Source organism: Sciurus carolinensis, chromosome 5 (assembly GCF_902686445.1).
Source record: "Sciurus carolinensis chromosome 5, mSciCar1.2, whole genome shotgun sequence".
In the NCBI taxonomy this organism is placed as follows: Eukaryota; Metazoa; Chordata; class Mammalia; order Rodentia; family Sciuridae; genus Sciurus; species Sciurus carolinensis.
This window is the reverse complement of record NC_062217.1, coordinates 94,527,651-94,599,739: the sequence shown is the minus strand read 5'-3', so window position 1 is coordinate 94,599,739 and position 72,089 is coordinate 94,527,651. Positions and strand designations below refer to the sequence as shown.

The 72,089-nt window shown below is 33.0% G+C and overlaps 1 protein-coding gene across 1 annotated transcript; it reads left to right on the top strand.

Annotated features, from left to right (window-relative positions):
• The first annotated feature begins 27,847 nt into the window (after positions 1-27,847).
• Positions 27,848-57,462, top strand: Pten (phosphatase and tensin homolog). The gene is made up of 5 exons (XM_047552603.1): positions 27,848-28,023; positions 40,619-40,760; positions 45,979-46,145; positions 48,645-48,869; positions 50,914-57,462. The coding sequence occupies exons 1-5, from the start codon at positions 27,994-27,996 to the stop codon at positions 51,097-51,099; spliced, it is 750 nt and encodes a 249-aa protein (XP_047408559.1). The 5' UTR covers positions 27,848-27,993; the 3' UTR covers positions 51,100-57,462.
• The last annotated feature ends 14,627 nt before the right edge of the window (positions 57,463-72,089 follow it).

Genomic DNA, 72,089 nt, shown 5'->3' with positions numbered 1-72,089 from the left:
TATCTGAAGATTTTGTGAATTTAAGTACAAGATACTTGGTGATCCCAGATGATGCTCGGTCCTTTATATTGCATTACATCAAGTTATTTGATCTCTGACTCTTGGTGATGCTCTTGGTGATACCACTGAGATTGAGCAGTGACAACTTTTTCTACCAGTGTTCATTTATATTTGTCTCCTTACTTTTAGAAAGTATTTTTCTCTCTCCCTCCCATTCTCTATGAAGCAACCATTTTTTATTAGTTTCTCATTTATTTGTGTGTATAAGTTTAGATTTAAGCAATGTGTATGTAAAAGTTGTTCAAGAATATATGTAGTGTAAAAAGAATACTGAAAGATGGTATAGTTTGACTTATATTTTTTGCTTATTTTATAAATTTCTCCAGAAGTTATCTTATAGAACATATAATGCTCAGATAAACTTTTCTTAAAATATTAAAATGAAACTTTTTGGTAGTTTGTTAAATTATTTTTTGAATTGAAAACAATGTTGAGAACCGGGGATGTGGCTTGGTGACGTGACTTGGTGGAATGCTCGCCTAGCATTCTTGAGGCCCTAGCTTTATTCCCAGCCCTGAAAAAGAAAGAAGAATAAAATAACGTAACAACATTGAAATCAATAATTTAAGGGCTTCTAGGACTAAATTTAAAAGATATAGAGAAGGGCACTGGATTAGGTGAATTTTGAATTGTATTTGAAAGGTAACTAGATCCAAAAGTAGGTAGGCAAAAATCTTTAGTAATGTTCTTTAAAGGAAATCTTTGGGTAAATTAGCTTGGTTGGTATGAAAGGTCTGTGTTGGAAAATCAAGATTAGAGAAGGTTGATGGAGTAAGAAGAGCAAATGAAAGCTGGTGTGATGGACAAGAATCATAAATGTAGATTATTGGTGATAATTGTAGGTAATTGGGAATACTCGAGTTCAGAGGTTTGTTTTCATACCAACTGTACTGTGTAGCATAATTGAATGGGCATGCTAAATATTGACTATATTGGTTAGAAGTGACAATAATAAAATTTCAACATCAGTTTGGTTATCAAGTGATAGCCAAGACTAGAAGGGACTTATAAGAAGTTATCTCTTTGAATCTAATTATCATGTAAATGGGAAATTGAGGTTTAAAAGTTGACTTGTCCAAATTATATAACTATTTAGAGGCACAGCCAGCTCTTAAATTGAACCTTCTGAGACTCTATACTTTTCACATGATGGTAACATGAAAAATTAGAAGTTATACTGTTAAGTCTTTTCAGGCAAGTGTAGATATTTTGTTTTTATCCCCACATATATTTTATAATTTATAAAGTCTTAGATCTTAGCTTTTTGCTCTTTTTTTATATACATAAATACTATAAATAAATGTGGAAATTACCTTTTATTCTAGGCCTATTTTCATTGTACTAAGTAGAGGGGTTTAAACATTATTTTGCTATAAAATTGTTTTGAGGATCTTTTGTAATTAATGTATTTACAAGTATTTCTTAATTATGCATCATAGGTTATAGATACATTTCACAGACTTTTATAACTTGCTAAAGGGGGAGACCCTTTTTATAATTAGCCAGTGTTTTAAAATGTGTGCATATTCCTGCATTGTTGCATATTTCAGATGTTTCCTTAATTTAAACACTCAGATATTTATCCAAACATTATTGCTATGGGATTTCCTGCAGAAAGACTTGAAGGCGTATACAGGAACAATATTGATGATGTAGTAAGGTAAGAACTCTTTTGATTTTTCTATTTCAAATATTGATGTATTGTATTCATATTATTTTTTACTTAGAGAAGATTTCCAAAACAAAAAAAGGTACACATTGTGATGTAGGCTTTATTATGTTCTGTAACTCTTTTTTTTTTTAAATTAATGTACCTAATGGACCTCAGTGGAATACAACTTATTTGATGAGAACTGGCTTCGTACCTAATTAAGTACTTAGATGATGTGATTTCTTGGATTCTGTAAAATACCTCTCACTAGGTTAGTGCCTTGATTCCCTTACAATATGTTTTTTGTCTTTTTGTTGGTTTTTCCGCAGCTGGGGATTAGGCTGAAAATCCTTGGGTAGATTAAATACCATGTAGTTTTATATCGAGCAGCTTTTAATGGGGCACAACTTGTACCAAGAATCTGAAGAAGTGTTTGGCACAATGATTAAAGAAGGGAATTGCTCAGCATTCCAAACCTAAAGTAATCATTTAACATTTTTGCATAATTTTCTAAGTGTAATTATTATTCATTTCAGAACAATGTCTTTCTCAAGACCCACTTAAATTTTACTTTTTAAAACATATATGACCCAAAACTCCATGAGAATTTGCTGCATAGTCTTAATATTTTTTCTGATTTCAGAGCAAAAATATGTATGCATGAAAAAATTAAATTGTCAGTACAAACTTTAATGACTTTAAAAGTTAAAATTCTGGATTATTTCACTTACACTCTTTCATAAATGTCTTTCTGAAGACTTAATTTAAATACTTGATGATTCTGAGAATTAAATTTTGGAATGGGTGGGAAAGCACTTTGTACGTTATAAAACATCATACAATTGTAGACTCCTTTATAATATTTGCATAAGTATATGACTACTTAAGCCCTTTTATGAGATGGGTATAAGTTGCTTCTCTAAGTGGTTAATTTTTAGCAACTTGGCTTTGGACTATTTACATTTTTGCAGTACTGAGTTGAATTCAGTTGAATTTTTGTGGTATTATTGTGTTCAGAATTAAATTTCAGTATCTACAAAAACTAAGAAAACTCCCCATCTCTTTGTGGCTTCTATTAAAATTATAGGTGGTACATGGGAGTGTCAAAGGTACTGTTAAGCACTTGAAAATAGGAAAATGAATTTGCCTTCTCATAATTAGGGAAGACAGTGCAAGCATACTTAACATTGTAGACCCATGGAACCAGCAGCTTGATACAGCTGTGATACTAACACACCTAAAGAAAAAGGAGTATGCCATAGGGAAAAAAATGAGAAAGGTAAATTTTGAATCACAAGAGGTGGCAAATCTGTAACATGATTCACTAGACATGTATTCTTGGTTGTGGTGCAGAAATGTTTATCAGACTATGATCTGAATGAAATGTCTCCTGATGACTTAGTTCACTGTGTTGTGGTGCACACCTGAAATCCCAGTTACTCTGGAGGCTGAGGCAGGAAGGTGGAAGGTTCCAGGCTATCCTCAGCAACTTAGCAAGGCTATAAACAATTTAATGAGACCCTTTCTCAAAGTAAAAAGGTCTGGGGATGTAGCTCAGTGGTAGAGTGCCCCTGGGCTCAATCTCCATTAAAAAAAAAAAAAAAAAAAAAAACTGTAATCTTATACTCAAATACTAATTCAGTCAAGCCAGATTATTCCCGTGGTTACACTGAAAAAGTATGAGTATTCCGAATAGAGGGCTATAAAGCTCTCATGATAAATTAATCTCTTCTAGTGTGAATAAGTCACCGAGGGTGATCTTTTAGATTACTGGTGAGGTTGTTTTTGGAGCTCTGTTGGTTTAGATTGTAGTAACTTTAAAAAAATTCTATTTTGGTCCCTCATCTTCTGATTTCTTAATTCCTCTCTTTATGCCTTTGAATTAAAAGATTCATACATTTACTTTGTAATCAGTAACCAAAGTTGAAATTTATTCTGTTTATCTTTGGATAGTTTGTTTTTATTTAGGCTTATATTTTTTTTTCCCCTGATCTGTTTTTCCTAAAAAAATATTTTGTATCTGGATTGTTATTTAGCCAGTGGTTTCTTTAGCCACCTGATCTTGTCACCCATTAGAGTACTGGTATTAGTATATGAACATTAAAGAATTAACAGCTGAATATAATAAAGTATGCTGTCTTTTTTTTTTTTTTTTTTTTGTATCAGGGATTGAATCCAGGGGTGCTTAACAGTGGAGCCATATCCCTAGCCCTTTTTAATTTTTTTATTTTGAGACAGGGTTTTGCTGAGTTGCTTAGGACCTGGCTAAGTTGCTGAGGCTGGCTTTGAACTTCTGATCCTTGTGTCTCAGTCTCTCCTGAGCCACTAGGGATTGTACCCAGCCTTTGTTTTGTTTTTTGATTGGTGGGTAAATGGCCAGTAAGACATCGATAGTTTCTGTTGGTCAGTCTCTTCCCCTTCCTTTATAACCAAAAGGATGAACAGTGACCAGGAAAGAAGATGTAGTTTTTTCTATAAGCAGAATGAAAGCATAATTCCTAAGTAATATTCCTTTTAGTATCGACTTTTCCAAAGGATCAGTTGTATCCAGTGTCTGAATAACTGTTTTGTCTTGGTTGGTTCACACTGTATCAGTGATGTTTATAATAATCACTAGTGATTTATTTTTTGGTTCAAAGTTGATAATACCTCAGTAGAAATGTTACATTTTCATGTACCTTTGCTTTTGTGTTAAAATCATTTTCGGCTGGATTTTTCATTACCTTTCCTGTTAGGATGCCCAAAGGGTGTTTTAAATTATTCCTTTTTCTCTAATTCCATATTTTCCCCACTAAACAGGAAATGTTGTGCAGAGTCTCCAGTCTTTGTCGTCATCATATTATATCATATCTTTGAGTAAAATAAACTTGTTTCAAATGTCTTCATGCTTAAACTATCCAGTTTTATTTAATTATATATTGTAATTGTCCAGTATTATTATTGTTAGGGAGGCATAACTTGTTGTGGCAATGTGAATATTTACAATAGAGATACTCAAAGTATTTTTGAGACAAATATTTACAAATGTTTAAGTTCTCCATTTGAAATTACCATCAAGAATCAGGAATTAATGTAAAAAATAAACAAAAGAGGAAAGGGGGAAAGTGAGCCAAACTGAAAAAATTTTTTTAACCATCTTAACTGCAGGTGTTTTTCTTAATATGCAATAAAGACTGAAAGAGTAGGACAGAGACATAGAAGGGAAATTAAAGAGCTAACTCTTTGAAAGCTTTTTTTTCTTCTCAACTACTCTTTTCTCCTCCTTGTGTCTTGCCACTAAGTTCTTGACTTTGCTTGGTGAGTGTATGAAAGTTTTTTGATATATCTTAATCTTGTCCCTTGGGCTAATATTGAAATAATTTAAGCAGACTTTAACAAATTGGTACTTCATGTGTTTAAGAGGCATAATTTGATACCTGTTCGGTCCCTAATAAATCAAATGTAGGTTTAATAAAGGTGAACTGGCTTTCTTACTGTAGAACCTTTGCTATGCATTGTGAATCTCCCAAGAGTGCGATTGTAGTATGCAACTTTTCTTTTTTCTTTTTCATTGCTTTTCCCTCCACCTCCTCTTTCTTTTCTTTTTGTGTTACATTAAATATCTTTCTAAACAGTGTGTCACAGAGCATAATTTGGGAAATGTTGAAACTGGAAAAAAAATGCTTTCCTCTTTTCTGGATCTATAGGAAATTATTCACTTCCTTTTTTATTGGAAAGTTTTTGGTGGGAAGATTCTTAAAGTTATTAAAAGGAAACACTAGGAGCTCAGTCTTCTGAGGCATAATAATTTAAAAAAAGACTTAATCCTTTGTCTTTTATGCTGAGCTTCTTTACTTATTCTTAAGTATTTCTATTACAGATTGAAGAATCTATATTCTTCTTAATGGTCTGCTATCTACATTTTCTTTCTAAAGAAACTTTTCAAACGTTTTATTAATAGTATGTTCATCTCTCAGTCAAACAATCTTATGTTGGTTTTGTTGTTGTTCTCCTCCTCCTCCTCCTCCTTGTGGGGATCAAATCCAGGGGTTCGTGTATGCAGGCAAACTCTACACCACTGAGCTATACTTGCAGCCCATAAGTTGATTTTCACTAACAAGGAAATGTTTTGCCCTGAACATTATCATTATTGGCTATTCTGTTAAAAAGGGGATTTGAAACGAGATTAGAAGCAGACTTCAAAATAATTTAGAGAAAGGAGTATCAGGCCCATTTTACCTTTCTAACAGTTTCTGACTCCCCCCGCCCCAGATTGTCTCCCCATTTCCTACTATTTTTTTTCCTTCATAGAGGTGAAATTCACATAACAAAATTACTTATTTTTCAGTGTACAATTTCTGTGAAATTTGGTACCTTCACAATATAATTACCACCTCTATCAAATGGCAGAATATTTTTTTATCACTCTAAAAGAAAACTGTTTCACCGTCTGCCTTGTTCTTCTCCTCTCCTTCCTCCCTCTCCTTTGTTTCCCCCACCCCTTAAAGGATTAGACAATGTTTATTTTTATTTTGGGTACCAATTCATTTTTGGGATACTAACATTTTTCATGCACTTATTTGTATATTATTTACATGTATAACTTGTATAAGTAATGTATCTGTGCCATTATATTAAATCTCTACGGTAAATCTATCCCTATTAAAGGAAGTTTAACTTCCTCAGGGGGGTATAGCTTGTAAGTAGTGAGATTGAAAGTTTGAGTCTGGGTCTGTTAGATTCTGAAGCTGATTTCTTTAATAATTATATTATTTCATATACCAGAGAACAAAACTTATAAACTCTTGGGCTAGTCTAACCTGTTCATATCCATTGACTTAATAGTGTGTTTGTTGGTCTACACATAGTGTGTAAAGTTGGAATTTATTGTCTACATTTAAAAATTAGGAAGACGTGTAAAAAACTATATTTTTAACTTCTTTGGAAAAGTTGAAGGATCTGCCAAAACTGTTCACATGGCATTTGTGATTGTAATGTTGATTCTATACAAATTCATAGAATCAGTAATTCAGTCTATGTGTATGAGCTTTTGCTTTGTTAATACACATATAGCCTGCTTTAGATACTTATTGTAGAATATTATCTGTGGATTGTATTATTTAAGAATGTACTGTAGAATCATTGTGTAGAGGTATAATTTTAATCAAAAGATTTCATAAAGAGATAAAAAGGAGAACCAGGCAGGATGGCATACCCTTGTAATCCCAACAATTTGGGAGGTTGAGACAGAAGGATCACAAGTTGGAGGCCAGCCTTAGTAGATTAGTGAGGCTCTCAACAAATTAGTGAGACCCTGTCTCAAAAGAAAAAAAAAAAAAAAAAAAGGACTTGGGATGTAGATCAGTGGTAAAGCACCCCTGGGTTCAATTCCCAGTACTAAAACAAAACAACATCAGCAAAAAACAGGAGGGGTGATCATGAAAGAAATAATACTGGAAAATGTGTTTAGGATTCAAGTTTCTAGATAGAAAGTATCTACAGAATAAATGAGAAAAAGGCCCATGCTAGACAAGTTATTATGAAATTTGTTTTAAAACACTAAAAATAAAGAGAATATCTTAAAAGTTTTTTTTTTTTTTTTTTTTTTTTTTTTTAGGATTCTTTAGGAGGGATTAGGAATATGATTGGCATCTAACTTCCTGGTAGGAGAATTAGAGGATGAAGATGGTGGCACACTATCTCAAAAGTTCTGCCATTAGCCTAGAATTCACTACCCAGTGAAACCATCCAGAATGGGAGAAAATGGTTTGAGAGTTATAAGTCCATAGACAGCTGACTATATCGCTGTGAGCCTGAGTTGAGACAGAACATCATGGCAGAGGGGTGTGGCAGAGGAAAGCAGCACAGGACATGGTAACAAAGCAGCAGAGAGTTCTGCTTGCAAGGGACAAAATATAAATCCCAAAGGCATTCCTCCAGTGACCCACCTCCTCCAGCCACACCCCACCTGCTTACAGTCACCACCAGTCAATCCATATCAGGAGATTAATCCATTGATTAATTAGGTTGCAGCATTGATAATCCAGTCACTTTACCTCTGAATATTCCTGCATTGTCTTAACACCTGAACTTTTGGGGGACACCTTCATATCTAAACTATAGCAAATGATTCTTAAAGAGATTTTTAAAAGATGTGCTGCAGCAAAACAAGGAAATAAAGAAGATAAAAGGATCAGAGCAATAAAGGAAAGCCCAAAGATGACAACTGTGCTACAGCTAAAGAGCTACCAGATCCATTTGAAACAGGGGGCCAGAAAGCTTCAGGAAAGAAAATTGAACTGATAGGTGAATGTTGACATATTTGGGGGGAAAATGAAGTAGATTGTTAGAAAACTGAACAAATTAGAGAAAGGTACCAATTAGCTGGATGTGGTGGCACACACCTGTAATCCCAGCAACTCAGAGGCTGAGGCAGGAGGATCACAGTTCAAAGCCAGCCTCAGCAATTTAGCAAGACCCTGTCTTAGAATAAAAATATAGAAAAAGGACTGGAGATGTGACTCAGTGGTCAAGCACCCCTAGGTTTAATCCCTAGCACCAAAAACAAAAACCCCAAACCATTTAGTGTTCCTTGATTTAACCCCAAATTGTGATACTGCTACTGGTAGGATTTAAATAAGTGAAATGTATGGGGGTACCACTAGTTTTGCAAGCCAGCCCTACCATGTAGGTAATACACAGATAATAAATCCGTAGAGAACAGTATAATGAATAATATTTAGAAATGCTGAATCAAGTATCTCTGGGGAAAAGTAGGAATAAGAATTTGATTATGAATAGGCCAGAGGTGAGTAACTTTTTTTATTGTATTAATATATATTTTTATATATAAAAAATAAAATTTGCCATTTAGGTGTTTTTGAGTGTACACTTATGTGTTATTATGTACATTCACATTGTTTTGTAACTGTTACCACTATCCATCTCTAGAATTTTTTCATCATCCCATAGTGAAACACCAAGTTCAGTAAATAGTAACTACCTATTTCCCTTCCACTCAGTTGCTAGTAGCCATTGTTCTACTTTCAGTCTCTATGTATTTGACTTTTCTACAAATGGAATTATGCAATATTTGTCTTTTTGTGACTGACTTATTTTACTTAGCATGTGTTCAAGATTCATCCATTTTGTAGCATGTGTTAGAATTTCCTTTTAAAAGCTGAACAATAAATATTTCATTGTATGTGTATGCCACATTTTGTTTGTCCATTCATCCGTTGATGGACACTTGGGATCTATCTTTTGGTTGTGAATAATGCTGAATATATCTGCTTTCAGTTCTTTTAGTTATATACCCCCAAAAAGAAATTGCTAGGTTAAATGATAATTTGTTAAAATTTTTGAGAAACTGCCATACTGTTTCCTACAGTGACTATACCATTTTACATTTCTTTATTTTTGTGGTGATGGAACCCTAGGCCTTGCATGTGCCAGGCAAGTGCTCTACCACTGAGATACATCCCCAGGCTACCATTTTACATGTCTGCTGGCAGTGCAGAATGATTCCAATTTCTCAATATCCTCACCAACTCTTAACTTTTATTTTAAAATTAATAGCCATCCTAGTAAGTGTGAAGTGGTATCACTGTGGTTTTGATTTGCATTTCCCTGATAATTGGTGATGTTGAGCATTTTTGTGTACTTATATTCATTTGTATATCATCTTTGGAGAAGTGTCTGTTCAAGTACTTCACCCATTTATAAATTGGGTAGTTTGGTATTTTGGTCATTTATTTTAGGAGCTCTTCATATGTTTTGGATGTGAATGCCTTATCAGATAGTTGATGTGGTAATATTTTCTTCCATTCTGTGAGCTGCTCTTCACTTTGCTAGTTGTTTCCTTTGTTATGCAGAAGCTTTTTACGTTGTTAATGTATAATTTGTTATCAGTGACACATCTAAGAAATAATTTCCAAATTCATATCATGAAACATGAATACCCCTGTTTTCTTCTAAGAGTTTTATAGTTTTAGCTCTTACATTTAGTTAAACATTGTGTACGGTGTGAGGTACAGATCCAGTTTCACAGTTTTGAATATGGATATCTAATTTTCCCAGCACCGTATGTTGAAGACACCATTCTTCCCTTTGAAGGGGTTTGACATCCTTGTCGATAAATGAAGAACTTACTTTTGAGCTCTCTGTTGTATTTCACTGGACTCTTTGACTTTATGCCAAGACCACATTATTTCCATTACTGTTGTAAATTTTTGAAATCAGTGTACTTCCTTTAACTCTGTTCTTCTGTTTAAAGAGGGTTTTTTTTTTTTTTTTTTTTTTGGCTGTTTGGGGTTCTTCAAGAATCTTAGATGGGATTTTTCTGTGTCTGCAGAAAACATTGTTGACATTTTGGTAGGGATTGCATTGATCTGTAGATTGTTTTGGGTTGTATTAACATCTTTTTTTTTTTTGCGGGGAGGGTGCTGGGGATCGAACCCAGGGCCTTATGCTTACAAGGCAAGCACTCTACTGACTGAGCTATCTCCCCAGCCCCCTTGTATTAACATCTTAATGATATTAATCATCTAATCCACAGATAAGGAATGTCTTTGCATTTATTTTGTCTTTCATTTCTTGGTACTTCTTTTGCTGTATCCCATAAGTTTTAATATGTTGCATTTTTGTTTTTATTCCTGTGTTTTCTAAGTTCCTGTGTGATAGTATGTTTCTTAATATCCACATATTGTAAATTTTTCATTTTTTTCTTGTTTTTTCCCTACTGCAGTAGTTGGGTATAGTGTTCTGAATGTATCCTTTTAGGTCTAGAATGTATCTGTAGTTTAAGTCCTCTGTTTCCTTATCTGTCTTACTGTCTGGTTGTTCTGTTATTCAGAGTCCAGTATTGAAGTGTTTAATTCTTGTTTTAGAACTTTTTCCCCATCGTGAAGCAATTTTTGCTTCAAGAATTTAGATGGTCTTCTCATTAGGTGTCTAAATGCTTACAGTTGTTATATCTTCTTATTGTATTGACACTTTTATAATACATAATTTGGTTTGGTCTCATAACTTTATTTTGTCCAGTATTAATGCAGCCAGTCTCATTCTGTTGGTTATTACTTGCATAGAATATCATTTTTCCATCTTCTCCCCTTCAGCCTATTAGTATCTTTAGATTTCTCTTATGTTTATGGTTTTCATATGCATTCTGACAGTCTCTGTCTTTTGATTGGAGAGTTTAATCCATTTACACTTAGGTTTATTACTGAAATAGAGGGGATTAACCTTTGCCATTTTAGCATTTTTTCCTATATGCATTTTGGCTTTTCTGCCCCTCATTTTCTGCCTGTCTTTTGTGTTCTTTTGTTAATTTGTAATGAAATGTTTTAATTCTCTTGTCACTTCCTTTTGTTTATGTTCTATAGCTATTTTCTTTGTGAATTGCATTTAACACTAAGTTATAATACTAATTTCAATTTATACCAGTTTACTTTCAGTAGCAAATTTAGCTCCTGTTCATCTGATATCACAGAATTACATCCTTATACATTATGTATCAAGATTAATAATTTTTTAGTGCATTTATGAAGCTAGTTATAATAATACTACCTTTGATAATTGTTTATGTACTTAACCATTCAGCAGAGATTTCTTTTTCTTTTTTTTTTTTTTGTGTGTGTACTAGGGATTGAACCTAGAGGTACTTTCCTTTACCACTGAGCTATATCCATCTCTAGTTTTATGGAGGATCTTGGCACGTTTGCTGGGGCTGGCCTCTAACTTATGATCTTCCTGCCTTCACTCTGGAATTGCTGGGATTGCAGGCATGCACTACTGTGCCTGGCTCTTTGTTTTTTAATGTGGTTGCAAGTTACTATTATCTCTTCTTATTTGTGGTTTTGCTTTCTGATGTTTTAGTTAATCAGGGGTTAACCATGGTCTGGAAATAATTAATATTCATCTTTACTCTTTCAAGATAGAGGCCATATTTATATAACTTTTATTATAACATTTTATAATTACTATTTTACTGTGCCTAATATATAAATTAAACTTCGTCATAGATATGTATTTATAAAAATAAAGACAATATTCATTCTCATCTGTAATTCAGATTTTTGTATATTGAAATTATGTGAAGTAAAATACAGTTATATTAGAAAGTTGTATTTTAGATAACCTAGGTTTTGGGAGTATTGCCTTTCTGCTTTTAGTCTCTACTTTCCAAGTATCTATAGGCAAAAATTTCCCATTTCCCTTTGGAAAGTGCTGTTTTCTTGCTTTTTTAGCCTTTCTATTGTGTTAGACCCTCAAGACAATGAGCCAACTGTGGGTGTGAACTCTTTGGGAGGAGAGAGGAGGAAGTGGGAGGACAGCCATGATGAATGTTTCCCTAAGTATATTCAAGTTCCTTGAAAGAATGTAAACCCTCACCCTTCTACTTTTTAAAAATGCTGTACCATTTCTTTTAACTAGATTGTTATTCTTCTATCAGCCTGACTTACTCAGTTATTAAAGAGGCACATAAAAAAGTATGATTTCCATAACCTTCACTCAAGCTATAGGAAAATAATGGGAGCAAAAAAGGAAGTTTGGGCTCTTGGTTGAAAAGGATAGAAAGGGACTAATGAAACTTCGAAAGGTATTTTTTTTTTTAAAGCTAGGCAGCTTATAGCTTGAGAACCTGACTTGGAAGACACACAGAAGCTCAGGGAAGCAAAATATGACCAGGAGGTTGTAACAAGATCAGTCAGCTTAGAACATTGCTGCTTGGACACTTGCTGAATGAAGTGCAGGTACTGCTGCCATGACTGTATACTGTGACAGTGCTCAAAACTCTCAGCTTTTGAGAGTCTGAAGAATCTCTGACCCCTTCCCATTGCCCTCACTCATTGGAATTCAGTGTCCAAGCAGAAGGGCCTAATTGACCTTACGCCTGTTCATGTGGTGAAAGATGAAGAAAGAAATACCTGCTTCTGATTTCTTGAACTTCTCTTCATATTTTAATGGTGTTCCATTGCTGAGCAGCCTAAAGATAATAATGCCTCCTGCAGATTTCTCATACTTTATATTCGCTACCTTTAGACCCTATTCCAAATATCGATAACTAAAGGTCTGTTTTTTTTTTAATGGTTTTATTTTTCCTGCACTTTTTAAAAAGAACAAATGCAAAACTACTACACACTGTTCTGCACCTCCTTTTTATGTTCAGTATATCTTTTATATTGGCATGGACATGTAATTTTTTTTTTTATTGACTACCTTTAATTCCATTTTATTATCATACTATGATAAATACTGTCATAATATGAATATTCATTTCCAGTTTTTTGCCATTGAAAACAGTGCTCTGATATATTTTCATACAGGTATCTTGGTGTTCTTTTCCAAATATATCTTAAAGGAAAAACTGTGGAGTTGCAGGGTCAATTGAGTTCATGACTTAAACCTTTGTCTTCAACAATGGCATTTTATATTAATGGCAAAATGTTTGAGTACTTCCTCCCTTCTTTACAATCTCTGTAGACTGAATATCGTCAGAGGTTTAATATTTTGTAATCTGTTGGCAAAAAGTATGATTTGTTTAAATTTCCCTACTCGTGAGGTTAAGTGACTTTTTGCTGTTTTTTTTGGTTGTATATGAACACAATACCTTTATTTTATTTATTTATTTATTTATTTTTATGTGGTACTGAGAATCTAACCCAGTGCCTCACACTTGCTAGCAAGTGCTCTACCACTGAGCCACAACCCTAGCCCCTGTTTGCTGTTTTATTGGTGGCATACATTTTTGTTGGGGTATGTTTATGTGTATACTGACCTTGTCTTCAACTTATGTTTTTTCAAGGTTTTTTTTTTTTTTTCTTAATGATTTTTTAAAATGAATTCTCTCAAAAATAAGGAAATTAGTTTTACCCTTTCTTGCACACAATTTTATAATGTCTATCTTGGCCATTTGAATTCTCTGACTACAAAAATAAGTAGTGAGAGATTAGAGAAATTGATGGGTTATGTGTGTTTTGAATTGATTGCTATCTGCTAATGAGAGCATATCAGAATTTTTTTTGTTGGTAGCTATTTGTTTAAAAAAAATATATATTTTTTAACCCCTGCAGTGCTGGGGATGGAACCCTGAGCTTCACATATGCTAGGCAAACTGTACCACTGAGCGATAGCCCCAGCTTAAAAAGGATTCTTTAAGAAATAATTTTGCTTAAGTTACCAAGTAGAAAATACTTTTAAGCCAGAGGAATTGTCATGTAGACATTACTCCTGACTTACTGAATCAGAGGAATTTTCTGGACAGAGAAAATAGAAGTGAAGAGGGAATTTAGGAGTTCCTGCTTTTTTTCCCTTCTATTTCTAGTAGTGTACAGCTGCCTAACTTTTGAAATTCTAATTTATTTTAATTTCTTTTTTTTTTTTTTTTTTTTACTTTTTTTAAATTTCTTTATGGTTCTGTTTGGTCTCGCTTCCCCTCCCGCCAACCTTTTATTTTTTTTTTTTAACCACTTCAGTGTTCTTTATAAATGCTGCTGTTTTTTTATTCATCTGTAATCATTTTCTCCCATTTGGCCATTATAAATCTAAGTTTAATGAGTAAATTCTCCACAGCTAAATTGGTTGGTCTTCTAAAAAGTTTATCTTTTATCCTTTGTCTTTTTAAAAATTAGAATTGTTTGTACAGAATTTTAGTTGTTAAATCCTCTCTACAGCCTTTCCTTTTAGGTTGAGTTATGAATTCATAGCCTGTTATTTAAATGAAACTTTTGAAATCTGTTTTACTGATCTGTATCATATCTAACTATGCCAGTATTTCCTTCCTTGTCTGACGTGAACTCTAAAATTACATGAACACTTTCTCTCTGTTTCCTGGCATTTCCACTCAAACATGTTCCTCATTCTTTGTTGGAAATATATTCAGAGTTGTAGTTTCCTTCTTTATTTTTATTAATCAAATGATAAAATTAACCAAGCTTATCAAGAACTTGACAGAAAACTGCATATTGTTAAAAATTGTGAAGTCCCTAGTTTTTACTGTATTTTTTCTCTTTTCCCATTTATACTTTCTTTCAAGAATATGCCATTTCTATATGTGAGTAGGAGGCATGGGTATGGTGTTCAGGGAATTTTAAAGATCTGTGCTACCCAATAGACACGTTTAAACATAAATGAATTAAATAAAGTAAATTGATTCATTAATTTGCACTAGCTTCATTTCAAGTATGCAGCAGCTACATGTGGCTACATATGTATTGGACAGCATAGTTCTAGAAAATTTTCATTATTGTGGAAAGTTATATTGGATATCTTCTTTTAGATGATCAGTGTTGTTCTGCTGATTATTCTAAAAAGTTGTAATCCATAAGATGATGTATTCCTTCTATTGCTGTCCCCTAGTATTAAAATAAATTTGAGAATTTGTTTAAAAGTACGTTGCATTTTACCAACTGATATTTATAAATCAGGCTATTCGTTACTTTTTTATTGCTCAACTTTATTGAATTATTATACCTAAAAGGTGTACAGTTCAATAAGTTGACATAAAACCATACCTAACCACGCACACAATCAAGATTTAGAACAATTTCTATTTAAAAAAAATTTCCTTGTACCCATCTATGTCACCTGCTTTCTATCATTGTTAGATAATTTTTGCCTATACTAGAATTTTATATAAATATAGTCAGAGTATACATTCATTTTTTTAGATATAAACTCTATGTCTTCTTTCTCTTAGAGTAGTATTTAAATATATCCTTATTGCTTGTTAACAGTATAATCTTCTCTGGTATCCCTGGCATGGTTCCAGGACCCTCTGTATATACCGAAATCCTCAAGTCCCTTATATAAAATGGTGTAGTATTTGCATATAACCAATGTATATTCTTTGTATACATTTTTTTTTTTTTTTTAACAGTACTAGGGATGGAACTCAGGAGCACTCTACTACTGAGCTACATCCCCAACTGTTTTTCTTTTGAGACAGGGTCTCATTAAGTTGCCAAGGCTGGCCTCAAACCTGCAATCCTCCTGCCACAGCCTCCCAAATAGCTGGGATTACAGGCATGTACCTCCTTACCTACCTCTTCTATACATTTTAAATCATCTCTAGATATTTACAACACAATGTAAATGCTATATAAATAATTGTGATACTGTATTGTTTAGGAATTAATGACAAGGAAAAAGAAGTACACATGCGACCCTCCCCATCTGCTGTTGGTTGAATTTAATGTGAAACCCATGAATATGGAAAGTTGACTGTCATTTGTTTTTCTTTTTTTTTTTTAAGTTACCAGGGATTGAACACAGGGGTACTTAATCACCAAGCTACATCCCAGCCCTTTTTAATATTTTATTTAGAGATAGGGTCTTGCTGAATTGCTTAGGGCCTTGCTAAGTTGCTGAAGTTGACTTAGAACTGGTGATCCTCCTGCCTCAGGCTTCTGAGCCGCTAGGATTACAGGCGTGTGCCACCAGTCCCAGCTTATGTGATTTGTTTTTATTCCATTGTATGAACATGGCCTAATTTATTTATCCTTTCACCTGTGGTGAACAATGGGTTGTTCTCAGGGTTTATTATGAACAAAGTTGCTGTGAACCTTCGTGTACAAGACTTCGGGAACATATGTTTTTTATTTCTGTTGGTTAAATGCTTACAGCATAGAATAGAGATTTTTTGACAAAGGTGCTGAGGTTAATTTACTAGGGAAGAATAGTCTTTTAAAAAAGGTGCTGGAACAACACAGAAAACGAAATAAACTTTGACGTATACCTCTAATCATACTTCAAAATTAAAATAGATTATAGGCCAAAACAAAAGTTTTAAACTATAAAATGTACAGATAGCAGTATGGAAGAAAACCTTTGCGACCTTTGGTTTTGAAGATTTCTTAAATTAAGAATTTTATATTGTGTTTCTTAGACAGAAAATTACTTGTATAAGAAAAAGTGAACAAATTGGACTTCATCAACATTGAAAACTCCTCTTTGAAAGGCACAATAAAGGAAATGAAAGGGCCAAGTACAATATTGAAAAATATTTGTAATACTTATCTAACAAAGGACTTGAATCTATAATATATAAATATGCTTGAACAATTTCATCAGGAGAGGATAATCCATAAAAGAGGAAAAGATACAACATTTATCAAAGAAGATATACAAATAGTCAGTAAACATGAAGGAAATGGAAATTAAAACACGAAATGCTGTTTCATGTTTATTGGAATGGCTAAAATGTACAGGATTAACAAGGATTGGCAGGGACATAGATCAATTGGAACACTCAGGTCTGTTGGTAAAAGCACAAATGATTCAACTTCTTTGAAGCAATGCTTGGATTTCTTATATTACTTTTGATGGCCAGAATTTCTTCAGTGAGTTATAGGTCACTTCTGCTATGACTTATTTCTTTTCCCTTCAGTTTTATACCTCTTTAGAGAGAGTTAGATTTTCTTGAGTACTGGGAATCACTATTTTTCAGTGGGACTATATGGAGCTGTTATTTTGACTCTTCTGTTATGTATGAGAAAACTGCTGTTAAGGTAAGAGTTAAGTTTCACCAATGTAGTTGCTTTCTTATTGGGTATGTGGGAGACAGTAGTTAAGGACTAGAATGTTTGGAGCATACCTGTGTAAATGGAATTAAAGCAGGAATGATTTGTGTTATTTAAAAAATGGTTCCATTTATTAATGATAACTGTAATAATTATAATTATACTCAGGTTCTATTAATAAGTATTGATTAAATCTGAATATAGCAGGGGAAATATATGTTGTTCCCAAATAGCTACAAGGATGTAGCAAATAATTTTGTTTTTCCAGATGCTAATTTTTCTGTTTCATCTACTTTAGAATTATTGAGAGGTGTCCAGTGTCCTTAGGTTATTCTAGGAATGGGATATCCTTTAAAAGCGTTCTCTACTTGGTTTCTCAAGCTGTTAGAAGCCTTCGTAATTACAGTTGTCAGTACTTGGAGTTTTGTTGCTACTGTGTCTATAGTAGCTCTTGTTCCCTAGCAAGTACTTGACAAATATTTGTTTAGTAAAATTTTGAGAAATACAGTCTGCCTTTCTTCTGCAGTCTCTAGTCTTCTGTTGAGGCTGTCCAGTAGATTTTTCTTCTTAGGTACTGTATTTTTGAAGACTGGATCTTCTGTCTTTTATTTTCTGTTTCTTTGTTGAGAATTTTCATCTTTTCACTCACTATGATCATTTTCCTTTACATCCTTGTACGTATTTATAATAGCTGCCTTAAAGTCCTTGTTTGCTAATTCTAATGTCTGGTTTGACTTGGAATCTGATTCTGTTGACTGGTTTGTTTTTTTCCCCCTCCTTGGCTAGGGGTCATATTTTTCTGCTCTGCCTGTCTACTAAATTTTAATTGGTTCTTGAATGTCGAAGGAATTTGGATTATTATTTTCTTGAAGGGTACTGAGATTCATTTGGACAACATTTAAATTAATGTTTGATCTGATATTGTTAGGCTTGGTTTTCTTTGTTAAGGTAGGCCTATTTCAGATTTATTTTTTGTACAGTGTTATGGTCCCTATTTCTAAAGTGTGACCTTTCTGGGGTCTCAGCTGAATATCTGGGGAATCAAGTCTTTCCTCTCTGGCTGGGCCAGAATTCCAGCTGTTCTTAATTTTAATTCATTCACAAACTCACCCAAATTCTATAAATCTACCCTTTGAGCATACTTGGTATTCTGTCAGTTTTATCATTTCCAGGATCCTTCTGATTGGTCCTAATCTGGATTAATTGCTCTTCAATTAATTGCTCTTAATTAGTCTCTGGATTAATTGCTGTATGGAAGTCTACTTGATGCCCCTTCACCATCATTCTGGGGATTCACTGGTTCTCTACTATGAGTTGGATTCTTCAATTCCTGGAACCTTATCAATTTTCTCCTACTCTGGTTTTGGTATCTCTTAGTAACTTCCTGAGAAAGTACAGAAAAAATTATTTTAGAATTTGCTTATTTAAAATACTTTTATTATATACTCATTTGGTTTATAGACTCTGTGTTGGTGTAGAATTCTAGGCTGGAAATATCAGTCAGAAGGTCTTTGCTTTTTTTTTTTTTTTTTTTTTAAGCTACTAGATACAGTGGTATGTGTCTGTAATCCCAGTGACTCAGGAGACCGAGGCAAGAAGATCTCAAGTTTGAGGCCAGCCTCAGCAACTTAGTGAGGCCCTATCTCAAAATTTAAAAAAAAAAAAAAAAAAAAAAAAAAAGGCCATAGATAAAGCACAGTGGTATAGTGCCTCTGCTGAATCTTCACTGCTGGCAGGGAAGAAAGGGCACTGCCAATTTGATTCTACATTCTTTTTATGAAAATGTTTTGGGCAGATTTTAGGGTCTTCTTTTTGTCTCTTTAGTGTTCAAAAATTTCAAAATTCTAATGAGTATTCATGTTACCTTTTTGTTTGAAAACTCATTTTTTTAAAAAAAGTCTTCGGTTTATCATTTTTCTATTTTTTTGGATAATTCTTCAGCATTATATTCTTGTAACTCTTCTGTTACCTACCTCATAGGGTTGAAGATTAAATAAATTTACATACATAAAATAATTAAAATAGTGCCTGGCATGTAGTTAAAGACTTGTGGTACCTGTAATTGTTAGTGTTTAGTTCTATAACTAATTGTCTTGAGGGCATAGGCTTTGGTTTTGAATCTTTGACTTACTAGTTTTGAGACCTGTCTCTTCTGTAACATGTGAATAAGCCATCCTCTCAGATGTTTGTGAGAGGCAAATAAGAATATATATGTGAAAATGCTTAACAATACCTTGTACAGAGTTAATAGTTGCTACTTGAATCTTTCAAATATCAAGCTTTTAGTTTGAAAGAAAATGATGGCTCAATTTCAAAAGTACTTGATTACTTGTGACTTTCTTGCGAATTTGAATGAGCTAGGTGAACTTGAGTTAAATACTAATTGCAGCCTTTTCAATAAATTATTCCTTAATACTCAATCTTGTTTTGTTATCCCAAAAAGAAAAGATGAGGAAAATATTCATTCTGTGAAAAGCTTTGGCTTTACTTCAGATTGTATAACTCTATGTAATGTAGTAATTATTTAAGAACAACATGATTATTAGTTTAAAGCCCATGAAGGAAATATTTATTTGGGTTATTTATTTTTACTTAAAGGTATTTGAGATTAGGAAAAAATAGAATTTGTTCTTGGTTCTTCTCAATAGTATTAATGTAATTTCAAATGTTAGCTCATTTTTGTTAATGGTGGCTTTTTGTTTGTTTGTTTTGTTTTAAGGTTTTTGGATTCAAAGCATAAAAACCATTACAAGATATACAATCTGTAAGTATGTTTTCTTATTTGTACGCTTGCAAATATCTTCTAAAATAATAAGTGAAAGTTATTTTCTTGTTAGTGTAAGGTAGAGTTATATATTTTACTAGAATTGTATTCTTAAAACAATTAGTTGAAGAAGTCTGAGAACACTGTTAGATCATTTAGAAAGTGTAGTGATGAGGTAAAACAATGTTGGCACAGATTCATGTTACTTGATCTACTTTAAATGACTTGGCATCTAGCCCATCTTTGAGCCCATAATCATGTGGCAATTTGAAGTGTAATCCATAGCAGAGCTTCTGTGAAAGCATTAAGATGTCTTCCATGGAGGCATTCTTCAGAGTTGATATGATTTTGTTTATTCTTTGTCTTTTGATGAATTGATTGAATAACCTATTAGAGTATTTGGTTTGTTACAATAAGTTATCTAAAATTGTTGGAATTGGATGGTTTCTATTGTCTTAGGCAGGGCTGTAAGGGTTGCCTGCTTGATAGAGCTAGTTGACTTTAACTTTCTGCTTTTGACTTTGGGAATAGAAACATGAAAGAGAAAAAGGAAGGAAGGAAAAAAATTACTTAGCTCATTTTGACCTTGAAGACTCTTTTTTCCTTTCCAAATTTTGAAAAATGGTACCTGGCCTTTATTTTTCTTACATTTATAAATGATACAATAGAAAAAAAGTTGTTATAAAGTTATATATATTCTTGGTCACAATTTTTTTTTTTTTTTTTTTTTTTTTTTTTTGCGGTCCTGGGGATGGAACTCAGGGCAGCACCCTACCAGTTGAGTTATCTCCCCAGCCCCACAATTGTTTTTGTAGTTATTTAGAACAAGATTCTCTTCTGCCTCCAGTGAGCATTTAAATCTTTATTGAAAAGAATGAAAGATTCTTTATGCCTTGTTGTTTTATGATATTTCTGTTCTAATAAAACTCAGAAGTATTAGGTGTGGAGTAGACACCAGTGTTGTTGCCTAGTGAGTTTTCACTGAATTCTGCAGATTCACAGAGGTGCAAACATTTAGTGCTTGCCACTTGCTTGACATTATAAAACACATTGGGGGTGGGTACAGAAATAATAAGGCACCATTTCAGTCCTCAGGTAGCTTGTAGTCTAATGTAAAAATCAGACAAAGTATTATAGAAGAAGTAACTCTTGAATAGAAGACAGTATTGAAGAGAACAGTAATAGTAATTGTGTCCTATCGGAAAGGTTTTATGAAGGATATTTGAGTTGTAGTGAACAGAATCAGTAGGGAATGACTCTTAGGCCAAGAAGGAAGGAAAATGGCATTGCAGACAAAGTGAATGGCAAGTAAAGAGATTGTTGGCATAATAGTGTTTGGAATGTGGCAGATAATTAATTTTGGTCAGATAATTAATTGTGGTATGTGTATGTGTGCCTGGAGAGTTTCAGTGATAAAACGTACTTAAGTTTAGGTGAGCCCAGCTTACAAATGATCTGTGCATTTAGGGGTCTTCTTTGCTAGATTAACCTTTCCTATAGTGCCTTGTTGTTTCTTTGGAGAAACATAAAAACCACATAGCTTTGTGCCTTTTGAACAGCTGGATTCAGAAATTGAATTAACAAAAGACAAGAACTGTCAAAACTGAAATCAATTAATAGATCTTGACAGTTGTAGACTCTCAGAATTGGGGAGGTCAAAAGACAAATTCTGCATTGGTCAAAATTTTTATTCCAGTTTGCCATATCCAAAGGAAAGGAAATTCTTTTTATTACTGTATGTAGAGGTTTCCTGCTTTCTAGAATTTAGGATTTAGGCTTGCACTATTGGTGTTGTGGGTCACTTACTACATTATTATGGTTATTATTGGCATTGGGGATATCCTGGGAACATGAATGCCTGATTTTGTATTTCCAAACACTGGACTCCCAAGTTAATGAAATAACTCTTTATTAGTCGTGAGTAACTTTTAATGCATGTTAACTTCCCCTCCTAACATGGAATTGTAGACTTTCAAAACTGGAAAGTACCTGAAAGAGATCTTTTACTACAATCTTCGCATTTTACAACAAATGGGGAACATGAAGCCTAGAGAAGTTAAGGGAGTTGACAAAGTTATATAGTAGCAATCTAGCCACTGTTGATGCCAGTATTTCCTTTTTTTTTTTTTTTTTTTAACCTCCCCCAATTTTATTCACTTTATCAGAACTACCATCTGATATCACTTTCCAGCCTTTACCTTCTTTCCACTCCTGCTTATTATATATCTGGTCTGGATAAGTGAGTCTAGCATCACTAACAGGTGTTTCTATTTTATTTCTTTGATTTTTAGAATAGTAAATACATGTGATATCTCTCTCTTTGGAAACATACAGATAGGAAGATCTTAAAATACTTACACTAGGCATACCCATATTTAATAGTATGTGAAACCTTTTATAGCAATTATGACATACATGAATAAAGAAGAGTTCTTAATGTGAACTTTCTAATAATTAACCATGTCTCTATAGTTTCTTCAGGCTTTCAATAAGTTATTTTAAGAATGGGCAAAATTGGCCTTAGAGCATTATCCAAATTTAAGTATACTGATAACTTGTTAATCAGTTTTTTTAGGTACAAGTATTTTTCATTTTTGTTTCTTCCTGTGTATAATATACATACTGGTAGTGATAGGGAAGGAAGGGAGATAGGATTAAAGGCAATATAGTAACCTTAGTGTTCACCAAATGCTAATTTTCAAAAGATATACATATTTCATTGCATATTTTGCTTGATATACTTAACTCTTGTGGTAAACCTTTAGTTAGTATGGATTTTTAATTATTTTCTTGTGTAAGATAAGGATAGCTTTATTGTAGAGAATAAAGAAGAGACCTATTTACTTAACTAACTATGGCAAGTGTGACTTTGGAATCTTCCTATTCTTATCCCTTTCTTCGCTCTGCCTACTACTACTTCAGAAAAATTCAGTGCTTCTTCATTTCTCTTGTCTTATATGAGCAGTATAAAGGTAATAATAAAAATAATGGTATCTTTTGAGTTTTAGTTATAAAGAAATTGAAATGATTAAATCCCAGTTGTTTTCTGTATATCTTTGATTTTAATATGTTGAGACTTATCACTAACATGCCACAAAAACATATCAAAGAAAATTTGTGTATGCGTGCGTGTGCGCACGTGTGTTTAGGGAGAGCATTTATCAGAGAAGATCCTCAAGTTGTCATCTTTACCCTGCTAGCCCTTATCCTGAGCATTTGCACCACCAGTCCTAGCTTGTACTTTTCAGAATCCCCATGCTTATCTGATTATCTTAACTTTTTTCTTGTTTTTCATCATCACTGTTGGTTGACTTTATATTTTGTGATGATATTGCTTGTATACGAAGGCTGGCTTTGATTGAAATTGAATAAAAATTTGTTATTGCTTTCATATTTAAATTTTAAATATTTTTTTATTATAAGCAGAAGTTTGATGCAGTAGTAGAAAATGTTTCAGTTTTATAACCACAGATACTGAGCTTGAGTTCTGATTCTTCATTTACATATTGTGATTTAGGGCAAGGTTTTAAATGTTTCTACATCTTAGCATTCTCATAAAAATATGAGGCTAATATTAGTCATTATTACATGGTTGTGAGGGTGAAACAAAAAACATAGAAATTCTTAGAAGGTTTGTACTTCTCATAGTATTTAGTAGTCATTATTTCTTCTTTCCCTCTATACATTCATCTTAGAGTACTGTGCTGGAGATCAAACCCAGGGCTTCACGTATACTAGGCAGGTGCTGTACCATTGTTCTACAGCCTTCAGCTCCCAAACCAAACATTTGAGATCCTGAAAAAGTATGGGAAGTTTAGAGAACTGAATCTACATGAAGCTGACATTTATTTTCTTTTGAACTATTATGAAACTAGCTTCTTAGAGTTATTGTATAGCCTTACATCCCACCTCCTAAGCCTTTATATGATTCCTTATAAAATACTGCACTATGAATTGTTCACTACTGATTAGTCTGCTAAAGAAAGTATAAAATTTGACTGTTTTCTTGGTCATTTCTCTTCTTTCTACTTACCATGTTTTTCACATTTGTATGAATTTATTTAACAAGGATGCATGTGCCATTACTAAATATATTTTCTTTTTATCAAAACTCAGTATTCTAAATTACAATGTAATAAAAGAAAAAAACTTGGTTTTGACCAGTATTGTGAAATTTGATTTATTTTAGGGATGACCAGTTAAAAAACCAGTGGGTTTGTTTATAATTAGTTCAGTTTTCTTGTGAATTTGCTTTTGAAACTTTAGAGGAATTATATTGATGTTTTCCAGATTTCTTAAAGTATAATATAGGTTCACAGTAGCTTATTTGAAATTTTTGGAGCTAGTTATGTTTCAGTATTCTGAATTTTTCCATTTTTGGAAGGGTAATACAGAAGCATATACTTCATATTACATAAATACCCAGGTGGGGTTTGGTATAGAACCCAGAATAAAGGGTTTGACTCTTTAAGGGCTGGGGAGATAGCTCAGTTGGTAGAGTGCTTGCCTCACAAGCACAAGGCCCTGGGTTTGATCCCCAGCACCGCAAAAAAAAAAAAAAAGTGTTTGACTCTTTAAGTGTATTAATTAAGGACTACATACAGTCTCATAACCTCAGATCAGGTTCTGCTACAATTGAGATTGCTGTAAGTTTAAGAGAAAATGTTTTGTAAGTTTAGGATTTTGGAATTGTAGGTTAAGGAATAGTAGACCTTAGTTTGTTCTAAAATGTTGATTTTTATTTTAAATAGTTTTTAAAAATCTGGTTTGGTTAATGGTTGGAATTACTAGGATGCTGCTGACCACACTGATAATAAAGAATTTATTTTTGAACCTGTCATTTATGAGTAGCTCAGTATGTAATAATAAAACATATCACTACTATTAAAAAGACAAATATTTGTATACTTTATGAATGCAGTGTTATAATTTTACTATCCTGTATTGATATTATCATTCTTTCATTGCTTTCAGATATTAAAATTTATAATCTGAAAGATTATTGAGAAAGATGACTTTGGCTTATCTAAAGGGAAAGGCGTCTCGTTTAAAAAAATTTAGTAAGCATTGTGTCCACGTAGATTAGCATCACTCAGTTTTCTTTTGTCTTTTGCTTTTTCTATTTTTAACATGTTTTCAAATAATAGTTTGAGAATTGTATATGCTCATCTGGTGATATAAAGACAACATTGAAACTATTGTTTACAGGTACTTGTGAAATTAAAAATACATTCTAATAATGTAGTATTTTAGTAGAGTAAATTTGAAGGTATAGATGCAAATGAATTTGTAGGGTTGTATGGCAGCATCACAAATTTTTAAGTAAATTATAAAGCTCTAGTTGCATACACTTTGCATTTTAAACCTCCACTTCCTTAATCATAAAATGGTGATAGTATTAGTACCTACCTCACAGAATTCTTGGAATTAAATGAAATAGTGAATATAAAACACTTAGCACAGTGCCTGGTTCTAGAAACTTTTTGTTGTTGTTAATATTTTCTTTGCCTAAGTGTAAAAGGTAACTTTATGTCAATTTATTTTTCTTTTAGATGTGCTGAAAGACATTATGACACCGCCAAATTTAACTGCAGAGGTATGTATAAGTGTACTATCATATGTTGTATAACTTAAGTAGACTGTATTTTACTGTCATAGCAATAATGAGTTATCTAGATTATTAAAGTGATAGAAATATTTGTCTTGATAATCTTAGACAACTTGGAAAAACTAATTTTGCTGTTATGCTTTGGGAAACAAGTATCATACCAACCTCTCTTGTCTGAAAGACTAAAGTGTAGAATAGTCAGGAGAAATTACTAGACTATATTTGTATCATAAGGAGGGGGTTTTCCTACTGTTTGAATTATTGATGTCATAATAAGCAATTATAGAGAGAAAGCAGAATTACTTAACCTTTCTGCCTTGAAGAATGACTTAAAAGATAGGAAGGATAAAATAATATGGATAAAGAGGAGCCATATAGGTGAGAGCAGGGAACTATTTTAACTAAATTTTATTCCAGGTATAGGTAAATTCTGTCTCAGAGCCCACAGAAATTTCCACTGTATTTGTAGAACCCCTTAAACCATCAGAGAACTAGAGAGTTTGAAAAACTTGCAGATGTGAGCTACAGATGGATGTATTTGACATTGATCCCTCCTGAAAATCTAGAACAGACTTTTAAATAGATGGTTTCAGAATTTTGAAGCACTAATGACTGAGAGTCAGTGTAATTTCACTAAGAAGTGTGTGTGTGTGTGTGTGTGTGTGTGTGTGTGTGTGTGTTAGAGTTAGGCCTCTGCTTACCAGGCAAAGCATGCCATTGGTTGAGGTTTCTTGCTCTCTTTTTTGGCACCAGGGATTGAACCCAGTGGCACCTAACCACTGGGTTATTTTTTATTTTGAGACAAGGTCTTGCCAAGTTGCTTAGGGCCTCACTAAGATGCTGAGGCCGACTTTGAACTTGTGATCCTCTTGTCTCATCCTCCTGGGTCTCTGGATTACAGGTGTGAGCCTCCATGTCTGGCAAGGTTTATCGCTTTAAGTAGACATTTAACAAATTTTCTGAAGGTTTTTGTGTGCCACTTGGGAAATGAAGGTGAAATAATAGTATAGTTATGCAGATGACTGTGAAAGCTGTCCCACCACTACTGTATGTAACAGTAGTCATTATCTTATCAGAAGACCTTTCCTGTCATACCAAAGGATTTAATTGATTGTATCCTCTACTATATTATGATGACTTGAAGATTGAAGATATAGTGGTCACATATTTAGATGACACAGAATAATTAGTACATTGGTATTGGTCAGGATGTTTAAGGATCTTAAAGATTGAAACCAATGCATATACTCATATAATAAAATTTAACAGTGATATATCTAAAATCCTATTTCTAGACAAATTTTAAAAACCTCAACTCTAACTATAGGGAACAGAGAAGTCTTGGATTCTTAATAATTCATGTGAAAGACCTGAAACTTCATTTGATAAACTTTACTACAATTGTATACTTTTTGTAAGTAATTTTTTTTTCAGTTTCTTTTGTAAATGCTTTTCAAGTCATGTATAGATATATTAAATTTGTAAAACCATCTCTTTTTTTTTTTTTTCCTTTGGCACTGGGGATTGAACTCAGAGTTACTTTACTACTGAGGCATATCCCCAGCTGTTTTATTTTTTATTTTTTTGAGATGAGGTCTCACTAAATGACTTAGGGCCTCACTAATTTGCTGAGGCTGGCTTCGAACTTGCCATCTTCCTGCCTCAGCTTCCTGAATCACTGGGATTACAGGTTTGTGCCACCATGCCCAGCTGTAAGACCATCTTTAAATGACCCAAAGCATTTTTATTTTATGAAGTATAAAATACAATCCTTTCCACAGTTGATTCTATTGGTAAGGTATACTTTCTTTGAAATATTTTTTGTCATGGTGCATTATTATAAATATTGGTATTCCTTTTGTTAGAAAATGCCTTGAGAGATCCATATGATATTTCATTTGGGATTCAGGTATACCTCTGGTGTATTGTGACCTCTGCTCTGTCTTACAGCAGCTTCTTCCTTCATGAAGTGAGAAACATAATACTTGGCCATCCTGTCTAATGGGTACTTTTAGGAATTAGCAATAGAGTATTTTCTCTTCAAAAATTAGAAGCTAACAAGCAATAAGTTATTTTCTGTAGAATTAAGTTTTTCTCTTAAAAACCTAAGTTTATAATGCAACATAAGTTTGCCTACTTTTAATTAAAAATTCAGGAGAGATTTTTTTTTTCTTACTCTGAGGTTATCTTTTTATCACAGTTGCACAGTATCCTTTTGAAGACCATAATCCACCACAGCTAGAACTTATCAAACCGTTTTGTGAAGATCTTGACCAATGGCTAAGTGAAGATGACAATCATGTTGCAGCAATTCACTGTAAAGCTGGAAAGGGACGGACTGGTGTAATGATTTGTGCATATTTATTACATCGGGGCAAATTTTTAAAGGCACAAGAGGCCCTAGATTTCTATGGGGAAAGTAAGGACCAGAGACAAAAAGGTAAGTTATATTTAATGTTTTCCCTTTTTTTATTTCTTGACCCAAGAATTTATTGGAAGACTGACATTTTTCTTTTTTTTTTTCTTCACTTTTCTTGAGGTGGTATTGATAAATAAAATTAAGCATATAATACGATTTAAAAATTTTTTTTCTTTAATTGTCAATGAACTTCCATTTTATTTATTTATTTTTATGTGGTGTTGAGAATTGAACCCAGTGCCTCACATGCTAGGCAAGCGCTCTACCACTGATCTATAACCCCAACCCTAATGTGATGTTTTGATATGTATATGCATTGTGAAATGATTACTACATTTGGTCTACACAACATATCACCTGATTATCCTTTTCTATCCACAGTGGGGAGAGCATTTAAGCTATTCTTTTAGTCATTTTCTTCCTTCCTCCCTCTCTCTCTCTCTTTCTTTCTTTCTTTCTTTCTTTCTTTCACTGGGGATTGAATCCAGGGTCACTTAACCACTGAGTCACATCTCCAGCTGCCCCTCCCCACCTTTTAAATATATTTTATTTTGAGACAGGGTCTTGCTGAGTTGCTTAGGGCCTTGCTAAATTGCTGAAACTGGTTTTGAACTCATGATTCTCCTCCCTCAGCCTCCTGAGCTGCTGGGATTTCTCCTAGCAATTTTCAAGTACATTATTATTATCTATAGGTCATCATACTATTAATTTGATCTCCAGATCTTATTTACTGACCTAACTGAAACTTTGTATAGTTGGAGTAATATTTCCCCATTCCCTTCTACCCCCAACCTCTAGAAAACAGATTTTAAAAAGACAGCTGCTAATACTTAATTTCTTCCAAAATTTTAATCAGGTTTGCCCCAACTTTTGTGTGAGCAGACAACTAATTGATTCATTTAACTTTTCTGATCATGCCACCATTTTCATTTCATGCTAGCATATCTTATCCATTAACTGCATTACAGATTTGGTCTCACAAAGATCTTATAAAACAGCATTTTAGAAATAGCATATTGCTGAACATGGTGGTGCAGTCCTGTAATCACAGAAACTTCCAAAGCTGAGGCAGGGGCATCATGAATTTGAGTTCAGCTTTAGCAATTTAGCAGGACCTTCAGGAACTTAGCAAGACCCTATCTCAAAAGAAAAAATTAAATAGACTGGAAATGCAGCCCAGTGCTGAAGTGCTCCTGGGTTAAATCCCCAGAATACAAAAAAACAAACAAACGAACCCAAAACACCCCAGCATATCAATAAAAAAGTAAACTTACTATTGTTGAAGCTTGCTTGAGAATAAAATGTTTTGGGATAATTATCTGAATATGATTATTACCTAGTAAAGTATGATCATTTATAATAAAATTCATTCTTTCATGTGAATACTTATAAATGGAGTTATGATTAATCAGAGATTCTTCAATTATTTAGTAAACTAAAGACTTAAAAATCAGCAACAGATTTAACTTAGTGCATTTGAGGGCAAAAAGCAAACTCTTGGGCTGGGGCTATAGCTCAGTTGGTAGAGTGCTTGCCTCACATGCACAAGGCCCTGGCTTCTAATCCCCAGCACTGCAAAAAGCAAACTCTTGAGTTTTTATAATGATTTTCAAAGGGTCAATTTCTTTGGATGGTAAGTTTAAAAAACATATTAGCATTGAATACAAAGAGTTTTGTATGTTTCTTTACCTCTAAGTAGGGCACAACCCACATCTCTCCATATAGATGGAGAAAACTTTTAGGGAGGGGGACATCAATCACAACTTTATTCAAAAATTTGTTGTAGTTTTAATAATTTTATAATCAGGCAGGTTGTCCTCCAGGGTAAGCCAATTTATTTTTCATTCAGCTTCAAAACACATAGAGGTTATCATATTCATCATTTTAAGTCGAGTAGTTGCATCAGTTCCTGATTTCTTTACATCTTTCTCACCTCTTGTTTTCTAACCATTTGTTTGTCTTTGTGACTTTTTGAGTAATAAAAAGTACCAAAATTGGATCTTAAAAATCAGGTACAAAAATTTTATTTTTGTAAAGTAGAAAAGTTGTGTGATGAGCAGAATGCTAGATTTAATAAGCTAGGAGCTTTAAAAAAATGTTTTTATATAACTTTGAAAAATCTGATGAAAACCAGGTGCACAAGCACCTATAATCCCAACAGCTTGGGAGGCTGAGGCAGGAGGATCATGAATTCAAAGTCAGCCTTAGCAACTTAGCAAGGTCCTAAGCAATTTAGCAAGACCCTATCTCTAAATAAAATACAAAAAAGATTGGGGATGTGACTCGGTCAAGTGCCCCTGTGTTTAATCCTTGGTACGGGGAAAAAAAAAAAAAAAAATCTGGTGAAAGCTATAAATGTTCTTCCATTAAACATGGGCATGGATACATAAACAAAATTTTACTTATGGTTTTTAATTGCACTGAAACTTATTTAACAACATCGCATATAAAAGGAACCTTCAGTTCAACTGTGAGTTTTTTAATACAAATCTCTTTGGCCACTATATATGAGAGTAATGAATAAATCAATGTGGTATAAATTTACCAAAATTAAACTTTAGTTCTCTTAGTAGTAAATTTTAATGAATGGGTAGTTGTTATTTAACTTCTTAAAATAAGAAGTAAAACTGTGCCATTTTCTTTTAACTTTGCAACTTTTAGGTCATCTTTGATATCCAGTCAATTTTGACTTTGCTTTTGGTATAAACAAATGCTGAAAACCCTATCTCACAAATAAAAGAACCACATGGAAAATATAGGTTCCTTTGCCCAATGAAAGTAAGCTTGTGTCAAGAAATAAGAATTCCTCAAGACTTCAGATAAATTCAAGTTGCATCATTTATTTGCCTTCAAGTTAATGGGATCATTTTGGCAATATCTGCATCATAAATGCTATGTTAGGAAGGAAAGCATTATGATTCCACATTTCAGTTTTAAAGTTGAAGAGTTAAACTCTTTTAAAAGAGTGTGTATTTTATTGAGTGCACTGTTTATCTGACTAAAATTTATCTTCCAAATATCAGTAAACTTATCTGTAGCAAAAAACTTCATAGTTGCTCCCATTCTTGACAAAATCTCTTGAGAAAGTCTTGATTGAAAATCTTGGCTTTTATGAATTTGACAACTTTCACAATAGATTTTTCATGACAGTTCTTGCATAGGCTATGAAAAGCAGTGAGTGACCATGGCATGGAGAGCTTCTTCTGTCTTCACCAGTGCAGCAAAAGCAGGTGTGCTGCCCGACTTTAAGACGTACTGTCTGTTTACAAAATATTGAGGTTTCTTCAAGGGAAGTTTTCTCTCTTTTGGCAGAAAAACTTCACCATTTTGGAAATGTTATCAATGTTTCCCAAAGTTATCAAAAGAACTCCAAAATAGGTATTATTGTAGATTATGTCACCATGCATGCAAAACTAGTAGTGGGGTGCACCAAGAAATCATATACTGAAAGGAGGTGGTATTTCCAGTCATTTCATGACCTGTTTCATAGTCTCTGAAAAAAATGTCAATTTTTTGGAATAGGTAAATTATCTGATAGAGGGTTTGAAACAGTGTTTTCTGCTGCAAGCTACAAACATGTTTTGACTACTTTTAAGATACATGCCTTCATCATGTTCAACTGTGTGTCTTTTGTTTGTTTGAGGTTAACCAGTAGCCTGGTAGTGTGTTTTACTCAAGATTTTGAGTTGGAGCAAATAAGGGTTTTGTAATGGTCCAGGCTTTTCTAAGTTGTGCTCTCAAATATTATTTCTTCTTTTCCCTCTTCCCTTCCTCTTAAGCATACTTTCCCACCCATATATATGCATACATACCCCTGTCTGATAATAGATGCTTCTTCTGAATAGTTGACTATATGCTGCTGATGGTGATAATTTGCCATGAAAGAAGCACTTGGGATAGTCTGTCTCATCATCTTCAAGATAAAAATAAAACCTGAGGATGCTTCAACTTTCTTATATTTTATTTTCTGTTTCTAGCTCAAGTTAAATCCAAGAGAAATTTTCATAGTCAAAAAGTGAGGACATATTCACTTTGTCAGAACATATTTAGTCATCATGAACTGGTAACATTGTCAGTTCTGTTCCTCTCTAGAGGTGAGGAAAGGGTGTTTAGTGAAATGACAAAGCCCCTTGGAATATTGTGAGGTAGGGCCAGAGTGAAAAGATTGCTATTTTATGAAAATAAAACATAAATCCTACTATATCATGTGATTAAAAAGTAGTAATATTTTTCGTCAGAACGACTCTTTTTGGCATCTTCCCAAGTGAATGTGATGGGCTAGAAGGAAATAGAAAATGTAGATCTGTGCAAACTGTCAGGTATGTATTTGATAAAATTGTCATGTTTATCTGTTACATGATGTTAAAGCTCAGTTAAGTAGTTTTAGCTAAGTTGATGACTTTTAGTGTCTTAGAATGAAATAAATCACTGAGAGCTGCTGTACTTAGCTCATGCTTAATTCACATACCTAGATCATGTTTTGGATGAATTATTCACAGGTCCTAAAGGAATGTACTCCTACTGTTTATCCCTGTGTTTATTTTAAAAGGCAGGAAAAGACATTTGTGAGCAGATGCTATTGACTAAGCTGTGTTTTACTTAATGTTTGCATTTACATTTTAGGTCGAAGTAGCATTAGAAGACTAGGAATAATGGATAAAAGTCTTAAGATTATTGAGGGTTCCCCACCTCCTCTAAAGTTTCTTCTTTTATAGATGATAAAACAAATCCAGAAAGTAAAATATTGTGATCAGTGTTTTCTATACAGTTAATGATAGATTCAGAGTAAAATTTGAGTCCTTGCTTCATTGTTAAATTTCTCTATACATTATTAAGTTCACAATCCTGGAACTGCAAAGAATTTTGAGACTTCAGAATAATTAATATCTGTATAGATTCTCCTGAAAGGTTAGATAATACTGATGAAATAGGTCTTTTTTGAAGGCTCCTCAGTTTATATTTTTTACAGATCCTAGAACATTTAAAGACCCCTGATTTAAGGAGAATGGGGACAAGTTGAGGATATTGGTCTTACAAACTTAACGCTGTAGACTTTCTCAAAAATCTCTGCAATTTAGTGGTCTTAAAGCTTTCAGCGATATCACTTGTTTGATGGTTAGAGTGCTAGTGAAATTATATATGTATGTTATATGTTATATATATATATACATACATGCACATATATTGAAATATATACATAAATATATGTATGTAGTTTGTGTGTTTTGGGACGTTACTGGGAATTGAACTGGGGTACTTTACCACTGAGCTAAATCGTCAGCTTTCTTTCTCTTCTTGTTCCAGTGGCCTTAACCACTGAGCCACATCCCCCAGCCTCTTTTAATATTTTTTATTTAGAGACAGTGTCATGCTGAGTTGCTTAGGGCCTTGCTAAATTGCTGAGATTGGCTTTGAACTCAAAATCCTCCTGCCTCAGTCTCCTGAGCCACTGGGATTAGAGGCTGGATCACAGGTGCATACCACTACACCTGGCTTTTTCTTTTGAGGCTGAGTCTCCCCAAGTTGCTTACAGCTTGGCTAAATTGCTGGGGTTAGCTTTGAACTTTGAGATTCTCCTGCTTCAGTCTCCTGAGTGTCTGTGATTACAGGTGTGTGTTACTGTTAACAGCTGTACTTATTTTTACCCATTTATGTGTAGCTAATTTCATCATGAGAGAACTTAGCTGAGCATGGTAAAGCCATTGTTACACAACTGTGAAATTCTTCCTGAGCATTATCTTATTATAAATATGATTATCCAAAGTAGTTTTATTCTTAAAACATGCGGTAATACATTTATTCACTTTTATCAATATTTCCTTTTAGGTTGAGCTTGTGTATTCACATTTTTTTAAACTGGAGATGAATACATTGTCTGTTTTGCAGTTTTTATAGAATTAATTTCATTAAAACTCTTAAATGTTATTTTGCTTATATCATTAATTATAGAGAAACATAAGAAGCTAAAGAAAATTGTATTTGGGAACATTTATATGGGAGAATCTTTTTATTTTTCAACTTGTTTTGAAGAGAAAGGAGGTAGTTGTCATGTTTTTTGTGAAAAATTTGTAGACTTTGCAGACTCTCAAAATATTCTGACCCTATTACAGTCTGACCCAGTTATGACATATCTGCAGCAGGCAGTGGTGTAAATTACATATGGCACGGTCTTGGGTGCAAACTGACCATAAAATGTAGCATTATGTTAGGAATGCCTAAACAGTACTTAAGGCTGTGAATTTTTACAGAGAATTCAAGCAATTGATACTTCCTATTTAAAAAAAAAAAAAAATTCTGAGAGTGAGATAACTGCTTGAGGGAAGGATGACTCCTTTATGCAGTATCTTTTAAGAATGCAGGTATGTCAACTTCCCTTGGGATTTTTCATTTGTATATTTGATATTTGACTTTATGAGAGTGTGCTAAATTATCCAAAAGCAAGCCATTTGTTTTTTTTCCCACCATAAGAAAGCCTGTTTCAGGGTTCCCATCTCTCCTGTGCCCCACACTGTGTACATCTGTACTTACTTTTCAGTATTATAAAAGATAAGTCACATGTATTCTCAGCTATGAAAAAAGAGTTAAAACATCATAAGAATGCTGGTAGGTTTGTATTTTGGAAGGATTCCAAAATTTCTTAAGTTTAAAGAGGTCATTTTCCATTTTATGACAAATCTATCTAGAATCACTGCTGTTCTCCTCTTTCCTTACCTCCTTTCTCCCACTTCCAGAATAGTGGCAAGTAAAGTAAGCATAATATTTATTAGTATTTATTTTCTTTTGATAAACTTTTAGGGGGGATAAATTGAGCAGCTTTCATTTTCTTTTTCTTTGTTTTCAAATCAATTATGAGAGAAAATGTTCCTATACATTGTGAACTCTGTTCAAGAGTTCATCGAGCTTACCTTTAATGAAGATTTAAATCTTAAAGAAGTAATAAATGTTAACTTTAAATGATCTCAAGAAAAGAAATTCTTTAGTTTCCTGGGGGATGAATTTTATGAACTAATCTCATAATCAGGTTATTTTTTCCTAGTTGGTTTACTAAATTTCCCTATATTGTAACCCAGTGACTTTTTATATTTCTTCATTTGAAAACACATAAAGTATATTCTTTTTTTAAAAAACCTCTGAATTCTTATTTTTCCTAACATTAGTTCTGCTGGGCTAAACTGTTCCTGTGATACATGCTATTTAAATGTTATCCACTCTGTAGATTCAGAGAACCATAGAATTTTTATACCTTGAAGAATCTCAGCAATTGTTTAATTCAAACCCATTCTAATAAAACAGATGTGCAGAGTAGTCTGCCCTTAGTCCTAATCTTTTTATCAAATAAAACTATATCTCTTAGCTAACCTCAAATCCAGTGTTCTATTATCTAATTTTTAAAGTTATTTCAATCCCCAAAGTAGAAACTAAAACTTAAAAAAGAAAAAATAAAGTAGTTGTTTTACAATGTATGAGGACTTTTTCAGTTTCAAGTAGCAGAAACCCAACTCTCAAGTAAACATAAACAAAAGGATACATTTATTAACTTATATAACTTAAAGCTTTGGCCTAGATCTATGCTCACCAGATATCAGGAGTCTCTCTCCCTTTCTCCCTCCTTCTTCCTCATCTTCTCTCTCCTGTATATACTTTATTTTCATACAGGCTCTCTGTAAGTAATGGCAAGGTATTGTTCCTTGTAGCTTTAGGCTTGCATTCTTACTACTTTATCAACTGCAATCGGAAGAGACTACAACTTGAGCAAAAATTTCTCATTTGAGTTCTGATTTTCCTGGCCTGGGCATGTGCCCCATATCTGAACAAATATTCTGACCAGAAAATGCAATTCTCTGATTGGGGCAAGTATCTGAAGCTAAAGAAAAAAGTTCAGCATCACTAAACCATAGGGAGAATGATAGCTTCCCAGAAAGCAAGGAGAAGGAAAAATGCTGGGCAGAGATGTCTGCTTCACAATTAATTCTGAAGGATTCTGTGGATCATGCAGCACTATTTAATATGTAATGCATAGTTAGTTTCATAGAACTGGATCATAATAATACTCTTAACTTTGAAGATTCTTCATAGATGTGAAAAATAAGAGCTTAAAGAGGATATGACCTCATTCAAATCATGTAATTAATATGCCTGCTAATTCATAAAACCTAGGACTCCTGAGTAAAAGATTCAGATTCATTCACATTTAGGTTCAAATCTTGGTTTTGAATGAAGTAATTACATGCAGTTAGACTGTTTCTTATCCTTAAAATAGAGGTGATAACATCTTGTTAAGTTGAGATAGTGTTAGGAGTATGTGTAGAATATTGGCAAGTAGTGACAGTAGCTACTATTATGTGTTGTCATTACAATAACAGTCATTTCTAAAGCCATGTAATAATTTTATTGTGATCAACCTGAAATACACCTTTCCAGGCTTCAAGCAATCGCCATTATGTTGAAGCATCGACATTATTTCTGAGTTTATAAGTGCCAGAAAAGTACTGAAGTAGAAAATCACTTTTTTGGTACTAGAATTGAATCCAGGGGTGCTTTACCACTGAACTACATCCCCAACCCTTTTTAGTTTTTATTTTGAGACAGGGTCTTGCTAAATTGTGTAGGGCATTGCTAAGTTGCTGAGATTGGCATTGAACTTGTGATCCTCCTGCCTCCACCTCCTGAGTTGCTGGGATTACAGGCGTGCACCGCCATGCCCATCTAGAAAATCACTTTTTAAGCTTGAGGAGTCAGATTGCGAATTTATCGTATAGAAGATGATCTGAGAGTATTGATACACAGAATATGAACAAACATTACACATCTTATGTTGTGGTATTAAGGTGATAGTCTGGTCTGACAGTATTGTGGCAGTATTTGTAGATCTAAAAGATGTGTATAATCTATGCTTTAAAGTCTCTTTCCTAAGAGACTAATCACATATAAGAGATTTACATAAAACAAATTAAGGCTTAAAAATAAATGGTTGATTAAAGACATCAGGAAAATGTAAGTTTCAAAAGCAGACGATGGGATCGCAATATCTGAGTAGACTTTAAAGCAAAAATGTAAAACTGGATCAAGCATGTCATTTTATATTAACACAGGGTATACTCCACATATTACTAAGCAGTTATGAACTCATATGCTAAACTTACATTAAAATATATCAAGCAAAAGGTGAATGAAATGGAAAAACTGTTAGAAAAGTAATGATAGGGGAAGCCTTTAATATACTTCAAGAAGGCACAAATAAGATATGTGGGTGGTTTGAATAACGTGATAAAATTAGCCCAAAGAATGTGTTTCTTTTTCTATCATCCACAAAACAACCAAGATTAATAATTCATTAGGCTATCCACAAGAAACAGAACAAAACAACTCACAAGTAGGAATTATACAAGCCCCACTTCTTGATTATAATTCAGTGGTACTATAGTTTTTTTTAAAAAGTTAAATTGAAGTCTATATGGAAATTTAAAACCATGTTCTTAACAGTTTTTGAATCAATGAGGAAATACAGATTCATATTAGAGATTATTAAGATTAATAATAAGAATTAACAAAGATAATATAATTTAATGAATTAGGAAATGACATTTGAACTAATAAATCCAAACACTGATGATATGAAAAGGCCAATAAAATCATTATATCTCTATTAAAGTCTTTCCAGGGAAACAGAAAGGAGAGAGAAAAGAAACAGACCTTAAGTATTAAGAAGGAAGTAGAATTAGAATTATAGTGTGGAGGTGACATTAGAAAGGTTTCTGATGTTAGGAAATATGTAAAACTTAATAGGTGACTGCTTCCTTACTCTTACCATCTTAATCTAATAAAGATTTTTTTTTTTAAAGAGAAAATCAAAGTACAATTTAGGGGAAATCAAATAGTTTGATCAAAAGTAGGAGTATTGTAGGCACAAGGGAATTGCAAGAGGTGAAAGTAGAAATTGGGGCTCTATTTTTATGTGATTGAATTTTACTATGTGATATGTTCTTATTTGGGTGGACACCAGGATACCATTTAACATTTGAAGTAGTCATCAATGTGATTAATCTTACACTTTAATAAAATTAATCCAAGAGTGGTATAAAAGGTAGATTGAATGATAAGTTGAAGGCTGATAATCTGTTGTTTATTGCAGAATTATAGAAAGAAACTGAAATAGAAAGACCAAGACTCAAGAATGAGTGGTAGGGTGGTATTTAGTCAAAATCTGAATTTTGGCAGTTGAAAAGATGTGTAATATTCAAAGATGAGTATTCTTTTTTTTAAAGACTTTCTAAAATTAGATCTTTATGGTTATACATAGTAGTTTGGTTCATCCTGACACAAAGATGAGTATTCTAAATGAACTTTTAGTCACTGATTTGTCTTTCATTGTGTGTGTTTGTATGTGTGTGTGTGTTTAATATTCTGGCTGGCATACCAATTTCTGACCTCTTGATTCTTCTACCTAGACCTTTTGCCACTTTGCTGTGGTTCCTTAACTTTTCTGTAACCCTGTGTATATCACTACTGTCTCTCAGCTTTGTTTCCTTCCTGTAGCAGGAAGAACTGAAGGGTTTAAACGGAAGTTCTGAAGTTTATAATTTAGGTTCAGCTGGTATTCATGCATAATTATTCGCTCAGTGTTGACAACTAGTAAATTCATGTATTCTTTACGTTTGCCTAGCTCCTTTTGTTAAGGATTAACTGAATCTAGAAACATCTGCATTATAGACGTACAATCATTTACTACTTGAGAAAACTTTAAAACTTTGAAAACCTTTAATTATTGCATGCAAACCTCTGCAAAAAATGGAGATAAAGAGAAAAATATCTACCACCCACTGAATCCCAACAAATAATAACTTTACAGCTTGGTCTTCTTATAGATTTGTATTGACTTTAAAATTTTTTCGAGTTGTTTAGTTTTTTTTTGGCTAGATAATAAATTCACATGGTCCAAAAAAGTATCATTCCCATCCATCCTCCATCTTCTGTTTCCTCCATTAGCAATTATGTATTTTATCTTGATAAATGTGAATGACAAGTTGTTTGATGAAGTTGCAGAAAATAATGTAATAATAAACCATTATAAGTCTAAACATTTTAAAGTTAAGGAGGCTTACTGTTAATTTTGTAACTTTTTTGGTACATTACTACTGTTCCTGTAAGAACTCATACAAATAAAATACCAGCTATACCAGAATTATACCTTAACACAGATAAACTTTAATTAAACTGTTAAAACTGTTAACTGTATCATTTGTAGTTTTACCTTGCTTTCGTATAACTGCATTGGGTGTTCATTTCTCACAAGAATCTTAAGAAGGAAGGGTACATAATATTATCCTCAGTTTCCTGAGGAAACAAATTGGGATTTGCATTTTGACTGTCAGCATTCAAATCCAAGTCTTCTGACTATAAAATGTATGTTCTTTACACTATGGCCAAAATCTTAAATCGCTTGTTATGATTTCAAATGGTTTATATCCATTTTTCAAACGTGTGTACGTGTATGTATGTATAATTATAATAAAATCATGCTAACCTTTAAAAAACTGATTGTATTATAGTAGTTATCTTCATACTTGACATTCAGCATATTTTAAATTCACAAAGGTGTGCTTTATATTTTTCATTGAAGGAAGGATATTTGTGTACAGAGTTTTTAACACATTGGGGAGGTTTAGGTGCCAATGATAACTTAAAGAGAAATACTGTGAATTCTTTACTCTTGAGTATAAAAAATAATTTTTACAAGTTGCTTCTAACTGTTATACTTAATGTTGTTTATTATTTGCCTTGTATTTCTAAATTGGATTTTTCTCAAGTCATATTGTGTAGCAGGAAAAAACCTAGGATAAGCACTTTAATACCTCATTTATTCATCATCATTAGTGAATGTATTATTGCATATATTAGATTTTTTTAGACAATTCAGGTTCCCTTTTAAAATGTGACATATTTAAAGCATTTTTAATACTTGATATTTTCTAAAACATTTTATATTCCCCTTCTCCAACACAGAGATATATGTGGGCACAGGGACATCTTTAAGTACCTCTGTTAGTGGACTATTGGATTCATTAACGTAAATTGAATACTTTGTTTTTCTTCTGTCCTGAGGCCAGCATATCTTTTTGCCACTGCTTTTTCTGCCTCATAAAGGCAGTTTGCATTATCTAATTTGCTGATTCTATCTTAATTTGCTAGAAAAATTTGTAAAGAATTGTGTGTTTAATAAGAGTCCATAAATCCTTGTGGGAGCCATTGGTATAAAGAACATAGCTGTGATACAGAGGCCTTTGACAGTTATTTTGGATATCCTTTGCTAATTGGATTTCAGGGTTAGAGCATATTTGTGAGTTTTGAATAAATGAGGTGTTATTGTATTTGAAGGAAGTTGTTATTATGATATTTTCCTTTGTACTGATGTTGCTCTGATTTACTCTTATTATTGAGTTGAGCTGGATTTAAGTATTAATTAAGGTCAATTTTTATATGTATATGTTTTCCAATGGGTACAACCCAGTATAATAGCAATTTAGTAAAATAACTGTAATGGAACTTTTCTTTTGAATTTGGCTTCTCTCTCTCTCTCTCTCTTTCTCTCTCTTTTTTTTTTTTTTCTGTTTACCAGGGAGTAACTATTCCCAGTCAGAGGCGCTATGTGTATTATTATAGCTACCTGTTAAAGAATCATCTGGATTATAGACCAGTGGCACTGTTGTTTCACAAGATGATGTTTGAAACTATTCCAATGTTCAGTGGCGGAACTTGCAGTAAGTGCTCTAAATTCTAATCCTACCATGTTTTGGAATTCTTTTATTAGCACATCTAGAAGTATATATAAAAATCTAGAAAGAAATTTACCACATTTAAATATTTATGCAGAAGAGTATATTTCTGAAGTATCCAAATTAATTGACTCTATTGTTCATCTCCTTGGACAGAGGAAGCCAAGAACAGTGATTTTAATGTTTTTTGAAGTCAAATTATGTTTAGTAAGGAAGTATTCTGTGTTACAACCACCAAATGCAGCTTAAGTTCTGAGTAGATGACTGAAAACTTGCTTCATCAGAGGTTCAGCATGAGAGTGATGGTGGGATTCATCAGTTTACGGGTCTTGTGGCAAGGACCAATTCTTTCATCTTAAGAAGATGCATATTTACATTTATGGTGACTGAACAATGAAAAAAAAAAAAGGAAGAAGTGATAAGACAAGGCAGTCAGGTCAAGTATAAAGAGTGGGAAAAAACAAACAAACTTGAGTTTTAGAGTATGTGGAATGAGGAAGAATACCTGGATTCAGATTTGAGTTCCAATCTTAGTTCAGTCATTAAAGTACTAAGCAACTCTGGGCATACTATCTACCCTTCTTTGAGTTTTCTCATCAAATGAAATGCAGAGATTTTAAAATCTGAAACTTCCTGAATAAGTACAAACCATGTCACTGATGTCTGCTTCTAGTGTATTTCTCTTTTACCCTAACTTTGTAAGCCTACCTCATCCATCCCTATCCTATTCTGCTTCTCTGCTCTTCTTGGTTAGAGTTCTTAGCTAAGTCTAAGATGGGAAGCTTAAAACCTGAATCCTAAGCAGTTAGTCAAAAGACTCCTAACAGTTTTTAATACTGGAACTTAAATACTATCTGGAAATGGTCAGTAATGTTTTCATGTTTAAGAAATATATTTTATTAGTATTTAAAGGACAACTTTATGGTTCCTAGATTAAATACCCCTTCAATATTTCTTTAATGTCTAATATTATTTCAGTGAAATTTGTAATGTTAGTGGTTTTAAGCTTTTTTTTTTTTTTTTTTTTTTTTTTTTTTTGTGGTACCAGGGATTGAACCCAGGGTCGTTTAACCACCGAGCCATATTCACAGCCCTTTTAAAAATATTTTGTTTAGAGACAGGGTCTCGGTGAGTTGCTTAGGTACTCACTAAGTTGCTGAGGCTGGCTTTGAACTCACAATCCCTCACCTCAGCCTCCTGAGCCATTGGGATTATAGGCATGTGCCACTATGCCTGATTGGTTTTAGCTTTAAGCTTTGTTTCTTGAAAATATTTAATTCAAACATATTTTATCCCTAAATTAATTTAAAAATTACTTCCTTGATTTTTTTTTTTTTAAATCTTTGACAAGTAGATGGGATTGTCTACCAGAGCTTTCCTGTTTAAGAGTAAGGCAACTTTATCAAAGATCACAGATTAATACAGCATATTAAAGACTTCTTAGGAACCTCATTGATTTTTTTTTTTTTTTTTTTTTTTTTTTTTTTTTTAAATCTCAGTATAATTTTTAAAACCGTTTGAGTGCAAGGCACTGGGGTGTTGGAGGTGATTAATGTTGGTAGGGACTTAACAAAAACAGAGGAAAAGGAAGAAAAAACTTCTTACGGTAGATTTCAGTGTAGAGCCAATGGATGGTATTATGGAGATGAGAAAAAAAAGAGAACATTCAATCTTATTAGTATAATTTTTTCACATTGACCTCTCTAGCAAAAGTTTCTTTTCAGTTCTACTCAGCCTGCCTATATTTAAACCCTGTTTTGTTTTTGGTCTCACAGTATTGCATTTCTAGACTTAAATTATTAACTACTGAAATATTTAAAAAATTTTTGTGTTTATTAAATTTTCCTTGTTTATTAAGATCATTAAAATATAGGTATATGATGTTAAATTGGAGGTTTTGTTTTATAAATTATTAATGTATTATTCATAAAAGGAATTGTCAAAACATTTTCATAAAAGAAGTCCTTCAGCGTGTGTGCAGGTTCACTCTCTTTTTCTTTGTCATTTTTTGTTACTGGGGCTTGAACTCAGAGGCACTTTACTCCTGAAGTACATCCACAGTCCTTTGTATTTTTTATTTGAGACAGGGCCTTGCTAAGTTGCTGAGGTTGACCTTGAACTTGCTATCTTCCTGCCTCAACCTCCTGAGTTGCTGGGAGGTGTGTGCCACTATGCCTGGCAGTTCACCAGCTCTTTATTTAACATTGAGGAAAGCATACAATTTAGATTGATATTAAATCTGAAGGAAGTAATAGGAATAGAACAGGCAATAGGAAACAGCTTGAACTAAAGCACATAAAGGAAATGAACTGGGAAAGTGTAAAGACAGCATGGAACAGAAATGGAATGTCAATTAGAAAATCTTGAAGGGGATTTTAAACTTGGTTTGATAAATAATATAGTATCATGATAGTATGAGACATTTAAACCATGTTTTTAGGGTAGTTGTATAGAAAGTTGTAGAAGGCAAAAATAGTGAAAAGAAAACCAATGTGACTTGCCTTATGCCAGTTGTGGTAGGGTGAGCAAATAGGTGTTTAGTTTTTCTTTAGCTATTTATATACAAAGATTTCATCAAAGTTTTAGTCCTGCTCAGGTAGATGATTCACAGAAAGGAGAAGAAAGAAAAGTGAACCTGAGATTTGTAGACATTTGGTTTTAAGCATGTTTTAAATCTGATGAAAATGAACTTTTCACATGGAGATATTCAGTGAGTACTGGGGTCTAGGTTCAGATATAGGTGAAAGATATCTGGTATTTTGGAATGCATAAAGAAAAAGACTTCTTAAACCTTTTCATGTAAATATGTTGTGGGGTAGGAAGACTTGGAATAAAACAAAAGGTGAGGACTGAGATGTATGGCAACTTGGGTTCAGAAAGGAGAAGGGAATCAGTGAAGAAAAGAAAACTAGTGGTGAAAAATAATCCGCAAAGTTGTCAGGGTTCACAACCTTTTTCTTAGTTATTTTAATATTTTAAAGTGAAGGAAAAATTTATTTTCTGAAAGGGTTAAGAATGTTAATAAAGTTGATTGATGTGGGTTTCTGTCTCTGCACATACATAGACATACCTATATCTATCTATCTATATATCTAAGAAAATTTAAATTTTATTTTTATTTACTCTAGGTATGGTTCCTGTCATTTCCTTAGAATAATCAATCATATCAGAAAATGTATCAAAATGGTATCTTAGAATTCAAAAGAACCACACTAATGTTGGACTTCTGATGATGAGTTAGACGTTATCTAAAATGTGAAATCCATATCGTAGAGTATTTTCCTTAGTGTTTCGAGGAAACTTACTAATTTTTGGTACTGAGGTTGAACCCACAGGGTTCTTAACCTCCAAGTCACATCCCCAGCTCTTTTTATTTTTGATTTTGAGACAGGGTCCTGCTAAGTTGGTTAGGGCCTCACTAAGTTGCTGAGGCTGACCTCAGACTTGCTGGGATTACAGGTATGCACCACACGTCTGGCAAACTTATAATTTTTATTAAAACATTTTAAGCTTAGTTTTTAGAGGAAATTCTACTTAATACCAATTTGTAATTAGCTTGAAAATTGTTGGTAACAATTCTGAATTAATATAACACATTTTCATCTTGGCTAATTTATCACAACTTTGAAATTGTAAGTTGGTTTTTTTGCTTATTTAAGCTATATTTCCTGTGAAAATTTCAGTCACATAAAGACTTGTAAAATGGTTTACTGCACTTTGTTCTTTAGTCAAAGAAATGAAATTTATTGGCAGGTTGTTGGTGTAGCATTTCCCCTTTTGGGGGTAACCTTTCCTCATGATGTGTGTCTTAACAAATCCATATTAGAATAACCCCACATACTTTTGTCAAACATTTATTATGTGATTACTGATATTTCTTTAGATATTACAGAGGTATACTGGTGGGTGTTTATTAAACTGGAAATTCATTTAGCTTGGTTTGACTTTTTGCCTCATTTGCAGTCTTTGGTCACATTGATTAAAAATATGAGACTTTTTTTTTTTTTTTTGCCTTGAAGGATAATAATGCCTTTTGAGGTGCTGAGGATTTTGTGTGATATATACATATGTATGTACACACACACGCACGCACACCACACATACATACATATGCAACATGTATATATTTCTCATATACTATATGCAAACTTGTATTTCTGTTTCTTTATTGTCTTGGCATGTTTCCTTTGAGATCTTCTTATCTCCTAAGATTAATCAATGGACATTTTAAAAAATTCTTCAGTATACTACAAATGAATTATGCTTTGTCAGGTTATTTAATTTGAAGTTTTTAAAGTTGTAGAATCTTAATATTCATTAGTCTTTCTGTCACCAAAGTTATTAGCTATAAATGAATTTTGAGTAGAATTTTAAAATAGAACAACAATCTCTTCTTTTCCACACTTTACTACCTTTTTTAGTTGAAATGCTCACAAAAAGCATGATGAATTTTGAGCAGTTATACTTTACCAGCTATTGTAAAACAGATACAGTCCAAAGTCAGAATGGTTGTTAATGTGTTTTGGAGGGAGGGGAGGTTATGCTGTAATTTACACTTAAGGACTGCTGCAGACATCTCAAACCATTTCCTTTCTCATGGTGGTAACTTTTATACTTTTAAATAAAATGTGAGCTAGAGGTTAAAAAAAAAAAGGATGGTTAATATTCTTATAAATACTAAGTGTATTATGCTTGAGGAATTTATTATGACTTTGTTGTAGGTTATATGTTCTCTTTCCTCTTATGAACATGTAATAATTTTTATTTTGTGATTTTTGGCACAGGCTGGAAGCTTCAAAACACTACAGTGAATATGCGTTTTAAAAGTTACCATTTATGTAATTCACAAATATTCCAGAAAAATTATTAAAATTATTTTTATACTTCATTTTAGAATTTTAGCATAATTTAAAAGACAAGTCTTGATGTTACTATATTGCTAGATGTCCTCTTTTGGGACTAGTTTATGAGACAGGAGTTGACTATTCTACTACTAGAACCTTATTTTATAAATTCAAATTGGAGAAAACCATACCTTGATTATATTATTGACCTTATTTATTTCTACTGATTTGTTTTAGATCAGGAGTACAGATGTGGATTTACCATTTTGTATATAATGCTGATAATTGATCATTAAAATAGCTTTTGGCAGTTGAAGGCATTTCCTGTGAAGTAAAATAGTATGTATTTAATCATGCAGATCCTCAGTTTGTGGTCTGCCAGCTAAAGGTGAAGATATATTCCTCCAATTCAGGACCCACACGACGGGAAGACAAGTTCATGTACTTTGAGTTCCCTCAGCCATTGCCTGTGTGTGGTGACATCAAAGTAGAGTTCTTCCACAAACAGAACAAGATGCTAAAAAAGGTTTGCACTTTACTTTTTTGGGGGAAATTATCAAAATAGGCATACCTTTAAGATTAGCCCTGAATCTTTTACTTAAAGCTTTTAGTAAGGCAGAAGTCATTCTATAAAGAAAGATTAAAAGCTATATTTTATTTTATGATGAACACTTAATGAACTAGAGTTAGTTTTCTTCAATGGTTAGATCTGTGGGTGCTTTACTTTCTGTGGCTTTAATGGAACATCAGAATGGTAAATAATCTTGTTAGAAGGAAAAGTTCATAGAACATTGTAACATGAAATGAATTTTTCTTAACTTGTTTTATACAAAGAAGTTTTGTAAAAGTGTTAGATTGTGTACATACCCCCACTCAATCAGTTAATAATCCTCTGCAAAAAGATGGTGAATTAACTGAAAAGAAATTAGCATTCAACCATAGGTTTAAAAAATACTAGACTTATAAACGGCAGTTAAGATCTGTTCTGTGGTCTTATGTAATGATACAAACCATTTTCCCCCATTTGGTTATGTTTCTTGAGAATTGGTTATATTTATATTTAATTTCCCCATATTTACTAAATATTTAGCTTTTTAGTTAGGAGAGAAGTAGTTATGAAGAGGAAGTAATAATGAATGAAAAAATGTGGTATTTAAATATGCAGGTTTAGAAAGTTAGAAAATTTTACTGAGCTATATTTAGAGATGACAAGATTATAAAATAAACTATCTTGATTTAAAATATTAACTGTGGACATTAAAGTGAACCTAAGGTGCAAAATTTTTAAGTAGTAATGGAAAAAAAGCCCTAATTTTGTGTAATGTTGCTGCCTCGTTAATCATACTAGATATTTAAACATTACCAATTTTTAGACATGTCAGAAATAGGATTGATTTAGTTTTCTCAATTTTTAGGAAAATTAGAGGAAGTTTCATTTACTACAAAAATTTTTAACACTGTTCTGACTTATCAGAAATGTTATTTCCTTTATTCAGAATCCAAGTATCTGGGAAAAAAAAAACACTGAATATTAAAGTGATATTTTTCCCCAGAAACACATTTTCTACCCCCTTGTGTAAATAAAAATTAAATATATCTCAGTAGCTTTGAAATAATATTTTTTGGGAATCCAGACAAAATCAAGATAATTAGTAAACTTTGTGTGTGTGTGTGTGTGTGTGTGTGTGTGTTTTCTCCTGTACTTTATAAGACTCGTGTATATATATACACATAAATTTTATATTTTGCTTTTAAAAATACATACCTGCTTCTCTATTTCCCTGTAGTTTTAGGAGGGTGTTCATTTTTATTTTTGTTCTTCTGTACTTTACACTAACATAAAATCAAAGATTAAATATTTATATTTTTGTGTGTCTTGTATTACTTTACAGTAGTTTTCAATATTACATGATTTCCCCTGTCTTATTTAAATGTCTGCTTTGATTTAACGAGCAGTTTTAGTATAATCAGCACACATAAGAAATCCATATTTTTTGAAATTTAAATATTTTCTTCTAAGTAAAATGTAATTACTCAGTGATTTTTCTAAAATAATTATAATTAACAGCTTTTTAAAAGAAATTGTCATGTATGAGATTGTCTTGCCTAGGTACTATTAAAAGAATGAAATTCAAGAAATAAAATTCTTAAGAGTCTTAGCATATTCTTGGGGCAAAAACAAAATTTCAAGATAAATTAAAATAGAAGGTTTTAATGGCAGTGTAAGGCATCAGATAAGGTGTCACAATTAACTGTCAAATGACCCCACAGGCTTAACTTTTATATTGGGTCACCCCCAACCCCCACCACACACAATTTTATTATGAAAGTTTTCAGGCATACATTGTCATTGAAGAAGGTGGAATCAATTAGATTTAAATATTGCTGGAGAAGTAAAAATGTATTTACCTTGCTTCTTGAGGAAAGTACCTTATAAGAACTTTTACTAAAATATCTGAGATTTGTTTATATCTACAAATACATAAACTCAAAACATTTTTTAACCTATTTTGTCTCATCATCCCAGGTGCAGAATACCTGTAAAAACTTGAATATGTATTCTATATTTTATGTAATATATAATAGAATTATATAATAAATAACAGACCTATGTAATTATAGAATTATAATTATATTAATTGATATTAGTTAATATGTAATTTCTATATTGTGATTTCCAACTTATTTTAATGCATTTGTGTCAATTTTGTTGAAATATTTGCAGAATTGAAAACTTGACTTAATGGGTTAAAACTAGTATTGGACTAAAAAATATTTTACTTATAATTTTAAGACAAAAGTAAGTTATCTCTGATCTTAGGAGATTATATTTTTGCTCTAAAATTTGAAGAAAAGAAAAATTCTCATAATTGTGAATTCAAAAGATAACCCACAGATTGTGTTTACCTTTATTTGAAATATTGAATGGTACATAATTTGTTGACTTCGTGGGGGCAGATGTTTTATAGATGACATATATTTCTTTTTTAAAAAAATTAGTAATTTGTTTCTTTTATTTTTATAGGATAAAATGTTTCATTTTTGGGTAAATACGTTCTTCATACCAGGACCAGAGGAAACCTCAGAAAGAGTAGAAAATGGAAGTCTATGTGATCAAGAAATCGATAGTATTTGCAGTATAGAACGTGCAGATAATGACAAGGAATATCTAGTACTTACTTTAACAAAAAATGATCTTGACAAAGCAAATAAAGACAAGGCCAACCGATATTTTTCTCCAAATTTTAAGGTCAGTTAAAAGCATTGTGCAGTACTGGTGAAGACATGCATGCATCTGGGTGTGTGTGTGCACAGGCACATGCGTATCTCTATTTATAGGCAAGAATTCTTCAGTTTAAGAAAAGCAATTGGTAAACCTCAAATGGTTGTTTGCCATTTTTCTTCCCTATTTCTTATTCTACTTGGTATTTTTACTCTTTAGCATGCCCTTTTTTTCTTTTATTCTTATGTTTTTCATTGTAACAAATCTAACAATAGTTTATAAGCACAATACTAGTAATTCTTTTTTTTTGCATTTAATGTATGATTCAATTTTTTTTTAATTGTAAACAAATGGGATACATGTTGTTTCTCTGTACATGGCAATACTAGTAATTCTTGAGAGGGAAAGGTACATGTTTCATAAGTGAAAATAGATCTAATATTAAATACCTCTGGATCTTAAATTTCTGTTTAAAAGTTTCCTTTAGAAATCACAGGTTTCCATTTCCTTTTTTTCTCTAAATCTTAATTTTTCTCAATTAGACTTTAAAATATCTTTCTCTCTTTTATTGTTTTCTCTTTTAATATTACCAGAATTTTTATATTTGTGATTATAAATAAAAGGTGTTTTAGTTATCAGTACACAGTTACGATGTTATATCATGGTAAGTGCTATGAAAAATACAGATAGGATAGAAAGTAATCTTGTCTTTTTTTTTTTTTTTTAAACCCAGAGTAGCTTGAGAATGCTTGATCAAATGAATGACATTTAAGTAGAGGCCTAAATGAGATGAGTGAGTTATACAAGTATCTGGGAAAAGAGGGAAGAGTAATTCAGTGCAAAAGCCCTGAGACAGGAATAAATGTTTAGTATATTTGAGTAACCTTAGTCTTTTTGACCAAAAGGAAGTTGGTAAGAAAACCAGTTCTGGAGTAGAAAAAATGTTTTCAGCATAAGAAAGATGTAATCTGAATTTTGTCTTTGAGTGGAAGCTAAAAGATCAGTTAAGAGGCTGTTGGCAGTGGTTTAAAACATTCAGGTGAGAGATGGTTGCTTGGATGAGAATAGTGGTATTGAGGGGTAATGAGAAACTGTCAGATAGGGTATATATGGTATTTTAAAGGTAGAAATGTAAAGAATTTACTGATTAAATGGATGTTGGTTGTTAAAGGAGATTTGAAAAATAGAGAAGGGACTATAGATAAAACAGAATAAGCAGGGGATTAAGATCCCACATTCACTACCAGGTATGTGTCCTCTAACATGTTCCCTAACCTTTCTGGGTCTTTGTTTCCTTCCTTTAAAATGGAAGTACCTACTATATTAGGGGTGTTTCAACAGTTATTTTAATTGTGCATATAAAGGCCATTGACCCACTGTTTAGGCCACTATATGTTCTACGTTCACTTCCCTCTCTCCTCAATTTTTTAGGGCTGTATGCATCATTGAATCAGTATTTATGTTTGTATAATATGGTTAGTATCAGAAAATACATTGAGTTTCAGACAGGTAGTAGGAGAAACTTTCAGAATTCAGTCATTTGTAGCTGGGTGAGGTGGCGTACACCTGTAATCTCAGCAGCTCTGGAGGCTGAGGCAGGAGGATCTCAAGTTCAAAGTCAGCCTCAGCAACAGTGAGCGCTAAGCAACTCAGTGAGACCCTGTCTCTAAATAAAATACAAAATAGGACTGGGGATGTGTTTCAGTGATCAAGTGCCTCCTAGTAAGAATTCAGCCATTTGTGAATTGAATTTTGTGACTGAAAAATTACATTATGTTGAATGATAGATGAACTTGAATCTACATTTCTTTGTAGCATTATTTAGTGAATGCTTGTAGCTTATGTTTCTTAAAAAATAGTATATTAAGATCCCAGTTTGTCTTTTCAGTACTTAGCAGGAAAGAATATATAAGAACTCTAAATAAGAAGAGGGTTATTTGAAAGACAGTTGTCCTTTAAAGATATGTTTGTTATAGTATTTTTAAATGAATGTATTAAAATACATGTCTTTGCTAAGTAAGTTAAGATTAGTCATAATTGTAGATTTACATTTTTTATTTTCTTTTTCTAGGTGAAGCTGTATTTTACAAAAACAGTAGAGGAGCCATCAAATCCAGAGGCTAGCAGTTCAACTTCTGTAACACCAGATGTTAGTGACAATGAACCTGATCATTATAGATATTCTGACACCACTGACTCTGATCCAGAGAATGAACCTTTTGATGAAGATCAGCATACACAAATTACAAAAGTCTGATTTTTTTTTTTATCAAGAGGGATAAAAATACCATGAAAACAAACTTGAATAAACTGAAAATGGACCTTTTTTTTTTTTTTTTTTTTTTTTAATGGCAATAGGACATTGTGTCAGATTACCAGTAATAGGAACAATTCTCTTTTCCTGACCAATCTTGTTTTACCCTATACATCCACAGGGTTTTGACACTTGTTGTCCAGTTGAAAAAAAGGTTGTGTAGCTGTGTCATGTATATACCTTTTGTGTCAAAAGGACATTTAAAATTCAATTAGGATAAATAAAGATGGCACTTTCCCATTTTATTCCAGTTTTATAAAAAGTGGAGACAGACTGATGTGTATACGTAGGAATTTTTCCTTTTGTATTCTGTCACCAACCTAAGTGGCTAAAAAGCTTTGTGAATTACAGGTTCACATCCTACCCCTTTGCACTTGTGGCAACAGATAAGTTCACAGTTGGCTAAGAGAAGTTTCTAAAGGGTTTTGCTACCTTCTAATGCATGTATTTGGGTTGGGGGAATGGAGGGAATGCTCAGAAAGGAATATATTTTATGCTGGACTCTGGACCATATACCATCTCCAGCTATTTACACGCACCTTTCTTTAGCATGCTATCATTATTAATCTGGACATTTGAGGAATTGGCCGCTGTCACTGCTTGTTGTTTGTGCATTTTTTTTTTAAGCATATTGGTGCTAGAAAAGGCAGCTAGAAGGAGTGAATTTGTATTGGGGTACAGGAATGAACCTTCTGCAACATCTTAAGAATCCACAAATGAAGGGATATAGAAACAATGTGGGCATAGAAAAGAAACACAGCAACAATGACTTAACCATATAAATGTGGAGGCTATCAACAAAGAATGGGCTTGAAACATTATAAAAATTGACAATGATTTATTAAATGTTTTCTCAATTGTAATGACTGCTCCATCTCCTGTGTAATCAAGGCCAGTGCTAAAAGTCAGATGCTATTAGTACCTACATCAGTCAACAACTTACATTTACTTTAAGTTTTCAATCATATACCTGCTGTGGATGCTTCTATGTGCTGCCTGCAAACTTCTTTTTTCTCATTAAATATAAAATATTTTGTAATGCTGCACAGGAAATTTCAGTTTCATATTCTACAGTAAGTGGTTTTTTTTTTTTCTTTAAAGATTTATGATGCACTTATTCAATCCAGTAGCTGTCAGCTGTTCCACCCTTTTGACCTTACACATTCTATTACAATGAGTTTTGCAGTTTTGCACATTTTTTTAAATGTCATTAACTGTTAGGGAATTTTACTTGAATACTGAATACGTATATGTGTATATTAAAAAAATTGTGTTAAAAAGAATTAGAGTTGCAGTAAATTTTCAACACTGCATAAATAAGAAGGCTTTTAATTTTTTGGTAGAAATTGTCCTACACATGCTTTATTGATTTGCTATTGAATAGTTTTGTTTTGTTTTTTTTTAACATGCAGTGTTAAGTCATTTCATAGTGTTAGAGTTGGGACTAGGGCTTCAATTTCACTTCTTAAACACCATCACATATTTGATATGCCCAGACTGCATATGATTTTTAGGAGATACAACTACTATTGTAAAGCTAATGTGAAGATACTATTAAAAAGGATTTTCCCCCCAGAAATTTGGTGTCTTTCAAATTATACCTTGACTTTGACATTTGAATACCTAGCCATTATATTTCTTAATGGTGTAGAATCCCATTTTTAATAACTTATTGGTGCTGAAATTGTTCACTAGCTGTGGTCTGACTAGTTATAATTTACAAATACAGATTGCATAGGAACTACTAGAGCAGCATTTATAGAATTTAATGGTAAATAGATTAGGCAGAACTTGATCTAAAATTTTCTTGGTAATAATGACATTTTCCATACCTCATCAATTTCACTCAACAAATAAAATTTTAAATTTTTAACAAAGCTCCTAGGATTTACACATTTATTATTAAACACTGATATATAGAGTATTGATGGCTCATAAGTTAAATTGGTAAAGCTGGAGACAACTATTCCTAAGATCTCACCATTGAAATTTATGATAACCTTGTGTTTCATAAAAGCTGAAAATAACTGACTAAAATGAAAGTCACTATTCCTGTTTTGAAATTAGTTATTAATATTGTTCTTTTTTATAGTTTTGGGCACAGCATATTAAAACATAACTTGTATTGTTCCAATATGTAACATGGAGGGCCAGGTCATAAATAATGATATTATAATGGGCTTTTGCACTGTTATTATTTTTCCTTTGGAATGTGAAGGTCTGAATGAGGGTTTTGATTTTGAATGTTTCAGTGTTTTTGAGAAGCCTTGCTTACATTTTATGGTGTAGTCATTGGAAATGGAAAAATGGCATTATATATATTATATATATATATATAAATATATATTATACATACTCTCCTTCCTTTATTTCAGTTACCATACCCCTAGAATTTGACAAGAATTGTTATGACTGAAAGGTTTTTGAGTCCTAATTAAAACTTTATTTATGACAGTATTCATAATTAACCTGAAATACATTCTGTAGGTAATCTTTCCCAAGTTTCTGGAATGTTTTCTTAGACTTTTTGGATGTGCAGCAGCTTACATGTCTGAAGTTACTTGAAGACATCACTTAAGAAAGCTTACATTTGGGCCCTGTACCATCCCAAGTCCTCTAACTCCTCTTGGACATTTTTGCCATAATTATAAAAGGGTAGTTGAATAAACAGCATCACCATTCTTTGCTGTGGCACAGGTTATAAACATAAGTGGAGTTTACCGGCAGCATCAAATGTTTCAGCTTTAAAAAATACGAGTAGGGTACAAATTACATGTTTAGTTATAGAAAATTTGTGCAATATGTTCATAACGATGGCTGTGGTTGCCACAAAGTGCCTCGTTTACCTTTAAATACTGTTAATGTGTCATGCATGCAGATGGAAGGGGTGGAACTGTGCACTAAAGTGGGGGCTTTAACTGTAGTATTTGGCAGAGTTGCCTTCTACCTGCCAGTTCAAAAGTTCAATCTGTTTTCATATAGAATATATATACTAAAAAATTTCAGTCTGTTAAACAGCCTTACTCTGATTCAGCCTCTTCAGATACTCTTGTGCTGTGCAGCAGTGGCTCTGTGTGTAAATGCTATGCACTGAGGATACACAAAAAAAAAAAAAAAAAAAAAAAAATGTGTACAGGATAATGCCTCATACCAATCAGATGTCCATTTGTTATTGTGTTTGTTAACAACCCTTTATCTCTTAGTGTTATAAACTCCACTTAAAACTGATTAAAGTCTCATTCTTGTCATTGTGTGGGTGTTTTATTAAATGGGAGTATTTATAATTTCAATTGCTTAAATCCATTGAAATTTTAAATAATGGGCAGCCAAATATGATTAAGAAGTTTTCTGTAATTTTTTTTCCTCTGCTGTCCTTCAAAACCTATTATAAAAGAATAGCCTTTGTCAGTTTGAGAGTAGAGTATATGTCTACTCCTGTGGCTTTTCTTTATAATTCTGTACTCTGCCATCAACATCTGGGAAGCATCATCTACTCAGTGTGACTTGTGCCATATAAAAATTGATATTCCAGAATAGTCTAAAGGACTTGTGTACTTGAATTTAATATTGTTATTTGTTAATATTCTTGAAAACTTAAAGACTAAGGTATATCCTTTCAACAAAACATAAGGTAATAAGTGAAAGTATAGCTTGTACAAATGTTTTGAAAGTAAAGCAGACCACTAATGTAAAAGTGGAATTTAATGTTATTTCAAGTTTTATAATGTTCTCCATGTGACTTTTTAAAAGTAATTGTGAATGATGTGTGATAATGTAAAGAAGTATGAAGGCATATGTGTATTCACACACTTTTATAGGAGTCCTAATTACTATGGATGAAAACAATTCTGGAGTCAAGTATTTTGATTTACAAGATATTTTGGTGATGTTTGATAAATAGAGTTTACTGGCATTTTGTTTTATATTATGTCCTCACTATGCTGTAATTTGAGTTAGCTTGGTTCACGTGAATGCCATCACCATTTCCATTGAGAACTTTAAAATCACCAGTGTTTAACATGCAGGCTTCCAAAAAAATCAAGACCCTTACATTTAACTTACTGTAAACATGAAACTCTCTTGGTTCTTTTATTTTTGCCAGATGATTAGCAATATATCAAAAGTTTAGTCTTAAAATGGCTTAACATGTAACTTTTATTAATTAGCAGTTGCTAGTGTAGACAGAAATATTTTTGAAGGGAACAATAATACTCAATCCAAACTGGTGTAGGAACAGTACCTAAAAAGTAAATAAGGTAATGGAGAAAAACATGAGAGTTAGAGACTGATTTTCCTATAGAATTTTATAATGATAGGAAGACTGGTGGTAAGGTAAAGCTGCTTTAATCTAGCTTTTTTTTTTTTCCTTCCAGTACTGGGGATTGAACCCAAGGTGCATTACCACTGAGTTACATTCCCAGCCTGTTTTATTTATTATTTTGAGACAGGGCCTCACCAATTTGCTGAGACTGGCCTCAAACTTTCAACCCTCTAGCGTCAGTCACCTGAGTTGCCAGGATTACAGGCATGTGCCACTGCACCTAGCCTGTTTTTCCATCTTTCAAAGAGATCTTTTAAGTGTATTAGAATGTAGGTAGCCACTGTGACAAACTGATGTTGGTTGGTAGCTTTAAACGTTTGCAATGTGAAGAAAGGAAAGGACAAAATAATTTCACTGGTAGTACTCTGGTTCTTAAATTGGCTATTTTTAGAATATTTTCCCAGCAAAACAACAAAATAATCATAATCCCACCTCCTGGAGACATAGCCATTATTAATACTTTAGTGACTATACAATCATTTTTTCTGTATATTCATGTATATATTTTCTTTAAAAATGGAATTTATACTGTGCATATTCTCAAAACCTTTTAATTTTGTGTTTCCATCATGAATTTGTAGAATGTTCCTTTGCCTCAGAAAATGAAGAGTGATTTGATCACTTTCTAATGCTACAGAAGTAGATTTTGTGTAGTTACTGAGAGTCCTTTCCAATTCAGTGGGTTAATCATGAATGTTTAAATATCGTTGGCATTAAATACATGTCTAAGTAAAAGTTACATTTATTTAGCATAGACAAGCTGAACTTCAAGCGCCATTTTAAACAAAGCAGAATGTGTGAAACAGTGTTAGTTAATTTCATCACCTTTCTATTCCTCTTTTAGATTGGAAAAAAATTTTAACTTTTTGTTTTTAATATTCCCAAATAACTTGATTTGGAGCAAATTAATTTAATCATCACCCCCCCGCCCCACAAGTAAAACTGCTTTTATCACTGGTTTATCATTCAATTGTCTTCAAATCTGTACTCTTGTGATTTACATCACATCAAAAACTTGAAATTTCATACATCACCCTTTAGCTCTGAAACCATGTTTAGTACTAAGGTGGATTTAAAACATACAATTCTTTTTGACAATTATTTGAGAATTTTGGTGAAAAAACATTCAGCTGAGGGCAGTGTATAACTTATAAACCAATGTATTGATACTTTAAAAACCTTTTTACATATATGAGTAAGTTAACTGCCATCTTTGAGCATTATCACATTTTAAAATAAAGCTGCCTATTTTTAAATGAAGTGTTTAACAAGGATTTATATTTCTCATTTTTTAAGATTAAAAATAATTTATATTTTCTCTGTTGCATGTGGATTCTTATAATGTAGAGATTTGTTTGTGTGGAATGGAGCAAGGCTTGTAGTCATGGCTCTAGTGATTCAGTTTACCAAATTTGTTTAGTGAAATTCTTAATGTTTAGGTGTGATTTTTCTGTAGCTATCACTGGCTATTATTTATATGCGCCTTTAGGATTTTCTGCCTATTCTGTAGAGTTGTCCAAACAGTATCCCACATTTGCAAATGTCCTTTCAACATCTAATTTCTGTTTCTATTAAATTGCCCTCACGCCCTAATGAGCAGTTTGTGAGTGTGTGCATGTGTATTGTTTGTGGATGTGTGTATGAGTGAATTAGATTTTCAAGAATGCTAAACTCCAAGTTTAAAGATTAAAAAGTTTGATTCAGGCAAGCATTTCTCACTGGAATTTCACAGTTCATTGTAATGAAAATGTTAACCATAGATGACCTTTGACATACAGTAACCAATCTTGAATATAAATGGATTTGTTAGTAGCATCTTGATATATGCATTAATGAGTTATTTTTAAACTTGTGCGTTAAACCAAAGTTGGTGTTTTGAAAATGTTTATATTGAGTTCCATTTGGCTACTGATGGACATAAGAATAGAAATGCCTTCCTATGGAGAGTATTTTTCCTTTAAAATTAAAAAGGTTAATTATTTTGACTATTTGTTTTTTAGCTTTTTATTCTTTCAACAATTATTTATCAGGTGCCTGCTATATATAACAGGTGTTTGGAATACAATAGTAAGCAAAACAAACACACCCTGTCCTTGCCATGGATGAATTTACACTGCAGTAAAGGAAACAGACTTTACTGAAATAAAGATATGCTGTGATACATGCTGTGAGATACAGGATGCATATGATACAGTGATGATCACAAAACATTCCATATACTCCTCTAGATTTCCACCCCCTTGATATTAAATGGGATGCATGAAACTAGTTCATTTCAGTGAAATACCAATCAAGTAAAGGCATGAAAAAAATCTCCTGTACCATACAGTTAGACTTTGCCTACTGCAGTGACTAAAGGGTTTGACACGTTCTAGATGGTACAGCTGTCCGCCTGAGCCTTGAGTCACTATATGGATCGGAATTCCTTCAAATTCTTCTTACCCCACACTGAACTTGAATGACACTAGCACAAGCAAGAAACTCATGGTTAGTTTATACATACTTTGGGACAACTTGTTTCTACAGCAAAGTTTATAACATTCTGACTAGTGCTTTGAGAAACTCAGGGAAGATTTTCTTCAACAAAGAGGGAGTTAAGAATGAAGCAAAATGAAAAATAACATCTTTTAAACAACCTGATAGTATAAACTAAATTGCAAGACTTCCAAAAGTTATGAAATGATAGTGAAACAGGTTCCTGAAGCATTGTTCTAGATACTTTGGTATACAAGCGCATGAACAGCAGATTCCTTCCCTTGTGGAACTTCTATTCTAGCAAGAAAAAAAATGGGTAATAGTAATTGTGCCATATGTCAGGTAATAAATGCAATGGGGGAAATGTCAGCCAAAGGAGATCAGGATTGCCGAGTAGAGAGACTACAGTATTTAGTGCAATCTAGGATGGGAGGGTGAAATTTGAATAGACTCAAACAGTGGCATTAGAATTTTCTTTCACCCTTTCAACCAACAAGATGCACCCAGAATCCTCTATAAAATTTTATTCTACTCTTGTACAACTGTTCATTAATTTCTGGGTTTCAAAATTATTAATGGTATGTCAAGGGAGAATTTTTAAGACTACTACCCTAAATAGCCACAATGTTCTAAACCATTGTTTTTTAAATTGGTTTGTTAAAACCTGTGCAAACACTCTGCCTCTTGATTCTCAGAAATGAGTTGAATTTTAGTTTCGTGTGTGCCTGTGTGTGCATTTTGAAAATAATACTTTCAGAAGTTAAAATTGTTATGACAAACATTTCTGTAAGGCTGAAAGGAAATGCTATTTATGATTTACTTATAGGAAATAAATAAAATTTTGAGTTAAGAAAACAGGTGAGGTTTATAGTCTAATGTTATATATTTTAATTCTTAACCCATAAGAAAAATCTGGAAAAATAACCAATAACTAAATTGCAAAAGAATTTTTTTTGTTTATTTTTCACAAAAAGGCAACTCTCTCCCAACCTCAAGGATCCAAGAACTTTAATTTTATGGAAATTTGCAACTATTTATTCATCAGAACATTATTAACTTTTTGCTAGTGATCAGTTTGTTCTGAAGTCAGGTGTATACAATTGTGCATGAACCCTTGAAAGAAAATATTGACTATTAGTCTTTTCTCTTTTAATTCTAATTTAAAAATAGATTTTAAGTAATTTTAAAGATGTTCTTGGACAGTTTTTTTTTTTTTTACATTTCACTTTTTTTTTTTTTTTTAAGGTAGCTGAATGGATTTCCCTAGTGTGAGAAAAATCAGCATATAAATTTAGAAAAAAATTGTATGTATCCTTTGGTCTTGATTGGAGGATTAAAATTTACATAGAATGTCTCCTGAACCTGTATCATTGGACTTGTAAAATTAATTCCAATAGTATTTTGAGTTGCTCTTTTAAACATCCCTAAATAGGCCCCAAGCCCAATTTTCAAGGAAATAAAGTAGTACTTTTACTGTAGTATTTACTTTTTTTTTTGAAAAACCTATAAGTGGAACAAATTTAGTAATATATTTCTATTTAATCATATACACAGTTCAGCTGGGTACAGTGGCACACACCTGTAATCCCAGTGACTCTGGAGACTGAGGCAAGAGTATTCAAAGTTCGAGGTCAGATTCAGCAACTTCATGAGACCCTATCAAATAAAAAAGGACTGGAGATGTAGCCCAGTGGTAGAACATCCCTGGGTTCAATCCCTAGTGCCAAAATAATAATAATGATAATAATTTCAATGTGATTCATAGATATTATGAAATTTAGTAAAATTTTAATCTAAAAAATACTGTGTGCCAATACTCTAAGTAATAAAACTTAGAAAGCTAAAGTAGTTCAATTAGATATTAGATATTAGAACACTCTGATATGTGGTTGAACTATCAGCAAATAAGAGTCATATTTACACTTTCTTTTATAATTATGATAAAGTTTGAAATGAGATCTCCTCATTTTTTTAATCCCTATTACCTGTAAGGAAGACAAGTATATTTGTTTTTCAAATGGCATATGAAAATTACTTAAATTTTTGTTTAATATTTTCACAAAAGCATTATTGGCAGGAAAGGACATTTTTATTTGGTGATTTTTAACAAGGGAACCACGAGTGGTTCTTTAAATAATTGTCTAATAGCTTGTTTACTATGTGTAAATCATAAATCAGGAATAACCAATAGGTTTCTTATGCTTAGTAGTATTGTATTTTAAATGAATTTTCAAAAGGGAAAATAACATTTCTATAGAAATCCAATAAAGATAAAACAAAAATATCACTATGAATATTATTTACTGAGGCAAAATCTTGGCTGGGGGCATGTAAAAGTTTCAAGCAACTTGAATCTTGCTCCAAAAAGTTAAACACAGTTCTACATCAGAAAACTTGATTCACAGGAATTCTGTGAGGTTAATTCACTGCCTGTCTGCTAAAATAAAAGGTCAGAGAGAGCAAAGAAGTGGAAGCAGGAGGAAAAGAAGCTCTGGGAGAGCTCAAACTACCTTTTTATTTTAGAGTGATTGGAAAATAATAATTGTTTCATGATTTTGTATGCAATACATACACAGTGTCACCCTTTATGATTTTTATCTCATAAAGAAAAGAAGTCAAGGTGCTTAAATTACTCAGGATTCACAACTAAGAAGTAGAGAAGTGGAAGTGAACCTAGGACAGTCTATTATTCCTACAGTACTATCTATACTATCTCTTAAGCAGAATCAAATTTACAAAGCACACAAAAAAGAGAAGCCTGAAATTCACAGGTCATGGAGTCATGCGAATACTCTTTATTACCAACAGAAGAAAAGCAAACTTCAGTGCAAGTTATAAATCTTGCAAAATGAACATCGAAGAAAAGAAACATTTAAAAATTGTTCAAACTATAAAAAAGAAAGTATCCAACTTGCAAAGTTCTTGAAAGGTAAGATGGGAAGATATTGGCACATATTTTTCTCTCAAGACTTAGAATGAGAACTCTTTAATTTGGGAGTTTGGTGTGAAGTCCTCTTAACAAGCTTGTACTTTATTTTTGTTTGAACTGGAATATTCAGACTGTTTAAAGTGATTGATTTTCAGTTTAGCAGGCTTACCGCCATCCAACAAGTCTATTGGAATTATAATAGTGCAGAAGTCAGAAAAGGTCATAGATTTTAAATAGGGAGGAGCAGGTGCAATGGCTTGATACAGAAACAAACTTGGCCATTTAGGAAACTGGGAAGAGAAAGTCTAGAGCAGAGTAATGATGTGAGACTGGTGAAAGAAAAATTGGGGGGACGTAAGCAGAGGAATAAATGGTTTCCATGAAGGCAGAATAAAACTACTAAAACTTATTTCTCCTGCTAATGACAACTAAAGACAAAAATGTACCAAAGACAAAAAATAACTGAGAATTTGGAAAAAAAAGAAAAAACAAAAGTAGGCAAATTGTGTGAACAATCAAAACAGAAAAGCAACCGATATAGGAATATTTGCTGGGGTTTTGTTGTTTACTTGCTTTATTTTTTTTTTCCTTTGCTTGTTGTTTTTTGTTTGTTTTTTGTTTTTTCTTTTTCCTCTCAAGATGAGCCCCGCTTATGAAGCTGCATGGTGGTAGTATCATGAGCAGCTAAAACACAGAAATACAGGTTTCTGGCAGAAAGAGCCCGAGGCCATAGGGCATGGCAGATATGGGTTGGGTATTGGGGAAATCCTGATGAGAAGTGAGCTGGAAAAGGGGATACTCTAATTTTGTGTCTGAATGCAAGTTTTTCTGCAAGTTCTAGGTTCACCCCCTGAGCTGGCATGCATAGGACAGACCCAAAGGAGCATAGCAAATCCTTCAGAGATGACACTGAGATTGGAATTTCCATTCACAGAAGGTGAGACAGAACTTGCAATCTGAGCCTAACGGTTAATTGCCTGTATCAACATTTTTCAGAAAATTCTAACAGAACCCAGAGTTTATACAACTCAGTATCCAACATTACTTAAACAGGAAGAACCAGGAAAATGTGGCCAATTCCCAAGGAAAAAGATAATCAAGAAGATGCTAACTGTAGGATAATCCAGATGTTGGAATTATCAGATGTAAAGACAGCTATTATAATTATACCCTATGAGATAAAAATACACTTGAAATGAATGGAAAGATAGATGTTCTCAATAGAGAAACAAACATAAAAAGAACTTCATGAAAATTTTATAACTAGAAATTAGAAATAAAAAGAACACATGAAATGGGCAATAGAAGAATGGAAATGACAAAAAGAGGGAACAGTACACTTGAAGATAACTGGATAAATATCCAATTTTAATTATGGCTTTAGAGTCTTAAAGGTGGATGAGACTTTGAAAAGAAAATGTATCTGACTGTAATTAGCTACAGGGAACCTTACTAATATACTAATTCAGGTGCTTTTATATGGCTCCCACAGATACATATGAAGTTCCTGCTGTTTATCAATTACATTGAGTAAGGAATTTGTATTATTGCAGGTACAACCATAATGATTATGAGAATTTTGTTACAGTGTTATATAGTATTAAAATGTTAAAACATGTTTTGAAAACTCTGTAGATTAGAGATGTTCAACATGCTATATGCACTGACATAGAAAAATTTTCTGATTGGGTCCATTAATTTATATACATGCAGTACAAGCAATTTGGAAACATAGGGAAGTCATCATTAGATAATTGTCAAGTTCATCTCCTCGATCAGTGCCTAGTACTTGCTCATATTAACTATGATACAGTATTTGCAATAGGACTTTTTTCCACATGTGATGTTTTTTATACAGATGTCATACATGTTTTTTGACAAAGACTAATAGAAAAAAAAGCAATGTTTAATGCTGCTTGTATTGAGAAATCTGTTTAAAAAAACAGTGAGTTTGGAGAAAAATCTAGCTGGTATTACATTTGCAGAAACAGCTTTCTGATGGAAGAGGAGAACTTCAAGGATTTGGAATACCTTCCACTGTTATATCAGAACCATATCACTCTTGTAAAGTAGTAAAAAATTCTTGTAATGGCAATGACCATTCTTGGTTTAAACGTTTAACAACTGTTGCATTTAATTCTCATAAAGTAGGAAGTACAATTCTATACATCTTACACATGAGGAGCTGAGGAGCAGAAAACTCAAGGCTTGTTGAACATAGCAGACCTAGTAAGTGGCAGAGCCAGGACTTAAATCTAGGTGTTATAGTTTGGATTGCCAATATCCCCAAAAGCCAGTATGTTGAGTACTTGATCCCCAGCCTGAAGTGCTACTGGGAGGTGGTGGAACTTGGAAAGGTAGGGCATAGTGGAAAAAAGGCATTAGGGTGTTCTTTCAAAGGGACCCCATTCTCTACTTCCTGGCTGCAATGAGGTGAAAAGCTCTCTTCTACCATGTGCTCCTGCCATGATGTGCTGCCTCACCACAGGCCCAAAACAATAGTGCCAACACACCATAGACTGAAACCTCTTAACACTGTGAGCCAAAGTAAACCTGTCCTTTTAAATTTAGTATCTCAGGTATTTTGTGACAGTGATGGAAAGCTAACTAATATGCCAGGTCAAGTTGATTGCCAAGCCTAGGCCATTAACTACTGTTATAAAAATTGAGACCTTTCATTTAAACTTACTTAAGTAGAACAGTGGTATAAACAAGATCTCAAGCTATTAGGTCTCAGGACTCTTTACACTTTTGAATTTTACTGAAAACCTTAAAGAACTTTTGTTATATTTACCATATTTGATATGGAAACAGACATTATTATCTGTTCATTATTTGTTATCTGATAAATACTTGGCAATTTAAAAATAGCAATAAAACCCATTACATGTTAGCATGAAATGTAATGTATTTTGATAAAAATAACTAACTATATTTTCCAAAACAAAAATTTTAGTGATGATTTTAAAAAACATGTCTTTGAATGCTTGAAAACTGCTGAATTTTCATAGACTTCTTTATTTGCTATGAAACACTTTTATTTGCAATATATGAAGAAAATATGACCACAAACAAATATGTAGTTAGAAAAGAAAGGTACTTTTAAAGCCTTTTCAGGTAATTGTAGATATATAAATTAAAACAATTAGAGGGCTGGGGATATAGCTCAGTTGGTAGAGTGCCCTGGGTTCAATCCCCAGCACCGCAGAAAAAACACAAAAAACAACAAAAAAAATAAAAAAACAATTAGAACAAATTTTAAAAAATCAACTGCTGGGCACCATGGTGCATGCCGGTAATCCCAGTCGCTTGGGAGGCTGAGGCAGGAGGATCTCAAGTACAAAGCCAACCTCAGCACTTTAGTGGGGTGCTAAGCAACTCAGCAAGACCATCTCTAAATAAAATACAAAAAAGGACAGGATGTGGCTCAGTGGTTGAGTGCTCCCGAGTTCAATCCCTGGTTAATCACCTTAAGATGTATAGAACCCCACCCCCATATACCTACTATTTCAAAATTAAATGGCACTCTTATAAATATCTCAAAGATCAAGGAAGAAATCACAAGAAAAGTAAATAAAGTGCTTTAAACTAAGTGGTAATAAAAGCTTAAAATATCAGGATTTCTGTGATATAGTACTCAGATGAACATTTATAACAAAGTACTTATATCAGAAATAAGCTAGAATAACAATCAAATATTTTCAAATTACGTTGTAAGAAGGAAAAAATAAGAGTAGGAACAGAAATATATGAAATAAAGAAGAAATAATACAGCTAGAATTTGATAAAAATCAAACAAGTCTAATCAAGAAAAAAAGAAAGAACACAAAAATTAATATCAATGGAAAGGGAGCTATGAAAATAACCCTACAGATGCTAAAAATATATTAAAGTAATATTACAATTGCTTGCCAACATATGTGATAACTTGTATAACATGTATTAGAGAAGGATCCATGTGCTGCTGAGAAGACTGTATTCAGTTATTAGTGGATAAAATATTCTATGTATGTCTGTTAAGTCTAAATTATCAACTGTATTTCTTATTTCTATAGTTTCTTTATTTAGTTTTTGTTTTTCTATCCAGTGGTGACAGAGGCATGTTAAAGTTACCCCGTATTATTGTGTTGTGGTCTATTCAATTCTTGAAGTTGAGAAGGGTTTGTTTGATGTAAGAGGATGCTCCATTTTATGGAGCATAAATATTTACAACTGTTATGTCTTGTTGATGTATAATTCCCTTAAGCAGTATGAAATGTACTTCTTTGTCCCTTCTGATTAACTTTGGCTTAAAGTCCACTTTATCTGATACAAGGATGGAAACCCCTACTTGTTTGCGCAATCCATGTGAGTGATATGTTTTTTCCCATCCTTTCGCCTTCTGTCTGTGAATGTCTTTGCTTATGAGGTAAGTCTCTTGGGACAGCATATTGTTTGGTCTTGTTTTGAATCCAATCTGCCAGCCTGTGTCTTTTGATTGATGAGCTTAGGCCATTATTGTTCAAGGTTATCATTGAGATATGATTTGCATTCCCATTTTGGTTTATTTCTAATTTTTAATTTGAATTACTTTCTTCTTTGACTGACTATTCCTTTTATGTAGTTTCTCCCTTCACTGGTTTTCACTTTTTATTTTTATTTCATCTTCATGGAATATTTTGTTGAGAATGTTCTGTAGGGCAGACTTTATAGTTGCAAATTCTTTTAGCTTTTGTTTATCATGGAAGTTTTTTATTTCATCTTCAGATTTGAAGCTTAATTTTGCTGGATATAGGATTCTTTGTTGGTATCCATTTTCTTTCAGAGCTTCGTATATGTTATTCCAGGACCACTTAGCTTTGAGGGTCTGGGTTGAGAAAACAACTGAGATCAGAATTGGTTTCCCCCTGTATAATCTGATATTTTTCTCTCATAGCCTTTAAAATTCTATTATTATTCTGTATATTAGGCATTTTCATAATAATGTGCCTTGGTGTGGGTCTGTTGTAATTTTGTACATTTGAGGTCCTATAAGCCTTTTGTATTTGATTTTCCATTTTATTCTTTCGGTTTGGGGAATTTTATGATATTATTTCATTGAAAAGATTGTGTATTCCTTTGGTTTGTATCTCCGTGCCTTCATCTATCCCATTAAACCTTAAATTTGTTATTTTCATGTTATCCTATAGTTTTTGGAAGTTCTGTTCATGGTTTCTTAACATAATTTCTCTGTGGTCAACTCTATATTCAAGATTATATGTTTTATCTTCATTGCCTGAAACTCTGTCTTCCAAGTGGTCTAGTCTGTTGGTGATGCTTTCCATTTAATTTTTAATTTGATTTATTGTTTCTTTCATTTCAAGGATTTCTGCTTTTTTTTCCCAGAATCTCTGTCTCTTTATTGAAGTGATTTTTTACTTCTTGTATTTTCTTTCTGATTTCATTTCTTATACTATCCTTTACTTCACAGATCAGTTTAATGATGAACATTCTAAACTCCTCTGACATTTCTTCCACTGTGGTATTGATGGATTCTGTTCACTGGAGTATCTTGGTTTGTTTGGGGCAATTTGTCCCCTTGCTGTTTCATGTCCTTTGTGTGTTTACCCATCCAGGCAGTAGAGTTTCTAATCTGTGGATAGATAATTGTGACCTTATAGTGCCTATGAGTTTTCCAGTACCTCACCATTTATGGGGAAATAAATAATAACAATAACCAATATAAACAATATACACATTAAGCCACATAGTTCCTACTATGATGTCTACAATGTTAATTATCACAATAATCAGAAATGACATGATCAATTATTGCCAACAATAAAAACAACAAGTTTTCAAAATGGTTTATAATTTCAAAGGGTGGACAGTTTTTTGTGAACTAGGATGTTTGTTAGTATATTTTAGTTTTGTTTTGTATTCTTTTATTTTTAATTTAAAAATTTTTACTTTGTATATAAAAACTAATCCATCAAAAAAACCTGCCATCAAAAATGCTAGAAATGATAAAAAAATATGAGTATGGATATGAGTATGTATAAATGTCCATGTACCATTAAGGTCACAATTAAACAGAGAAAAAGAAGGAAAAAAAAGATCTTGATGAAAATTGAAAGAATTCTTTCCACTGAAGTTCAAAATATTCTCAACTTCTCTTCTAGGCAGTTTTAGGTGGGGTTGTCTGGAGCATGATGCTCCAGCCTCTGGATTGCTGAAGTGAGAGAGTTAATCCTGTAGGAGGAAATTCCTGGAAGCAAGGGTTAGGTTTAGGTGGGCTCCAGGCTATTCACTGAATGCCGATTGGTCTAGAGATTTTTAAATCAGCACACCTTCAGCACCCAGTACTTGCTGGTCTATGCTGGAAGACTACCCCAGGAATTTCCCCTGGGTTCCACTCATGTGGAATTCTTGGTCCATTATGTCACCTCCAGACACCATGTTTCCTGGTCTTGGGTTCAGTCTCCATACCATCTCTCCAGCCCTTGCCCTTCTGAGTTTCTGACCAGATGCATCTCTCCCAGCAGGTCCTGCAAAAAGTTGGATTGGAGTGGGAGTGTAGAGTTAGGTGGGTTTCCTTGACCAGTTGTCCCCTGATTTTAGTGTAAGGGTGATATCGGCTTCATAGAATAAATTTGGAAGTACTTCTTCCCTTTCTATTTTGTGGAATATTTGGAGGGCATTGACATTAGTTCTTCTTTAAAGATCTGGTAGAATTCAGCTGAGAATCTATCTGGTTCATTTTTTTTTTTTTCATTAGAAGACATTTTATTATTGCTTCTATCTCATTGCTAGTTATTGGTCTATTTAGGTTTTTTATGTCATCTTGATTCATTTTTGGCAGGCCATATAGGTCATATAGGTTTAGAAATGTATTCACTTCTTCTAGTTTTTTTTTCAGTTTATTGGAGTATAAATTTTCAAAATAGTCCCTAATGATCCTCTGGATGTCTGTGGTGATTTATCCTTTTTTATTAATAATTCTTATTAATTTGGGTCTTCTTTCTTTTCTTTGGTTAGTTTGGTTAAGGGTTTATCAATCTTGTTTGTTTTTTCAGAGAACAACCTTTCATTTCATTGATCCTTTGTACTTTTTAAATTCTCAATTTCATTGATTTCAGCTCTGATCTTAATTATTTCTTTCCTTCTGTTTTTGGAATTGATTTGTTTTTGTTTTTCGAGGGCATTGAAACACATTATTGGGTTATGTATTTGGGATCTTTATGATTTTCTTATGTAGGAACCCATATCTAAAAATTTTTCTTTTAGAGCCACCGTCATAGTGTTCCAGAAAATCTGGTGTGTTGTATCACTATTTCATTTGATTCTATGAATTTTTAAATTTCTCCCCTGATTTCTTCTATCACTCAGGCATAATTCAAAAGTGTATTGTTCATTCAACTGGGCATGGTGGCTCATGCCTGTGATTCCAGTGACTTGGGAGGCTGAGGCAGGAGGATTGCAAATTAGAGGCCAGTCTCAGCAACTTAGTGAGATCTCATCTCAAAATAAAAAATTAAAAGGACTGGGGATGTGGCTCAGTAGTTAAGAACCCCTGTGTTCATCCAGTATCAAAAAAAGTATATTATTTAATCTCCATGAGTTTATATAGTTTCTGTAGGGTTTTTCAATGTTAATTTCCAATTTCATTCCATTATGATGAGATAAGATGCAAGAAATTATCTTTTTTTTTTTTTGTATTTTCTGAGAGTTTCTTTGTGGCCTACAATATGATCTCTTTTGGAGAAGGTTTCATAAACAGCTGAGAAATAATTGGATTTTGCTGTTGTTGGATAAAAATTCTATGTCTGTTAAGTCCATTTGATTTATAAATTCATGTCTGTTAAGTCCATTTGATTTATAATGTATATTTTTTAGATCCAAAGAGTCTATCTGGATAATCTATGTACTGGTGAGAAAGGTATGTTGAAATCACCTAGTATTATTGTACTAGGGTCTACGTGTCTAGTATGTTTTATGGTATAAATATTTACTATCATTATATCTTTGCTTGATTGTTCCCTTTGCCAGTGTGAAATGCTCTTTTTCTTCTTGTGATTAATTTTGGCTTGGTATTTACTTTGCTGATTATCAGAATAGCTACTCCTGCTTGTTTTCAGGCTCTACTTGCATGGTGTATTAATTTCCATTGTTTCACTTTCAATCTGTGGTTGTCTTTGCCTGTGAAGTGAGTCTTTTGCAAACAGCATATAGTTGGGTCTTGTTTTTTAATCCATTCTGCCAGCATATGTCATTTAATTGGACAGTTGATACTATTTATATTCAAAGTTATCATAAAAAGATGTTTATTAATTCCTGCCATTTTGATTTATTTCTAATGCTTAATTTAGACTAGTTTTTCATTTGTTTAGCTACTCTTTAAATGAGATTTGTTCATCTTTGAGTTCTGGGGTTTGTTTTTGATTTCTTATGTGTGAAGTATTTAAGTATTTTCTGTAGTGCTAGCTTAATAGTCATGAATTCTTTTAGTTTGTACTTATCTTGGAAGGTTTTTATTTCGACTTCAATTTTGAAGGATAGTTTTACTGGATAGCAATCTTGGTTGATAGTTATTTTCTTTTTGGGCTTGGAACACATCATTCCCAGTCCTCCTGATTTTTAGAGTACATGCTGAGAAATCAGAAATAATTGTGATTGACTCTAAATGTGACCTCTGAAGTTTTTCTCCCGAGGCTTTAAAAATTCTGTCCTTATAGAAGAATAAGGCATTTTAATTATAATGTTAGGCAGCATAATTATAATGTGTCATGGAGAGGTTCTTTTTTAACCTTGCCTATTTGAGGTTCTGAAGGCATCCTGTATGAGGTATGAGGTATGAGGTATGAGGTATGTCCACCTCATTTTCAATGTTCAGAAAAATTTCTGTTATTATTCCTTTGAAGAGATTATCCATGCCATTAGCATGCATCTCACAAACCTCTTGAACTTCAATGATTCTTAATTTTGGTTTCTTAATGTTGTCCCAGCATGCTTGCATATTCTGGTCATGATTACTTTCTTTTCTTTAATACTGTCGGAATATTGAAGGCAAGTCATATTTTCTTCCACCTCTGAGATTGTCTACAGCATGGTTTAATCAATTACACAGGCTTCAACAGAAATTTTTATTTGATTTATTGTCTTTCATTTCCAAGATTTATGTTCTTTTTCCATCTCTTTCTTCCTTATTGAATTTCTCATTCATATTCTGACTTACTTTATTAAATCAGTTACTTTTCTGTGTTTTCTGGGAATTCATGGATCATTTTTATAATCATTCTTTTGAATATTTGATTTTTTATTCACTTTGATATCTTTGGAGTCAATTGCTGATAAATTATAAACTTTACAAAGCATCACGTTACTTAGATTTTTCATATTTCTGGTATTCCTGTGTTGGATTTTTTGCATCTGTTGTGAGGAATTTGTCTTCCACTTTTATGTGTGAGCCTTTTAAGGATGTAGCATCTTCTTGCCAAAGTGTCCTAGAGTGATATAGATCAAGACCCCTCATAGATGGGGCCAAAACCTCCCTCACCCCCCAACCATTTCTACTCAGAGCCTGGCCATTAGTTTGGGGGTTTTACCTCTTCTGCTCTTTGTATTAAAGTATTGCTGAGGTTTGAGTGTGGTTATTTTGTATGTAAGAAAGATACACTGTCTCTTGGTTGGGTTTAGTTCAGCATGTTAGTCTCTATCCTGTAGATTCCCAGTACTTCATAGATAAGGGGGAAACAAATGATAGCAACAACTGAAGTAAACAGTATACAGCATTAAAATCAATACCCAGTGCCTATTATGACATCTATAACACTACCACAAAAACAGGAATGGTGTGGTTAGCAGTAGCCAACAACAAAAACCAATAAATAGCTGTGAACTAGATCTGGCATTAATGTAAACAGGAAGTATAAACTACACCGTGTACGCATCCTGTATGGTACAAATAACTGCAACAACATGAATGGTAGGGGTAGGAGTTATATAAACCTAATAATTCTAAAAGATGGTAAAAATACAGTCCATTAAGAGAAAAGAAAATCTGATAGGAAAGTAAAAGGCAGTTTAGAATGTTCAAAATGTGAATAGAGAAAAAGTAGATATAGAAAATGATGACTATAAAGGAGGAGAGAAAATAGAAAAAATAAAGGGAGAGAGAATAAAAGAATGTAGTTGTTAGCAGGATAAGAAAGGAAAAAGAAACAAACAAAACTAAAACTAAACAAAACCAAAATAAATAAGCAAAAAATTCTTAACCCTCAGAAGACAAGGACAAATAACTATCATGAAAAAAATGCTAAAAATGAGAAGAAACAAATATCTGTATGTATATATATCCACAAGCCAAGCAGCACAGCAAGAACACACACACACACACACACACACACACACACACACACGGAAAAAAAGAAAAAAAAAAAAAAAGAATCTTAATGAAAAGTGAAAGAATTGTCTCTACTGAGGTCTTTGAAACTATCAGCAAGGATGGGTGGTGACTGCTTATGCCCAACTGTCTTCATTTTTTCTGGGATATGTGCTGGGAGAGTGAACTGCTTCCTCTTTTTTTTGTTGCTCACCAATCTGCCAGTTGGAGTGTTCTAATATTGAAGATGGTTGAAATAGCTTTCAACTTCCCAGGATAAGGTATGATGGAATGGGAAGTACTGTCGTTGGAGTTTTATCTGCACAGATTAGATCAAAGAACTCCCAGGCTGAGGATACTGCAGTGTTCTAAGAGGGAAGTTCTGGCTGGTGGGGTTTTGGTCTAATCAGGCATTAGGGACTTTGTTGGGTGGTATCTGCTCTGGAGAAATTAGATCAACACAACACCTAGGGCTGGGAAGATGCTGATCTCTCCTGAGAATCTGGATCTCAGAGTCTGGATCCTGAGGTTTCTACTCAGTCAGGGGAGCTGACCCTCCACAGGTCTAACACACTGTGCTGCCAATACAGCCTTCCCAGGCTTAGTCCCTGAATGTATTCACACCTGCCTGTTCAGATTCCCAAACTGCTTCAGCTGGTCACGTGAGACACCATACTCAAAAGGAAAGCAAGTTGAACTCCCCTTTCTATTTCTTACTTGAATCACCCTGGGTGCAGTTTTCTTTGTGCCTGTTTCACTCACATTTTTCTAGGCACCCTAACCCACTTGTTAGGCACTTGCCGGATCCTCATGGCAATGTTTGCTATGATCTCCTGACTTCCTCAGCAGCAGCTGCAATGTGGCCACCT

Excerpts from the sequence above, each read along its gene's own strand:
- Pten (XM_047552603.1), top strand. The coding sequence starts at position 27,994 with ATGGGGAAAGTAAGGACCAGAGACAAAAAG. Across the intron at positions 46,146-48,644 it reads AGAACAAGATGCTAAAAAAG|GATAAAATGTTTCATTTTTG; the intron begins GTTTGCACTTTA and ends TTATTTTTATAG. Across the intron at positions 48,870-50,913 it reads ATTTTTCTCCAAATTTTAAG|GTGAAGCTGTATTTTACAAA; the intron begins GTCAGTTAAAAG and ends TTCTTTTTCTAG.